General features: G+C 35.4%; 1 protein-coding gene across 1 annotated transcript; it reads left to right on the top strand.

Moving 5' to 3' along the window:
* Nucleotides 1–40,073: 40,073 nt before the first annotated feature.
* Nucleotides 40,074–43,668, top strand: LOC110658273 (probable lysophospholipase BODYGUARD 3). The gene is made up of 4 exons (XM_021815817.2): nucleotides 40,074–40,922; nucleotides 41,008–41,336; nucleotides 41,456–41,655; nucleotides 43,017–43,668. The coding sequence occupies exons 1-4, from the start codon at nucleotides 40,352–40,354 to the stop codon at nucleotides 43,339–43,341; spliced, it is 1,425 nt and encodes a 474-aa protein (XP_021671509.2). The 5' UTR covers nucleotides 40,074–40,351; the 3' UTR covers nucleotides 43,342–43,668.
* The last annotated feature ends 28,421 nt before the right edge of the window (nucleotides 43,669–72,089 follow it).

Below are 72,089 nucleotides of genomic sequence, written 5' to 3'. Positions count from 1 at the left end.
TGAAGTGCAGCCGTAAGTCAGAGCTTGGGACTTCTTTCTCTCCGAGTTCAAGAAGAAATATGTGGGTACTGTATACCTGGAAGAGAGAAGAAGAGAGTTCATTAACCTGAGGCAGAGACAGCTATCAGTGGCCGAGTATGAGAAGGAATTTGTCCGATTAAGCCGCTACGGAAGGGAGATAGTCCCTAATGAAGCTGAAAGGTGTAAGAGATTTGAAGAGGGACTAAATGATAACATCAAGATCCAGCTCACTGCCTTGGGAATCACAGAATTTAGCAAGTTAGTGAAAGCTGCAATAAGGGTTGAAAAAGTGAGAATCAGTGAGCAGACCAGAAGGGATAGACAGCAGAAGAGGGGCCCGGGTCAGTCTAGCTCATCTCCTGCACCTGGGAAGAAGTTCAGAGGTCCATCTGCACAGAGTTCGGGTCAGCCACAAGGTCAGGGTCAGTCTCAGGGGCCCAGGCCACAGTTCACCCCTAGGAGAGGTCAGTCCACACCATCAGTGGGCAGCTCTCCAGGGATGGGGTTCAGGGGACCAGCCCCAGCATCTTCTGCATGTCCACACTGTCAGAAATGGCATAAGGGGGAGTGTTGGAGAGTAGCGGTGCACCTTAAGATGTGGGTCGATAGAGCATCGGTGAGAACCGCCACGCAGAACTACTATAGTTGCTCCAACACAAGCGCATGCACCTGCTCCTGCACCACAAAGGGGTAGGAAATCGCAAACTGACGCGATGGGACCATCACGAGGCACATCGAGCTAGCAGAGAGGCCAGATAACAGACCACCTGCCAGAAATTATGCCCTGAGAGCTCAGGAGGAACAAGATTCCCCGGACGTCATCAGGGGTACGTTCTCCCTCTACAATACTCCTGTGCATGCATTGGTGGATCCAGGATCCACTCACTCATACATCTGCATCAACTTACCCATAGAAAGGGGGATACTAGTAGGGGAGAGTGACGAATACATTCTGGTCACTAATCCATTGGGCCACAGTGTAGTGGTGAACAAAGTATATAAGGGTTGCCCGTTAAGGATTCAGGGGTATGAATTCTTGGCAGACCTGATTGAGTTGCCCTTCCATGAGTTTGACGTGATTTTGGGAATGGACTGGTTGTCACGTCATCAGGCAATAGTTGATTGCAAATTAAAGAGAATTTCTCTAAAAACTCCTGAGGGTAATGAGATTACAGTTGTGGGGGAAAGGACAGATTTCTTGTCCAATGTTATCTCAGCCACAGTTGCAAGAAGAATGATGAGAAAAGGCTGTGAAGCCTACCTAGCACATGTGGTGGATACTAGGCAGGCTAAGCCAAAGCTGAGTGGTATACCCACAGTAAGAGACTTCCCAGAAGTATTTCCTGAAGAGTTACCTGGTTTGCCACTAGAAAGGGAAGTTGAATTTTCTATTGAGACACTGCCGGGTACAGCACCTATTTCCATTGCTCCTTATAGGATGGCACCCACAGAATTGAGGGAGTTGAAAACTCAGTTGCAAGAGTTGCTGGATAAGGGGTTTATACGCCCCAGTGTGTCACCATGGGGAGCTCCAGTGCTGTTTGTGAAAAAGAAGGATGGGACTTTGAGACTATGCATCGATTACCGGCAGTTGAATAAAGTGACTGTGAAGAACAAATATCCGTTGCCTAGAATTGATGATCTGTTTGATCAGTTGAAGGGAGTAAGAGTATTTTCTAAGATTGATCTCATATCAGGGTATCATCAGCTGAGGGTGAAGGATGTAGATGTGCCCAAGACTGCATTCAGGACCCGGTATGGGCATTATGAGTTTCTGGTGATGCCCTTTGGCTTAACAAATGCACCAGCGGCATTCATGGATCTTATGAACCGTATCTTCCATCCATACCTAGATCGGTTCGTAGTGGTCTTTATTGATGATATTCTGGTGTATTCCAAGACCAGTGAAGAACATGATGAGCATTTGAGGATTGTTCTGCAAACCCTGAAGGAAAAGAAGCTGTATGCTAAGTTGTCCAAGTGTGACTTTTGGCTGAATGAGATTGCATTCCTTGGACACATAGTGTCAGCTGATGGGATCAGGGTGGATCCCAAGAAAATAGAAGCAGTGATGGAATGGAAGCCTCCTAGGAATACAACTGAGGTCAGAAGCTTCTTGGGGCTAGCTGGGTATTACAGAAGATTTGTGAAGGGATTTTCCCTAATAGCTGCTCTAATGACCAAGTTGTTATACAAGAATGTCAGATTTGACTGGAATGAGAAGTGTCAGACCAGTTTTGAGAAATTGAAGGCTATGTTGACAGAGGCACCAGTGTTAACACAGCCAGTGTCAGGAAAGGACTTTGTGGTCTATAGTGATGCCTCACATAATGGGTTAGGGTGTGTATTGATGCAAGAGGGGAAGGTGATCGCTTATGCTTCCAGACAGCTAAGGCCACATGAACAGAACTACCCTACCCATGATCTAGAGCTTGCAGCAATTATCTTCGCACTGAAGATATGGAGGCACTACTTGTATGGTGAAAAGTGCTACATTTACACAGACCACAAAAGCCTGAAATATTTGCCAACCCAGAAGGAGCTTAACCTTAGACAGAGGCGATGGATTGAATTCTTGAAGGACTATGATTGTGTAATTGACTACCATCCTTGGAAGGCAAATGTAGTTGCTGATGCTTTGAGCAGGAAGTCCATCACAGCTTTGAGATCATTGAATGCCCGTCTCACTTTGATTCGAGATGGAGCTATTTTAGCTGAGTTGCAAGTGAGGCCAAACCTGCTACAGCAGATTTTAGATGGGTAGAAGGTGGATGAGAAGCTAATGGCTATTATGAGCAAAATCCCAGAGGGAAAAGCAGCTGACTATGAGGTGAAAGCAGATGGGTGTCTGCACTACAAAGGAAGACTGTGTGTACCAGATAATGGGGAATTGAAAGCCAGTATACTAAAAGAGGCACACACCAGTGTATATGCTATGCACCCAGGAAGTACAAAGATGTACCATGATCTGAAGCTCCAATATTGGTGGCCTAGTATGAAGAAGGACATAGCTGACTATGTGACTACATGCTTGACCTGTCAGCAAGTCAAGGCAGAACATCAACTTCCATCAGGTTTGCTACAGCCTATACGCATACCTGAATGGAAATGGGATCGGGTCACCATGGATTTTGTAAGTAGTCTACCTCTCACCCAGAAGAAACATGATGCAGCATGGGTGATAGTTGATAGATTGACGAAGTCAGCACACTTTCTGCCAGTTAGGACTGACTACTCACTAGAGAGGTTAGCAGAATTATATATCAGTGAGATAGTTAGACTGCATGGAATTCCACTTTCCATCATATCTGATCGAGACCCAAGGTTTACATCGAGATTCTAGAAGAAGTTGCATGAGTCCTTGGGTACACAACTCCACTTCAGCACAGCTTTCCATCCTCAGACGGATGGGCAATCAGAAAGAGTAATCCAGGTAAACAATTGAACCAATAAAATTGACACAAATATTGAATTAAAATGATAACAATAACGTGAAATATATGTCAGGTCCTTGAGGATATGCTGAGGAGTTGTGTCATTGAGTTTGAGGGAAGTTGGGATAGATACCTCCCACTAGCAGAATTTGTATACAAAAATAGCTACCAAGCTAGCATCCAAATGGCCCCATATGAAGCACTGTATGGGAGAAAATGTAGAACTCCAGTGTGCTGGACTAAATTGGGCGAAGACAAACTGGTAGGGCCAGACCTGGTGAAACAGGCTGAGGAGAAGGTAAAATCAATCAAAGCCAACTTAAAGGTTGCCTCAGACAGACAGAAATCTTATGCCGACCTGAAGAGGAAAGAAATAGAATATGTGGTTGGCGACAAAGTGTTCCTCAAGGTGTCACCGTGGAAGAAGGTATTGAGGTTTGGAAGGAAATGTAAGTTAAGCCCTAGGTTCATTAGCCCATATGAAGTCATTGAACGTGTGGGACCAGTGGCCTATAGGCTAGCTTTACCACCAGAGCTGGACAAGATCCACAATGTGTTCCACGTGTCTATGCTAAGAAGATACCGCTCAGATCCTTCATATGTCATCTCTAAGGAAGAAATTGAAATACAACCGGATTTGACATATGAAGAAGAACCCCTACGGATCCTGGCTCGGGAAGTAAAAGAATTGAGGAACAAGCAGATTCCATTGGTAAAAGTGCTTTGGAGGCACCACAACACCGAGGAGGCAACTTGGGAAAGTGAAGAGATGATGAGGCAACAGTTCCCTCAACTGTTTGCATCAGGTAAATTTCGAGGATGAAATTTAAATTAGAGGGGAAGAGTTGTAACACCCTCCCGGTAACAACTCCGTACATTCTCATCGTTTGGTGACCGGTGTCGATGCCGACCTAGAATGTCCTAAAAATATTTAAACTAAAGTCAGAAACCATAATTAACTCAAATATTAATAAGAAAAATTTAGTAAAAATTTTAGAAATAAAATACAACCAAGTTAAACGAGCCGGTGCCCTAGCGAGGGGTAAACCAGAGGGAAGTTGCGGTTCTCGCAACGAGGAGCCCTAGACCCGGGGGAAAAATTATAAAATAATTATTGGGACTCCAGAGAAGGGTCATTGAGGTTCCTATGGCATTAGAATGCCAAGAAAATATTTAGAAAAAATTTTCAATCGGTACAGACAATTTTGACCCGTTCAGCCAAACGGAGGGCATTTTGGTCATTTCGCCTTCAGAGGTGATTTTTGGCCGACTTGTCCAGTTGAGTAAATAATTAATATGACATAAAATATGGATAAACATTACTAGAAATTAAACTGAAGATGAGTAGTGGAGGAAAGAAAAGAAAGTGAGGAAAAAGCTTATTTATGACATCATGGTGATGTCATTTAAAATTACCAACCAATCACAATTAAGCCATCATTTGACTAACTAATAAAGAGACTAAATGAAGACCAAATAACCAAAAATTTCAGCAGCCATCACCCTCTTCCTCATGCAGCCGAAACCTCCTCCTTTCCTCCCTCCATTGATGTGCAATTAAAAGCTTCATTTCTCCTTTGTTTCCACCACTAAACCCTAACCTCAATTCATTAAAATTTTACCCCACATCTTAAATAAGCTTTTGGCAGCCTAGAAAGTGAAGGAAAGTGAAGTTTAGAGTTGGGAAAAATCTTCCCTATTCAAGGTTAGTGCATTAGATACTTAAAACTCTTTATTTTTGTGATTTGTAACTTGAATTGAGTAAGATTTGTAACTAAAATGAACAAGAATTTTGTGTATACATACTATTAATTTTCGGCAGCCCTTGTGAAGGAATTATTTTGATTGGTTTGATGGACTTAGAGTGAACTAGAGCTTATGTTTAAAGAGCATACTTATACATATACAAAGAAAGAAAGAGTTAAGTAAGGAATTGGTGAAAACTCATATGGGAATTAGGGTTTTGAGTAGTGAAAAATTGATTTGGCTTAGGAAATTGTTAGAGAACATTTTAATGGTCAATTAGTGACTATTTTAGGTAAGTTGAGCACAATTTGGACTGAAAAATAGGATTGCAAAGTGAAGATGTAGGCTACCCTAGGACAGCAGAGGGACTGAAAATTCAGTCCACTTGGACTGCCATAACTTGGGCTGTGTTGGTCCAATTGGTGTTTGGCCAATTGGACATGAAACTAGGCTTATAATGGCACATTTTTGCTGAAGAAACCATTCCCAAAAGACCAAAGCAAGAGGACCAAAACTTGGCCCCAATCCGGACACCCTGCAACTGATTCTGCAAAATGACCAAATGAATAGTAATTGTTCATTTGGCCATAACTTACTGTAGATTTGGTTAATTGACCTGAAATTTTTACAACAACAAGTTAAGACATAGAAAAACAACTTTCATGAAGAAACCTACCCCAAATTATGGCCAGAACCAATTCAAAAATGCAATCACAGTCACTATTCATGTTACTGTAGATATGGTCAATTCTGAAGATTGGCAATCCGGCCAGCTGTGGTTTTTAAGCCATATATGGAGCTACAAAACTCCAAATGGAGTGATTCAAAAAAGGAAATTCAAATAGACAAAATAAGGAACAACTTTCATGTTTGTCATTTCCTCAAATTCCCACTGCAACAGGGCCCAATGGAACAGTAAAATTAGGTCTCAAAAACTGAAATTTCTGCCCTCTTAGAATTAAGTTGAGAAATGGAAATGGCAATCATTTCCAACAAGTTTTAAAGACAAAATGTGGTATGTTTGGGGTGTTAAAACCAATACACCTATTTTCTATCCAAAAGTCAACATTTTTGTTGACCAATGAGGTGAATAGTGACATCAAAACTTGAAATGCACAAATTGAAGAATTTAAAAGTTTCAAATGCCCTAGTATACCTAACATGATTGGTTTGGATAGTTTGGCATGCCAATAGGGTTCATTAGCGATCGCACATGGCAATATGCCATTCGTGATTTTATGGCTCTTAGCCATTCGACCTTGTATTGAGATTTGGCCTTGTGCTCGATGTATTTACATTTGTTAGCTCGCTGCACACCGGAGATGCATATGTGACCGATGGTGTGACGGCCCGAGGTACTAGATACCCAAAGGCGGTTACCCGTTATCCATCCGATGCCTAGTGTAGGTTACTTGGGGCAACCAAATGAATAAAAGTGGACAAAGTAAATGATATACCAATACCAAACAAATAAAACATATACATTCACTACACATTTAATTTCTTGCTATTTTCTTTTATTATATTATTGCACCACTAAGCATTATTACTTAGCGCGTTGCTTTTACCACACGTAGGTACTGGAGATACAGATCATGAGCCCAGTAGACCACAGACTGGGTGAGTCCATCCTGCAGCTCTGCACAGTGTCCGTGTCACCTCAACTTCTGCAGTGCATTGGTAGGACACTACGTGTCATTTTGACATTTTGTAACTAAATTTTGATTTTCTCATATGTAATTAAACTTGTGTAATGTATATTGAGGTTTATGTAAATTATGAAAATTGTATTTGTGAATGGAAAAGTAAATGGTTATTTATCATTTATATGTGAGCATCACATGTGATGGATGATTGAGAATTGGAATTGAAATGTTGAGATATTGATATTGAGTTTTGTAATAATATTGGAGTTGAGAATGAATGAATTTGTTTATTGGAAGTGTTTTTCACAGGTTCCGAAGAACTGTTTTCTCCATTTTTAGCCGGTACTCTGCCGGATTTTCTTTAAAATTTTCGGAACCTCAAATAAATTATGATTTCAATAAATGACTTAAATGAGTTATATTTTACAAGTTATATTCAAAGTTATGATGAAAATTAATTAAGGTATATTAGAGTGTGCTTGACACCGTGTGGCATTACTTACTCGGGTATACTGTACACGGGTACGGGGTGTCACAAAGACTATGGCAAGTCTTAGAGTTTCTCCTTTGTCCATGGTACATGAGTTGAAAGTACAACATGCTAGTTTGGAGATTGATGATGAGGGACAGATAGTAGTTGCATGGCATGTACTGGGATTTTAATTGATCAAATCGAATGATTGCTCGAGTGATGAAAAATATCGAAGCTACCGAAAAAGTCACAGGCAAGAAACCTGAATTTTCTATGCGAAATGATGGTTTATTGCTACATCAAGGCAAAATGTGCATTCCTAATGATGTGGAATTGAGATGATCATTATGAAGGAAACACATGAGTCTCCTTTTGCTATACATCCTGGTGGAACTAAAATGTATAGAGGGCTAAAAGAGCATTACTGGTGGATGGGTATGAAAAAGGATGTAGCTGATTTTGTTTCCAAATGCCTAACTTATCAGCAAGTGAAGGCAGAACATCAAGTTCCAGCTTGTTTGTTACATCCATTGCTAGTACCATAGTGGAAATGGGAATGGATAACTATGGATTTTGTGATGGGACTTCCGAGGACACAGAATAGTCATGATGGGGTATGGGTTATAGTTGATAGACTAACCAAGTCTGCTCACTTTTTGCCAGTCTGGATGGACTATAGCCTGGAAAGATTGGCCAGATTGTACATAAATGAGATTGTATGACTACATGGAGTGCCAGTATCGATTGTATCTGACAGAGATCCTAGGTTCACTTCTAGATTCTGGAGTAGTCTTCAGAGAGCCCTAGGAACTAGATTGAACTTTAGCACAGCATTCCACCCACATACAGATGACCAGTCTGAGAGGGTAATTCAGATATTGGAGGCTATGCTACGAGCCTGTGTGATTGAGTTTGAAGGTAATTGGGATATACACCTGCCTTTGATTGAGTTTGCTTATAACAATAGCTACCAATCAAGCATTGCGATGCCTCCATATGAAGCATTGTATGGCATAAAGTGCAGAACTCTCCTATGTTGGGATGATGTAGGTGAAAGAAAGATGATTGGGCCAGAAATTGTTCAGCAGACAGAGGAAAAGATCAGATTGATCAGAGATCGACTCAAGGCTGCATTAGACCGTCAGAAGTCCTATGTTGATCTAAAGAGAAGAGATATTGAATATGCAGTGGGTGATAAGATATTTCTCAAAGTTTCTCCTGGGAAGAGGATTATGAGATTTGGCAGAAAGGGGAAACTGAGTCCTCGTTTCATCAGACCATATGAGGTTCTGGAAATAGTGGGTCCTTTGGCATATCGGTTAGCATTACCTCCAGAGCTAGAAGGATACATAGTGTCTTCCATGTGTCCATGTTAAGGAGGTACAGATCTAACCCATCTCATGTTCTATCAGTTGAAGAGATTGAAGTAAATCCAGACCTCTCATATGAGGAATAACCCATAGAAATTCTGGCATATGAGGTGAAGCAACTGAGGAATAAACAGATACACCTGGCTAAAGTGCTGTGGAACCATCATTCAGGTCAAGAAGCTACTTGGGAACGTGAAAAGGACATGAAGACACAGCACCCACAGCTGTTCAGAAACTGATGCCAGGTAAAATTTCGAGACAAAATTTATTTTAAGTGGGGGAGAATTGTAACACCCCTATGTTCGGTAGTGCGTTCTACTGTTCCGGTGACTAGTGTTGTCCAGACTGTTAGGATGCCTAAAACTACATTTAAAAGTAGTGAGGAGACATAAAATAATGAAATACAAGAAAGGAAAATACAAGAAAAACAAAGGAAAAATAATAGCAATGAAATGTAACCAAGTTAAACGAGCCAGCACCACAACGATGGGTGACCGCATGGGGAAGTTACGGTGCAGGCAATAGCCGACCCCAAAACTGCAGGGAACCCTCGGAATTTAGTTTGGAGACATAATTAAAGACTTATTAAAGTATAAATGTCATTAGAAATATCACAGAAAAATTAATTAATTAGTATAAAGAAAAAATGAGAAATCGAGAAACCGATAAAAATCGGTGTTATCGAAAAATTAGGAATACAACCCGAATAGGGGCATTTTGGTAAATTGACACCTCGAGTCGTCTTTTGACCTAAATGTCCATTAAAAATAAATGATATTAAACTTTGAAAATGTCATAAAAAAATTAAATTATTGTACACAATGTAAATAGTGGAAGAATTCGTGACAAAATTACAAAATTAGAAACTTTGGATTATTAAATCATTAACCAAAGTTTAGTGCTCCACTAACTACATTATGAGAGACATAAAATAAGTCTTAGTGGGTAAAAATTGATCATCTTCAACCTTTACAAAAAAACCAGCCGAAACACTCACCATTGAAAGAACTCCATAGCCATCCATGCTGAGCTCCATGCAACCTTGATCAAGTCACCTTTTCCACTAGGTTCCTTCACTAAACCTTGTCTACACACCTTGGGTAGTTATAAGGGAGTAAGAAAGATAAGTTTTGGTGGAGTTTTGAAGAAGTACAAAAGAGGTAAGCGGTTATTTTCAATTCTTGTTTCATTAAAAGTGTAACTAAGGTTGTGGGTAGTTGAATTATGGAAGAAATTTGAGGTTTGATGAATTATTGGTGATGGAGCATTTCGGCAACCATGGAACTTCATCATGTACATCTTGTATTTGCATGTAAATGGTTGTTTGAGATGTTAAATTAAGTGTTTAAATGTATTGGAGTTGGTTTTCATGTATAAAGTTTGATTTGTAAGCTTGAAAAGTGAAAATAAAAGTTGATGTGTATGTGTAATTTTTGGGTAGCTTCAAAATGGGATTTGGTAATGTTCAAATTCATGAAATGTTGTTGAAATATTGTACAAAAAATGGCAGCCTATGTATGTGGAATAGTAGTGATAGGTATGTAATTTGATGATGGAAGTATGTGTGATAATTAGAATGTATTTATGTGTATATATTGTTGGGATTGAACTTTGTGAATTATGACTGCATTTGGCGTATTTTGAAGTGGTTATATTTTGTCCAAGTTGACCTATAATGTAGAGAATTGAATGGTTTTGGTCAGTGACAAATGCAGAATGGTATGGAGAAGTGAGGAGGTAGTTGGTGAATGTGTGTTGGTTTGGTGCTTCAAAGGCATATAGAGGGCAGTGTGCAAATGGGCCTATAACCCTAAGTGTGTAGCTCCAATTGGTATGAGACCAATTGGAGGTGAAACTAGGTACAAAATGTGCCAACTTTCATGAAGAAAGTCTACCGAAATTCTGTCTAAAAAGTGACTTGAAAAATGACAAAATCCAAATTAGTGCCTTGAAAGCCTGAAAATTGACCATTTAGGCAGCAGTTAGTGTTTTGGCCATAACTCACTCAAAACATGCTCAAATGACCTAAAATTTTTACCATGAATAAACTAGACATAAAGCTAAAATTCTTATGAATACATCAAAACCCCTAAATGACCATAATCAAGTCAAATAGCTTGCACAATTTCGGGTATAAAACTGCCAAAACCAGAAATGACCTAAAAATGACCTAAAGTTTCCATTTTAGTGCAATCTGTCCAGCTTTAGTAAATTGACCATATCTTGGTCTATACAACTCAAAATGACCTGAAATTTTTCCCCGTGTGCAATAAGACATAGAGCTACAATTTTGCTTCTTTGACCAGAAGCTAAAAACCAAGAGAAATAGGACTTTAAGCTAGACCAATCTAGCACACAAAATTTGAGAACTTGACATTTACATACAATGATGCTTGAAATAATCTGGCAATGAATGCCAACTTGTAAAAATGGTAAGTTGCACTATATTGGTAGCATATTGAAATGCAAAATGTCGCATATTGAAATGCAAAATGTCACATATTGGTAACATTAAACCTAATTCACTTAGAGTGCATCGAGGGTCAATATTTTAGGTTGAATAGGAAAATAATAGAATTAAATAAATTAACTATTAAACCTTATTATTAGAGACAGTTTAAATGAGTACTAAAACACTTTAAATTGTATGTTTCAGTTAGGAAAGACTCAGGGAAGGGGAAGGAGACACTGGGTCAGGGCCAAGAGATTACTCTTCAGAGGTTTGTGCACAATAGTTATTTCTTTTGAATTCTCAATTGAAATAAATTATGACAAATTGTTTTTTATTGTTTAAATTGTGAAAATTTGTCTTAATAATATTTGATAGATACTTATTGCTTGAAAAACATTGTAAATGGTTTGAAACCACAAGTATCATGTATATTGATTGAATTCCTCGCTAGCTTGTCTAGTGGGATGAATTGACTTTGAATTCCCTCTCTGGCTGAAGTGTTGAGGTGTGTGCCTGTTGAAGACGAATAGGATGAGTACTCATATTATTGCTAGCTAGCTATGTTATTCCTCACTAGCCATCGGCTTTTGGGACGAATTGAATTATGGAATCATGATTAAGCTGTGTGTGTGTGATTTATTAATATTTATTGTGATATTATGAAATGGAGTTTAAATTCTTTATGAAAATCTCTGTCTTTTGAATTTAATTATGATTTTAAGTATCCACAGTTCATATGATTTATGGTTTATGGTTTTAAATTGTATTTTCTTAATGTTGTGCACCATTAAGACATTGGCTCAACAATATTTTTTTCATCGCTGTCACAGGTAGACAAACGGACAGAGCAGCAGAGCAGGCTGCTTGTGCTACATTTTGAGAATTTGCCGGGTATATCGAGCATACCATATTGTGTAGTTTTCGTTGTAATGTATATGCACTGTATGTATATATTGTACTTGGTCTTGAGCAGTTGTAAACTAAAATTGTAAATTATTTTGGCTTGTAAAAATATTGTGATATATTTATCTTATCTCAGCTTTTGGAAACACTAGAAAATTGATTGTTGAACTGAGTTGATAATGTTGAGAAATTTATTGTGTTGAACAAATTTATTGGAGTTTGGGATTGTAGAAATATATTGGAAGTGCTTTTTACAGGTTTTTGAAGAACTGTTTTATTCAAAATACAGATGGCACTCTGCCAAAATTTTTACAAAAATTATTAATACTTTAGATTTATTATTTGGTTTCACTTTAGTTAAAAATTTTTAACACCTGTCAATAGTGCTCACCAATGTAAAAAGAAATAAGAAAAGGTTTTAAAATCCCTTGTAGTGTATTTAATGAGCTATCAGTAGGCGAAGTTTGGTAATTCATTAGATATACTACGGGATCATGTTATGCCTTATAGAGGGGTAGGGTGTGACATTCTGGCATAGTGACCTAGCCTTGAAAAGTCCCGATCATACTATGCTATTGTTCTGTCCCCTTGCTTCAAGCTTAAGAATTCTTGCAATTTCATATCTACATAAGCATCAGGAACCCATTTCTGCCTGAATTCCCTCAGGAAGTCTGTCCATGTCAGCACAGGTGGCTCAACCAGGCTATGGGGGATGGTCTTCCACCATTCATATGCATCCCCTTGCAATAGAGAAACAGAGTACTCAAACTTCAGCTCTTCTACACACTGCAACTTTCTAAAAACCCGTTCTATTCTCTCTAACCACTGTTCTGCCTCCAGTGGATCCACAGTGCCCTTAAACTTGGTGGCCCCAAATTTCATTAATTTTTCATATTGCCGAGCCGAGGGCTGTGGTTGTGCTGCAGGTGCTTGCATCTAAGTTTGAGGTGGCACATTTCCCACTATTTATTGGAAAAACGCAGCCATCTACTGTGCAAACTGATCAAAAAACTGCGGTGCTGGAGTAGGAGCTGGAGTGGTTGACCCACTCACGTTCTAGAGTACTGGGGCTTCCCCTTGGACCTCAGCCTCGACAGATTGCTCCGCGGAACGATCTGCCTCTTCCATTCCATTTCCCAGAAATTTCTACTTCCTGAGATCAAACACAAGGAGGTTGACCTCCGTTAGTGCATATTCATGATGCAAATATGTCATATGTATCAATTAAAGACACTTGAGCAGTTGTACTTATCAAAGAAATATTCCCATACATAGTCAAAATTCATTACAAAACCATGCTTTGATACCACTAAAACATGTCACACCTTATCCCTCTGTAAGGCATAACATGATCTCGTAGAATACCTAATGAACTACCGAACTTCACCTACCGATAACTCATTAAGCACACTGCAAGGGATTTTAAAACCATTTTCTTACATTTTGGAAGTGGTGAGCGTTTTGGTAGGAATTAAAATCATTTAATTGAAGTTTCAAAACTAGTTAAAATTTTTGTCCATTTTTATTTTTTCCCAAATTTTATAAAAATTTCGGCAGAGTGCCGTCTGTATTTTGAGAAAACAGTTCTTCAAAAACTTGTAAAACACTTTCAATAATTGTTTCCATAACTCCCAACCCAAATCAAGTCAAGTCAACACAATTCAATTTAATTCCACAACTTAACTAAAAATTGGTCATCTCGAAATATTTCACAAATTCATTCAGATTGCAAATAGTATCTAATTTTCAAATACAAATCTTAATTTACAAAAAGAAAATTTAAATTATCATTATTACAATTTATTATACCACTGCTCAACTTTACATTGGTACATAAAATATTACAATATTTACATTAAATAAATACAAGGTATAATTAAATACTCGTACAAAAAGATTGGCGAAAGCCTTGCCAATTCAGCAGCTCATTTTGCTACTTTGTCCTTGCCCTTATCTGTGATAACAAAATAAGCTATCGCTGAGTATAAAAATACTCAGTAGTGCACAATAAAAATTTGAAATCAATACATAAAACATTCATTGACAAATCACAATTTAAATATTTCACAATTATCAAAACTTATTATAGCACAATTTTGGTCAAATAATTTAATAAACATAGTGTTGCTAATTCATACACAATTTAAGCAATGAAACAAAATTTTCGATCAATGCCACGTTGTACACCATGACAAAGCGATCTACAACTCCACTAATCAAAATCAATGAGGGAGGTGGCTAGCTAGCTAATGAGTACTCATCCGATCTACAACCTCAACTGGTAAACCAGAGAGGGGGGAAAAAATCGATCTGAACCCCATAAATGGAGGAATAATAAGGCATTGTCATGCTAAGTGTGAATAAGAAATCAATTTAAAACAATTTATTCAAATATTGTATGCAAAATCAAATCAATTTCCAAAGTCACATTTTCATTCACAAGTGGCAACACAAAAGTTCTTAAACTCATAATTAACACAGAAATTTCATAATGCGTACTAAATCAATTTTTCAATGATAAAATGCTCAAATAAGGTTTATTGTGCACAAACCTGACGTGAGTCGCCTCTAAGCCTTGACTCAGTCCCTTAAACCTTCCAGGTCTTTTTTAGCTGAAACACGAAATTTATAGTGTCTCAGTATCTTTGTCTCACAATAATTCCATTAATTAATCCCAATATGCTTAAACTTACATTCTTGAAAATTTTTATGTTGGGGTTACTATTCATGGTACTATTCAAGTCAAAATATAGACTTTCTTATGCTTAATAGGTATGGGAAATCCAATTATACCCACATACCACATTTTAGTTGCCAATTTTGTTGGTTTTGGTTGTTTTCTCAAAACTTAATTCTTTTAGGCCAAAATTGTAAATTTTCAGTTTTGGTGACTCATTTTGCACTATTCCATTAGTCATGTTACTGTTAGAATTTTGTAACATTTCCACTGTACGTGTTCTGTACGTTTTGTTGCTCTAGTAGCCAAATAACAGTCCAGGCAAGTCAGAATGTCTGGAACTACACTTCGGTGATAGTGAACAGACATATGATAATGAAATAAATAAAAAGAAAATACAAGAAAAATCAAACAAAAATGAAAGAGAGAAAATGAAGCTAAGTTAAACGAGCAAGACTACAATGATGGGTGACCTTGCCGAAGGCCGTTGTTGAGCCCGAGCAGTGAGGAACCCTCGAAATTTAATTTTGAGACATAAATAAAGATTTATTGAAATGTAATTGACACTAGAATTATTAAAGAAAAATTAATAAATTAGTACAAAGAAAAACGAAAAATCGAGAAACAGACAAAAATCAATGTTACCGAAAAATCAGGAATATAACCCGAAGTGGGGTATTTTGGTCATTTGACATCTAGAGGTGCCTTTTGACCTAAATGTCCATTAAAAATAAGTAGTATTAAATTTTGGGAACCCCATGAAAAAGTAAATTAAATGCGTAATGAAAATTAGAGAAAATATGGGGGATTAAATTGAATTATGAAACTTTGGATTATTAAAATGTTAATCTAAGTTAGTGGGGTTAGGTGGCACTATTTGAGGCACATAAGGACACTAATCAGCCCATTTTTCATCATCTTCTCTACTCACCCTTCTCATGGACGAATTGGAGCTTTAAGCTTCATCCAAGGCCGCCCAAAACACAAGCTTTCATCCACCTATGATCAAGCCAACATTTCTTCAAGAGTCCTTCATTAAATTTGTTCTACACATCATGGGCAGCATGTAGGAAGCAAGAAAGAGGAGTTTTGGTGAAGTTTAATCAAGCCCAAGTTGAGGTTAGTGCTTAATCTCCCCATTTTCTTTCATTAGATCTTGTTTTGAGCTTTGGGTGAGTTGATTTGTGAAGAAATTGAGTAAATTAATGTATATTTGGTGAGCCCTTCATTTCGGCAGTGAAGACATTCATGGGATTTTGATGTGTTTAAATGATGTAGATGAGTTTAAAGATGATGTTTGATATGGGTATATATATGGGAAGTGATAGGACTTGAATTGATTGAAATTGAGAAATTTAAATTATGGTTTAAAACAATTATTGGAGATTTGTGATGTAGCTTCATTTTGGGCAGCCATGAACCCTTGTTGAGCTTGAGTTATTTTTACTTCTAATGAATGAAAATGAAGGTTGAATTGTCCAAATGAAAGTTGTAGTAAGTTTGTGCATAAGTGTGTGCATGTAGTATTTAGATTAAAGGTGTGAAATGGAACCTTGAAGCCTTGAGCAAACTGCCATGTTTGGCAGCCCCTAATAGCATGAAATTGTGTGTAAATATATGGTTATTAATGATATATGTGAATGTCAATTTGTGGGCAGCAAGTGTAAGTGATGTTGAAGTATGAATATGTTGAAGTATATGTGTAATATTAACATTGAAGTATGTTGAATTTGGGTGGATGTAAATATTGAAGTTTAATGGTGTATTGTGTGCCTTGTGCACTTGAGTATTCTGCCCAGAATTTTTGCTGAAATTGTGTACAATATATGTATAGAAGTGTTGTTGATTGAATATTGTAGTAATGAGGAGGAGAAGGAACATTAAATTGGGAGTGTATGAACTTTGTGCAGGTTGTGTATTGAAGGCAGCACCTAAATGAGGCCATAAGTGCCAAACTATGAACCCAATTGGTATGAGGCCAATATGGGTGAAACTAGACACCAAATAGGCCAACTTTCATGTAGAAAGGTTGCCAAAATTCTGCCTAGAAACTGACCTTAAAAAGTGACCAAATCCGGATTAGTGCATTTAAGGCCTGAAAACTAACCATTTGGGCAGCAGTTAGTGTTTAGGCCATAACTCACTCAAAATAGGTCCAATTGACCTGAAATTTTGACCATGAATAGTTAAGACCTATATCTACAAGTCTTATGAAGCCACCCAAGCCCAAAAATGACCATAAGCAAGTCAAAAAGCTTGCACAAGTTCGGGTCCAAAAATTGGCTGAACCTAAAATGACCTAAAGTGACCAATTTTGATACATTTTGACCAGCAATAGTAAAATGACCATAACTTGGTCTACATAACTCAGAATGACTTGAAATTTTGCCCCGCGTTCCATAAGACATAGACCTACAAGTTTGTAGTTTGGACTGAAACTCGAAAACTGAGGAAACTAGGTCGTCCGGCTAGGTCAAAATAGTACACCGAAATCCGGTAAATTGCAATAAAATGCAATACACTTGGAAATGAAATTGGTAGCATATACCAACACTAAAGGGCTATAAAATGTGACATATTGGTAATAATAGAATTGACTCACATAGAGTGCATCAAGGGTCAACATTATAGGTTGACTAATGAAATGAACTGAAGGGAATAGTACCAAGAGAAATAGGACTTTAAGCTAGACAAATCTAGCACACAAAAATTGAGAAATTAACCCAATTTTGCACCAAAGGTGCAATCTGTCCAGCTTTAGTAAATTAACCATATCTTGGTCTATACAACTCAGAATGACCTGAAATTTTGCCCCGCGTGCAATAAGACATAGAGCTACAATTTTGCTTCTTTGACCAGAAGCTAAAAACCAAGGCAAATAGGACTTTAAGCTAGATCAATCTAGCTCACTAAAATTAAAAATTGGTAATTACATAAAATAATGCTTAAAGTGATTTGGCAATGAATGCCAACTTGTGAAAAGGGTAAATTGCATTATATTGACAACATATTGAATTGTAAATTGTGACATGTGATGCTAGAATCAACCTATCCATGATGCATAAAAAGGTCAATAATTTTATTGACTAGTGAAAAGCATAAAGATGTATAAACCCTATGAATAAAGAATTAAATATGTAATATTGTAATATGCCCTAATTTGCCTAGTTGACTAGTTTTGATAGGTTCGCATGCCAATAGGATTCTGACAGCTATTCTGTAAATGACTTTACGTCATACTGTGTTTTATGGCTTATTATGCCATACTATGATCTTAATAGCCTATGGCTATATAGATTGTGTTATTATACTCGGCTTAATGCCTGATTGATTATATGGCTTTTTAGCCACACTATTTGCACACCAGGAGACACTTTGTGATCAATGGTGTGACGGCCCGAGGTACTAGATACCCAGTGCTAGTATATCCGTTTATCCAGTCTGGTTAATGTATAGGCTACACGGGCAGTTAATTAAAATATTATTCAATTCAAGCAATTAAGTTAAGTTAAGTATAATGAAATTTCAGTATAATTAAGTTAAGTATTGAATGAATGAGTAAAAGAGATTAGCAAAAGAAACATAACAAAAATATAAATTGCAGAACCGTAGAGACTTGAAATACAATACAGTTATAATAATTTGTATACTGGGTAGTATTACTGAAAAGTTATAAACTAAGCACTTCCAAAGAGGAACAAACTAGTATATGGGATCACTGATGCTAGAAATACCATGCCAAATTAAATTGATTCCTAAGTATCTGAATTATGATTTATTTCTTTTTTTACTTGTATATATTATTTCTTATTATATTATTGCACCACTAAGCAGAAATGCTTAGCGCGATGGAATTGCTTCCTCGCGTAGGTACCGAAGGTAAAACTAGTAGACTGTCAACTGAGATTTTTGGAGTTCAGATCTGCAGAAGTGTCAGAAGAATTGAAGGTTGTCACCTCCTCAGCAATGCATGTAGATAGGGCTCATTTTACACATGTTATGTATATTGTTCATTCCTAGCACATTGTAAATTATTTGTATATCTTGTACAAAATAAACTCATGTAATTAACCTATGAATTATGGAAGCTACTCAAAGTAAGTATTTTAATATGTGAATTGAATTTGAGTTATAATGAGATGTTGAAAATCTGATGAGATATTTGAGAAATTTTTTAGACTATTAAGTTTGAGAAATTGAGTATATATTGAAATTGTTTTTGGCAGGTTCAGAAGAACTGTTAGTCCAAATTACAGTCGGCACGTTGCCGGATTATCGTTAAAATTTTTGAAATTTCCAAATTAGTTAGATTTTGATAAAAGTAAAAATAGCCTAAACCTCAGATAAAGTTTTTGAATAAGTAAATCTAGAACTATAATGAAATAAGATAAGATCAGGTGCTCCGGCACACCGTGTAGCACGCTTTGCTCGGCTACACTGTAGATGGGTGAGGGGTGTTACAAATTTGATCAAGTTTTCTTCATAGAAATTGTTCCTTATTGTCTTAAATTTATTTTTCTTTTTGAATCACACCATTTTGGAATTTTGTAGCTCAAGTTATAGCCATTTGGGCATGGCTGGCCGGATTAGACTAACCCAGATTTTCTGGGCACCAACACTGATTCTGGCAGTTTTAAGTCACTAATTTTGGGTGGCTAAATGACTTAGCTAAAGGGAATAATTTGGGTTTGTGTTCTTCATGAAAGTTGTAGATCTATATCTCATCTTTTTATTGGTAAAATTTCAGGTCATTTGGACCTGCGTAGGCCAAGATATGGCCAAATATTGTTCATTTGGTCTTTTTTGTATAGGGCAGAACACCCATTTCCAGATTTGGTCAATTTGTTCACTATCCTATAGTCACTTTCTGGGCATGATTCCTGAATGAAAAATGTGTCATTTTGTGTCTAGTTTTATCCCCAATTGGCCTCACACCAATTGGATTGGTAAATGTTTAGTTTTGGTCCCTGAAAGGGACCTTGGTCATGCTGCCTGCAGAATGACCATATCCAATCCGAATTTCCATTTGATTCCAACACTTCCAACATACCACAATTGGTCACATATGACCATTTTTCTGCTCAAACAAGGTCCAACACACCATTTGACCAATTCTCCAAATTTTTTCTCCCAAACCCTAGGTCTAAAACCCTAACTTCCTTAATTTGTTACATTTTATTAATTCCACGCATACAAACATACTTCCTCAACTCATTCAAGCTTCCTAACATGTTTAATTCAATCAAACTCACGCATTCTCAACTTAATCCCTAGCTGACCGAATTCACACATAGTCCTCCAAAGATGTTTTCTTTTCATTTTAATTATATTTCTAGGTTTATTTAACTATAAACACAATAATTCAACTAGAAATTCAAAGTTTGGATTACTAACCTTACATTGAATTTCAAATCTTCAATTCTTTCACTCTTCTTCCAAACTTTCTTGATCAATCTTCTTTTCTAGTTGCCCAAACAAGATTTAATCTAAGGAGTTTGCAATTTCTATGGCTAACTTGTGGTTTCTTCAAGCTCAAAAATGAGCTTTCATGGAGGATTTAAGAGGGAGAGGGTGAGAGAGAGTGAGACGGCAAGAAGATGAAGAAGAAGACTTTTGCTTTTTTTTTTTTTTTACATTTCTTTTTTGTGTTTTTAATCCACAATTATCCAATGAGATTTTAAATTTTTTTATTATTAAGTTTATTGCATCATGCATGATGTAATAACTTTTTCACTTTTTTTTGTTTCCATTTATTTTTTTTTTAAGTTCTTTAATTTAATTCCTGATTCCAAAATTTTTTTTTCTCTGATTTTATTTGACAGTCAGGTCAGGAGTCAGCACTAGGGGTCAATTGACCAAATTGCCCCTTGTCGGTTCGACCCGGTTTTTAAATAATTTAATATTTCTTCCGTATCCTTGACCTAATTATTTGACCGGCTTAACAATTCTTTTTCATGATTTTCTCTTTTCCACTATGTTCGCAATAGTCCTAAGGACCGCGGCGTCACATTTTATGGTTCGAAATTTGAGTTTAAATCGACCTCGCAATCCTTCCCGAGAATGTCACCCATCGCTGTGACTCTCAGCTCATTTAACCTCTTATGTTCTATTTTTCTTATTTATACTTAACTAATTGACAATTACTAATTATTTGTGTTCATGGCTTATCTAGTTCTCTCAGACGTGGTTCTAATCCCCTTAATTATCCGGACTGACGCCGGTCACCAAAATAGTGAAATATACCAGGCTGTGCAAATAGGGATGTTACATTGATGGTAGTTAATGGAATTAAATATGTAATTCAAGCTTGATTTAGTATGTAAATGTGTCTTATACTGTAACAACCTCTCTGTAGCAACTCCGTACATTCTACTGTTCCGGTGACCAGTGTCGGACCGGACAGCTAGAACGTTCGGAAAAATATTTAAACTAAAGTGAGGAACCATAATTAACTCAAATATTAATAAGGAAAATTTAGGAAAAATTTTAGAAATAAAATACAACTAAGTTAAATGAGCCGGTGCCCTAGCGATGGATAACCTAGTGGGAAGTTGCAGTTCTCGCAACTAGGAGCCCTAGACCCGGGGAACAATTTATAAAATAATTTTTGGGACTCCAGAGAAGGGTCATTGAGGTTCCTATGGCATTAGAATGTCAAGAAAATATTAAGAAAAATTTTTCAATCGGTACAGACAATTTTGACCCGTTAAGCCAAACGGAGAGCATTTTGGTTATTTCACCTTCAGATGCGATTTTTGGCCAACTTGTCCAGTTAAGTAAATAATTATTATGATCTAAAATATGAATAAATATTGCTAAAACTTGAATTGAAAATGAGTAGAAAAGAAAAGAAAAGAAAAATGAAAGAAAAGTGGAATTATGACATCACATTATGTCATTAGTTAGGTCTCCACCAATCACAACTCACCAAGCCAATTAAAAAGAGTTAAATGAGGCAAAATTGGAAAGAAAAATTTGTCTTCTTCTTCTTCCCAAAAACCAGCCGGAACTCCTCTCATCCATTTAAAAAATTTCTTTCATTTTTCTCTCCCAAAACCTTGATTTCTCTCTACCAAACCCTAAGATACCTTTATTAAAATTTATCTACACCACTTGGGAAGGTGTTTGGCAGCCAATAAAACAAAAGAAAGTGAAGAATTAACAAGAGAAAATTCTGCCCTACTAAGGTTAGTACCATATTCTTTGCTTTCACATCTTTCTAATCATGAATTTGAGCTAAGTTAAGTTGAAAATTTGATAAAAATTGAATTAATGAAGTATGGTTATATTCCATGAAATTTTTGCAGCCTTGACATGAGTTAGAGTTAGGAGAATTCTTTGGTTTAAAGACATATTAGCTGCCCCTCTTATAAATTATATGATTAGTGTAGCAAATTAGGAGTAAGATGCATGAATTGGAGGCTTGGTCAATTAGGGTTAGGGTTTTGAAATTTAATTTTGGTGGTGGATGAAAATGGACATAAACTAAAGTTTTAATGGTCAATTTCTGACCATTTGGCTATTGGTAAACAAGAAATGAAGTGTGTTTAGTGATAGGATTTAGGTTTAGTGTGGCTGCCCTAGGTGACTGCGAGGTGGACATGAGTCCAGCAGGTTTGGGCAGCCATAAATTGAATTGTAGAGGTTCAATTGGTGTTTGGCCAATTGGACATGAAACTAGACACATAATGACACAACTTTGGTGAAGAAACCATGCCCATAAGACCAAACCAAGTGGACCAAAAGCTTACCCCAATCTGGGTGTCCTGCAACCTATTTATGTAGAATGACCAAATGAACAGTGATTGTTCATTTCACCATAACTCAGTGTAGAATGGCCCAATTGACCTGAAATTTTACCAGCAATAAGTTCAGATATAGACCAATAACTTTCATGAAGAAACAAACCCCAAATTATGACCAGAACCTATCCAACAAGGGAGTTGCAATCACTATTCACTGTACTATAGATATGGTCAGTCTAGGAAAATTCCAATCCTGCCAGTTGTGGTTTTTGGACCATAACTTGAGCTACCAAACTCCAAATGGAGTGATTCCAAAAAATAAATTCAACTAGACAAAATAAGGAATAACTTTCATGTTTATCATTTTCCCAAATTCCCACTGCAACAATAACTAATGGAACAGTAAATATAGGGTATGAAAACTGAAAATTCTGCTCCATTAATTTTAAGCTTAGAAATGGTATTGGTAACCAATACCAACAAATTTCGAATGCAAAATGTGGTATGTTGGGAGTGTTAAAACCAATGTACCTATTTTCTATGCAAAAGTCAACATTTTTGTTGACTAATGAAGGGAATAGTAACACCAAAACTTGAAATTCAAAAATTGAAAAATTCAAAAGTGTCAAATGCCCTAGTATACCTAACAAGATTGGTTTGGATTGTTTGGCATGCCAATAGGGTTCAGTTAGCAGTACTGCACATGGCATTATGCCATTCTGTGATTTCATGGCTTTTAGTCATTCTAACATTATATTGATACTTGGCCTTGTGCCTAATGTTATTATAGCTTATTAGTTGTTCTGTTGCACACCGGGAGACACATATGTGACCGATGGTGTGACGGCCCAAGGTACTTGATACCCAGTGCCAACTTACCCATTTATCCAGTCCAGTTGTCCAGTATAGGTTACTTAGGCAACCAAAAATGAAAGTGGATAAATTTAATAAAATAATGAATTTAACAAGTACAAAATAAGTAAGACTACAAATACTCATCGAAAATTTATTTGCAATAAGACATCGATACATTCACTGCATATTTATTTTCTGTTATTTCTTTTTATTTCATTATTGGCACCACTAAGAACTATTGCTTACCGCGTTGCTTTTGCCACGCGTAGGTTCTGGAGATACTGACCGAGAGCCCAGTAGACCACAGACTAGGTGAGACCTCCTGCAACTCTGCGTAGTGTCCGTGTCACCTCATCGTCATCAGTGCATTGGTAGGACACTAGGTTTATTTTTATATTTTGTAATTAACTTTTATTTTCTCATATGTAATTGAAACTTATGTAATTTGGTATTAATGTAAATAGTAGAAATTGTGTTTATGAATGAAAAAGTGAACATTTATTTATGACTTTTACATGATTATCATATGAGATGAATGATTGAGAAATGGAAATGTTGTTGAAAAACATATTGAGATTTTGTTGATGAAATGGAGTTTGGAATTGATTGAAAATATTGGAAGTGTTTTTCATAGGTTTCGAAGAACTGTTTTCTCCATTTTTTGCCGGTACTCTGCTGGATTTTCTAGAAAATTTTCGGAACCTCAAATAAATTATAATTTCAATAAATGACTTAAATGAATTATATTTCACAAGTTATATTCAAAACTATGATAAAAATTAATTAAGGAAGAATAAAAATGATTAAGATAAAATAGAGTATTCTGGTACACTGTGTGACATATCTTACTCGGATATACTGTAGACGGCCAAGAAGTGTCACATTTAGTGGTATCAGAGCCTGGTTTAGGCATTTCTGGGCCTAGATTGAGTCCATACCATGCATTGCATTTGTAAGAGTTGAGGTGACACTAATTCAGATCTGTTTGTCTTTGTTATTTTGAATAGGATATGGACCCTACATCTCAGGGGGCAGTTGAGGAGGAAGTGGAGAGTCATGCTCCACCTATAGCAGCTGAGACTGGAGGTAGGGGAGAACCTGCTCGCCCGACTCAAGCGAGCACCTTTCGGCCTCCACAGGCCATGTTCCAGCAAATGGCCGAATTCTTCAGACAAATGCTGGGGTAATGCCAGCACTACTACCACCACCACCTCCACAACAGAAATCACACTTGGAAAGACTAAGAAAATTTGGAGCAGTGGACTTCTTTGGAAAGAGAGAAGATGATTCTGTTGCAGCCGAAAATTGGTTGAACAGAACAGGCAGGGTTTTAAACAACTCCACTGCACTCCAGAGCAAAATCTAGAAGCTGCTGTATCTTTGTTGCAAGATGATGCATATGAATGGTGGGATACGGTGTCCAGTGAAGTACAACCAGAAGTAATAACTTGGGACTTCTTCCTCTCCGAATTCAAGAAGAAATATGTGGGTAGTGTATATCTGGAAGAGAGAAGAAGAGAGTTCATTAACCTGAGACAGAGACAGCTAACGGTAGCCGAGTATGAAAAGGAATTCGTCAGATTGAGCCGCTACGGAAGGGAGATGGTCCCTAATGAGGCCGAAAGGTGTAAGAGATTTGAAGAGGGATTAAATGACAACATAAAGATTATGATCACTGCTTTGGGAATCACCGACTTCACCAAGTTAGTGGAAGCTGCAATAAAATTTGAAAAGGTTAGAATAAGTGAGCAGACCAGAAGAGAGAGACAGCAGAAGAGGGGCCTAGATCAGTCTAGTTCATCTCCTGCATCTAGGAAGAAGTTCAAAGGTCCACCTACACAGAGTTTAGGTCAACCACAAGGTCAGGGTCAGTCCCAGGGGCCCAGGCCACAGTTTACCCCTAGGAGAGGTCAGTCCACACCATCAGTGGGTAGCTCTCCAGGGATGGGGTTCAGGGGACTAGCCCCAACAACTTCTGCATGTCCACATTGCCTGAAGTGGCATAAGGGGGAGTGTTGGAGAGTGACTGGTGCCTGCTTAAGGTGTGGGTCAACAGAGCATCAGTTGAGGAACTGTCCATGCAGAACTACTACAGCTGCTCCAACACAAGCAGACAAACCTGCTCCTGCACCACAAAGGGGTAGGAAATCTGGCAAATCTGAGGCAGTGGGACCATCACAGAGGCTTGCATCTGAGCCAGCAGAGAGGCCTGAGGGCAAACAACCTGCCAGAGCATATGCTATGAGAGCTCAGGAGGAGCAAGATGCCTCGGACGTCATCAGAGGTACGTTCTCCCTCTACAATACATCTGTGCATGCATTGGTGGATCCAGGATCCACTCATTCATACATCTGCATCAACTTACCTATAGAAAGGGGGATATTAGTAGGGGAGAGTGACCAAGACATTCTGGTTACTAATCCATTGGGCCACAGTGTAGTGGTGAACAAAGTATGCAAGGGTTGCCCGTTAAGGATTCAGGGGTATGAATTCTTGGCAAACCTGATTGAGTTGCCTTTCCATGAGTTTGACGTGATTTTGGGAATGGACTGGTTGTCATGTCATCAGGCAATGGTTGATTGTAAATTGAAGAGAATTTCTTTGAAAACACCTGAGGGTAATGAGATTACAGTTGTGGGGGAGAGAACATATTTCTTGTCCAATGTTATCTCAGCCGCAGTTGCAAGAAAACTGATGAGAAAAAGCTGTGAAGCCTACCTAGCACATGTGGTGGATACTAGGCAGGCTAAGCCAGATCTATATGACATATCCACAGTAAAAGACTTCCCAGATGTGTTCCCTGAAGAATTGCCTGGTTTGCCACCAGAAAGGGAAGTTGAATTTGCTATTGAGACACTGTCGGGTACAGCACCAATATCTATTGCTCCTTATAGGATGGCACCCACAGAATTGAAGGAACTGAAAATCCAGTTACAGGAGTTACTGGATAAGGGGTTCATACGCCCTAGTGTGTCACCATGGGGAGCTCCAGTGCTGTTTGTAAAGATGAAAGATGGGACTTGGAGGTTATGCATCGATTGCTGGTAGTTGAATAAAATGACTGTGAAGAACAAATATCCGTTGCCTAGAATTGATGATCTGTTTAATTAGTTGAAGGGAGCAGGAGTATTTTCTAAAATTGATCTCAGATCAAGGTATCATCAGTTGAGGGTGAAGGATGCAGATATGCCAAAGACTGCATGGGCATTATGAGTTCCTAGTGATGCCCTTTGGTCTAACAAATGCACCTGCGGCATTTATGGACCTTATGAACCATATCTTCCATCCATAACTAGATCGGTTCGTAGTGGTCTTTATTGATGATATTTTGGTATATTCCAAGAACAGGGAAGAGCAAGATGAACATTTGAGGATTGTTCTACAAACCCTGAGAGAAAAGAAGCTGTATGCTAAGTTGTCAAAGTGTGACTTCTGGTTAAATGAAATTGCATTCTTTGGACACATAGTGTCAGCTGATGGGATTAGAGTGGATCCCAAGAAAATATAAGCAATGATGGAATGGAAGCCTCCCAGGAATACAACTGAGGTCAGAAGTTTCTTGGGGCTAGCTGGGTATTACAGAAGATTTGTGAAGGGATTTTCCTTAATAGCTGCTCCAATGACCAAGTTATTACACGAGAATGTTAGATTTGACTGGAATGACAAGTGTCAGACCAGTTTTGAGAAGTTGAAGGCTATGTTAATAGAGGCACCAGTGTTAACACAGCCAGTTTCAAGAAAGAACTTTGTGGTCTACAGTGATGCCTCTCATAATGTGTTAGGGTGTGTATTGATGCAAGAGGGGAAGGTGGTCGCTTATGCTTCCAGACAGTTAAGGCCACATGAACAGAATTACCCTACCCATGATCCAGAGCTTGCAGCAATTATCTTCGCACTGAAGATATGGAGGCATTACTTGTATGGTGAAAAGTGCTACATTTACAAAGACCACAAAAGCCTGAAATACTTGCCAACCCAGAAGGAGCTCAACCTTAGACAGAGACGATGGATTGAGTTCCTGAAGGACTATGATTGTGTAATTGACTACCATCCTGGGAAAGCAAATGTAGTTATAGATGCTTTGAGCAGAAAATCCATCACAGCTTTGAGATCATTGAATGCCCGTCTAACTTTGGTTCGAGATGGAGCTATTTTGGCTGAGTTGCAAGTGACGCCAAACCTGTTACAGCAGATTTTAAATGGGCAGAAGGTAGATGAGAAGCTAAAGGCTATTGTGAGAAAAATCCTAGAAGGGAAGGCAACTGACTATGAAGTGAAAGCAGATGGGTGTCTATACTACAAAGGAAGAGTATGTGTACCAGATAATGGGGAATTAAAAGCCAATATTCTGAAAGAGGCACATGCCAGTGTTTATGCTATGCACCCAGGAAGTACAAAAATGTATCATGATCTAAAACTTCAGTATTGGTGGCCTGGTATGAAGAAGGACATAGCTGACTATGTGACTAAATGCTTGACATGTCAGCAAGTCAAGGCAGAACATCAAGTTCCATCAGGTTTGCTACAGCCTATACGCATACTTGAATGGAAATGGGATCGGGTCACCATGGATTTTGTAAGTGGTCTACCTCTCACCCAGAAGAAACATGATGCATTATGGGTGATAGTGGATAGATTGATGAAGTCAGCACACTTTCTGCCAGTTAGGACTGACTACTCACTGGAGAAGTTAGCAGAATTGTATATCAGTGAGATAGTTAGACTGCATGGAATTTCACTTTCCATCATATTTGATCGAGACCCAAGGTTTACATCGAGATTTTGGAAGAAGTTGCATGAGTCCTTGGGTACACAACTCCATCAAGAAGATGCCTTTCCATCCTCAGACGGATGGGCAATCAGAAAGAGTAATCCAGGTAAACAATTGAACCAATTGAATTAATACAAATATTGAACTAAAATGATAATAATAACATGAAATATATGTCAGGTCCTTGAGCATATGCTGAGGAGTTGTGTCATTGAGTTTGAGGGAAGTTGGGATAGATACCTCCCACTGGCAGAATTTGCATACAACAATAGCTACCAAGCTAGCATCCAAATGGCCCCGTATGAAGCACTGTATGGGAGAAAATGTAGAACTCCAGTGTGCTGGACTGAATTGGGCGAAGACAAACTGTTAGGGCCAAACCTGGTGAAACAGACTGAGGAGAAAGTAAAACTAATCAAAGCCAATCTGAAGGTTGCCTCGCATGCATGTAAATCCTATGCCGACTTGAAGAGAAAAGAAATAGAATATGCGGTTGGCGATAAAGTGTTCCTCAAGGTGTCACCATGGAAGAAGGTACTGAGGTTTGGAAGAAAAGGTAAGTTAAGCCCTAGGTTCATTGGCCCATATGAAATCATTGAACGTGTGGGTCCAGTGGTGTCACACCCTACCCCTCTGTAAGGCATAACATGATCCCGTAGTATACCTAGTGAATTACCAACTCCGTCTACTGATAACCCATTAAATACACTACAAGGGATTTTCAAAACTTTTCTTACTTCTTTTACAGTGGTGAGCACTATTTACAGGTGTTAAAACCTTTTTGAACTGAAGTGATAGAATTGACACATTTGAATTATTTGGAATTTCTGTAAAAATTTTGGCAGACTGCCCTCTGTATTTTGGATAAAACAGTTCTTCAGAAAACCTATAAAAAGCACTTCAATATGTATTTGCAAATCTCAACTCCAACATATTTCTTAACACAACATTTTTCTCAACTCAAATCCGCAGTGATTTTTCAAAGACTGAGATACAAGAAATATAATACAAAACTATTCAAGTAAATGAAATCTCAAATTTACATTTACAATAATTTACATTTAATTACATACCAAAATATTTTACAAGAGTTTCTATACAACTGCTCAAATAATTTACATACATATTATTACATGCATACATCAAAACCTATGTACATGGGTATACCTATGATATACCTGGAGCTGATCTGAATATATCTTCAAGGAAATTTACTTACTGCTCTATGCTCTTCTTACCTGCGACAGCATACAAAGCTATCGCTGAGTGGTGAACTCAGTGGTGCACAACTATAATTTAAAACATAGTACAATATACATTGACAAAATTTACAGTAAATAAATTGGGAATCTGAATACTCATCAAATTTCAAAACTCAAAATATTCGTTGCCAATAATGTAAATCATTTGTATAAATGACTTTGATCACAAAATTCAATTTATCAAATCATGACTAACCATTTAAGTAATTCCAACAAAATCAATTATACATAAACCATAATTGAAATCACAATTTCTTACCATTCAAAAGCCATTCTGTATCTCAAAAATCAATCTTTATCTCACTAATATGCAAGACTAATTCGAAAGGGCCATATTCGATGTGATTCTAACTCCCTATGGTCGGGGAGGTCGAATCAGATTCTAACTCCCTATGGTCGGGGAGGTCGAATCATCGTGCACAGTACCATTACAATAATGAATCTTCCGCAAGGGCCATAACGATAAAAAACTTAGATCTAACCTCAAATCAGAGGAAAATCTAAGCCTGTGCACGTACCATGGTAATCAAAACACAACTAACTCCATTGTCTTCTCAACAAATGAGAGAGATGGGTAATAACCTAGTCAAGCATCTATAGTGAGATATAAAACAATATCACAATCCTTTTAGTGAGCATAAATCACAATATGATTCGATTCAAATTCAATTCCAATATCCAATAATTTTTATGCTCATCACAATTCAAATCATAAATTTGCATTTTCCCTGAAAATTATCATCACAATTCAAAACATGTTCTATCACAATTTTCCAAAACATAATTTATTCAATCCATAACAATGCTTAATACTTGTGAAAATACCATTTCACAAAGCTAAATTCATACATACTATAACAATTTCAATAATCATTGAATTAAATCCAATGCTTGTTAAACACAATACATAAGAAAAATATGTCATTTAATCATATGAAATATTCAAAACAAAATCAGTTAAAAACTAGTTGTGCACAAACCTCTGATAACTGTCTCTTGATCTGGACTCAGTGTTTCCTTTCCTTTTCCTGAGTCTTTGGTAATTGAGAAACACAATTTGAAGTGTTTCAGTACTAAATTAAATTGTCTCTAACGATAATGTTCGATAAACAATTCACTGAATACCTTTATTTGCTTAATCACCTAATATACCAACCCTCGATGCGTTCTAGGTAAATTAGGTTTTGGTGTCATTAATAAGTCACATTCGATAGGGTTTTAGGGTTGGTACGTTTTACCAAAGTCATTTCCTTGTTCAGTGCATTTTAATGCAACTTGCTGGATTCCGGGATACTAGTTTGACCTAACCGGACGACCTAGTTCCCTCGGTTTTCGGGTTTTGGTCAAAACTAAAAACTTATAGATCTATGTCTTATTGCACGCGGGGCAAAATTTCAGGTCAATCCGAGTTAAGTAGACCAAGTTATGGTCATTATACTATTGCTGGTCAAATGGCATCAAATTAGGTCAATTTTAGGTCAATTTGGTCAACTTTGGTTCGGCCAGTTTTTGGATCCGAACTTGTGCAAGCTTTTTGACTTTCTTCTGGTCATTTCTGGGTTTTGGTGTCTTCACAAGACTTGTAGGTATGGGTCTTATCTATTCATGGTTAAAATTTCAGGTCAATTGGACCTGTTTTGAGTGAGTTATGGGCTAAACACTCACTGCTGCCCAATTGGTCATTTTTCAGGTCCTAATTGTACCTAATCCGAATTGGTCATTTTCTTAGGTCACCTTGCAAGCAGAATTTTGGTATGCTTTCTCAATGAAAGTTGGCACATTTTGTGCCTAGTTCCACCTCCAATTGGTCTCATACCAATTGAGGTTACACATTTAAACTTATTGGCTAAAATATACACTGCCCTTAGTTACTTTGCTTAACACACATCAATTACACACATTTACCTTGCAATATGTTTACTTCCCTACCAAATCTGTTTTGGTACATTACCAAAACTATATATTACTTTACATTAACATCACTTTGGGCAGATTACAATTATCCTCAACATACCAAATATAACTCTAATTCCCAAAGTTCAAATATCATTACACATACACATAAACATCACTAGTTTTTACATACACTTTACACAGCAATTTCATACACATATCCTTCAATCCTTAATGCCACAATTCTGCCCATATCTTCAGGAACACATACACTCATCCAAGAGTTTCAAGGCTGCCGAAATTGTCCTTCAACACCAAAGTGTCCTACAATTCATTAAATCCCATTCCAAGTGCAAAATTCACCATATACATATGAAGTAATTCACTAGGTTATTAAATCATCATGATCAACATCCTTTCTCATTAAATATATGCACAATTATTTCATCAAATACATGAATCCATGGCTGTCCAAAATGAACACAACAATAACTCTTCAAACTCAAAAAGTTTCTTCACAAATCCAACACCCATAACATGCACACAAAACTTAACAAAGCTATCTTCAAAAATATGAACTTACCTTATGGTTGGGATTTGTTAAACCTTCACCAAACTTCTTAAATTTGGTATCAAACTCTTTCTTGTGATGTGTAGATAATTTTTCATGAAGGAACCTAAGAGATTGGAGTTGAAATGGAGGGAGTTAAGAGAGCTTGAGTGAAACGGCCATGGTTGTTTTCTCTCACCTTCAATTCGTCATGTTTAATGGAAATGGAGAAGATGAACTATCTGATGGGTATAGTGGACTTACACCTGCCCCACTTAGTATATATTAATCCCATAGTGCCCCACTCACACCATTTAAATCATATTATATGTTAATTGTTCATTTATCCCACATTAACCCATGATTTTAGCTATTTACTTTAGGTACCACTAAACCAATTTTTCATTTTATTTTCCAAGTGTAATATTATTTATTTTTAGTGGACATTTAGGTCAAAAGACACTTCGGGATGTCAATTAACCATAATGCCCCTGTTCGGGTTGCATTCCCGATTTTTCGGTAACACCGGGTTTTGTCTGTTTTTTGATTTCTCACTTTTCTTTGTACTAATTATTTAATTTTTCTTTGATCTTTCTAATGATATTTATTCTTCAATAAGGGTCTATTTAAGTCCCAAAAATGTTTTCCAGGGTTCCCCGCAGTCCAGGGCTAGTCAACGGTCCACGTCGTGGCTTCCCGGTGCGGTCACCCATCGCTAGGGTTTCCGGCTCGCTTAACTTTGTTACATTTCTTTGCTATTATTTTTCCTTTGTTTTTCTTGTATTTTCTTTTCTTGTATTTCATTATTTTATGTCTCCTCACTCATACTGAAGTGTAGTTTTAGGCATCCTAGCTGTCCGGACAGCACTGGTCACCGGAACAGCAGAACGCACTACCGAACTTAGGAGTGTTACAAGTGGCCTATAGGCTAGCTTTACCACCAGAGCTGGACAAGATCCACAATGTGTTCCACGTATCTATGCTAAGAAGATATCGCTCAGATCCTTCACATGTCATCTCCATGGAAGAAATTGAAGTACAACTGGATTTGACATATGAAGAAGAACCCATACTAATCCTGGCTCGGGAAGTGAAAGAGTTAAGGAATAAGCAGATTCCACTGGTGAAAGTGCTTTGGAGGCACCACAACACCAAAGAGGCAACTTGGGAAAGTGAAGAGACAATGAGGCAACAATTTCCTCAACTGTTTGCATCAGGTAAATTTCGAGGACGAAATTTAAATTAGAGGGGAAGAGTTGTAACACCCTCTCTGTAGCAACTCCGTACATTCTAATGTTCCGGTGACCAGTGTCGGACTGGACAGCTAGAACGTTCGAAAAAATATTTAAACTAACGTGAGGAACCATAATTAACTCAAATATTAATAAGAAAAATTTAGTAAAAATTTTAGAAATAAAATACAACCAAGTTAAATGAGCCGGTGCCCTAGCGATGGGTAACCTAGTGGGAAGCTGCGGTTCTCGCAACTAGGAGCCCTAGACCCGAGGAAAAATTCATAAAATAATTTTTGGGACTCCAGAGAAAGGTCATTGAGGTTCCTATGGCATTAGAATGCCAAGAAAATATTTAGAAAAAATTTTCAATCGGTACAGACAATTTTGACCCGTTAAGCCAAACGGAGGGCATTTTGGTCATTTCGCCTTCAGAGGCGATTTTTGGCCAACTTGTCCAGTTAAGTAAATAATTATTATGATCTAAAATATGAATAAACATTGCTAAAAATTGAATTGAAAATGAGTAGAAAAGAAAAGAAAAGAAAAATGAAAGAAAAGTGGAATTATGACATCACATGATGTCATTAGTTAGGTCTCCACCAATCACAACTCACCAAGCCAATTAAAAAGAGTTAAATGAGGCAAAATTGGAAAGAAAAAATCTGTCTTCTTCTTCTTCCCAAAAACCAGCCGGAACTCCTCTCATCCATTTAAAAAATTTCTTTCATTTTTCTCTCCCAAAACCTTGATTTCTCTCCACCAAACCCTAAGATACCTTCATTAAAATTTATCTACACCACTTGGAAAGGTGTTTGGCAGTCAAGGAAACAAGAGAAAGAGAAGAATTAACAAGAGAAAATTCTGCCCTACTAAGGTTAGTGCCATATTCTTTGATTTTACATCTTTCTAATCATGAATTTGAGCTAAGTTAAGTTGAAAATTTGATAAAAATTGAATTAATGAAGCATGGTTATATTCCATGAAATTTTGGCAGCCTTGACATGAGTTAGAGTTAGGAGAATTCTTTAGTTTAAAGTGAAATATTAGCTGCCCCTCTTATAAATTATATGATTAGTATAGAAAATTAGGAGTAAGATGCATGAATTGGAGGCTTGGTCAATTAGGGTTAGGGTTTTGAAATTTAATTTTGGTGGTGGATGAAAATGGACATAAACTAAAGTTTTAATGGTCAATTTCTGACCATTTGGCTATTGGTAAACAAGAAATGAAGTGTGTTTAGTGATAGGATTTAGGTTTAGTGTGGCTACCCTAGGTGACCTGCAGAATTGGACATGAGTCCAGCAGGTTTGGGCAGCCATAACTTGAATTGTAGAGGTTCAATTAGTCTTTGGCCAATTGGACATGATACTAGACACATAATGGCACAACTTTGGTGAAGAAACCATGCCCATAAGACCAAACCAAGTGGACCAAAAACTTGCCCCAATCTGGGTGTCCTGCAACCTGTTTCTGCAGAATGACCAAATGAACAGTGATTGTTCATTTCGCCATAACTCAGTGTAGAATGGCCCAATTGACCTGAAATTTTACCAACAACAAGCTAAGATATAGACCAACAACTTTCATGAAGAAACCTACCCCAAATTATGACCAGAACCTATCCAACAAGGAAGTTGAATTTACTGTTCACTGCACTGTAGATATGGTCAGTCCAGGAAAATTACAATCCGACCAGTTGTGGTTTTTGGACCATAACTTGAGCTACAAAACTCCAAATGGAGTGAATCAAAAAAATAAATTCAATTAGACAAAATAAGGAACAACTTTCATGTTTATTATTTTCCCAAATTCCCACTGCAACAATAACTAGTGGAACAGTAAAGATAGGGTATGAAAAATGAAAATTTTGCTCCATTAATTTTAAGCTTCGAAATGGTATTAGTAACCAATACAAACAAATTTTGAATGCAAAATGTGGTGTGTTGAGAATGTTAAAACCAATGTACCTATTTTCTATGCAAAAGTCAACATTTTTGTTGACTAATGAAGGGAATAGTAACACCAAAACTTGAAATTCAAAAATTGAAAAATTCAATAGTGTCAAATGCCCTAGTATACCTAAAAAGATTGGTTTGGATTGTTTGGCATGCCAATAGGGTTCAGTTAGCAGTACTGCACATGGCATTATGCCATTCTATGATTTCATGGCTTTTAGTCATTCTGACATTATGTTGACACTTGGCCTTGTGCCTAATGTTATTACAGCTTATTAGTCGTTACATTGCTGCCGGAGACACATATGTGACCGATGGTGTGACGGCTGAGGTACTTGATACCCAAAGTGCGGTTTACTGCTTATCCATCCGATCGTCGGATAGGTTACTTGGGCAACCAAAAATGAAAGTGGATAAATTTAATGAAATAATGAATATAACAAGTACAAAATAAGTAAGACTACAAATACTCATCGAAAATTTATTTGCAATAAGACATCGATACATTCACTGCATATTTATTTTCTGTTATTTCTTTTTATTTTATTATTAGCACCACTAAGCATTATTGCTTAGCGCGTTGCTTTTGCCATGCGTAGGCTCTGGAGATACTGACCGAGAGCCCAGTAGACCACAGACTGGGTGAGACCTCCTGCAGCTCTGCATAGTGTCCGTGTCACCTCACCGTCATCAGTGCATTGGTAGGACACTAGGTTTTATTTTGATATTTTGTAATTAACTTTTATTTTCTCATATGTAATTGAAACTTATGTAATGTATTTTGGTATTAATGTAAATAGTAGAAATTGTGTTTATGAATGAAAAAGTGAACATTTATTTATGACTTTTACATGATTATCATATGAGATGAATGATTGAGAAATGAAAATGTTGTTGAAAAACATATTGAGATTTTGTTGATGAAATGGAGTTTGGGATTGATTGAAAATATTGGAAGTGTTTTTCATAGGTTTCGAAGAACTGTTTTCTCCATTTTTAGCTGGTACTCTGCCGGATTTTCTATAAAATTTTCGGAACCTCAAATAAATTATAATTTCAATAAATGACTTAAATGAATTATATTTCACAAGTTATATTCAAAACTATGATAAAAATTAATTAAGGAAGAATAAAAATGATTAAGATAAAATAGAGTGTTCCGGTACACCGTGTGACATATCTTACTCGGATATACTGTAGACGGATAAGGGTTGTCACATATACACTTTGATTTCATGAATTGAAGCAAATGGAAATTAGGGCTCTTTGCAATTGGAAAATTGGGAAAAATTTAGGGATTTTGGTGAATTGATACCCAATTGACATAATTGATGCTTGAATTGGTCAATTGATGTGTTTATGAGTGTGGTTGAATGCATGGAATGAATTGAAGTGTGAATGTGGTAATGTCCAATTCTGGACAGATTGACCTTGGTCCACTCAAATGGATATAATTGAAATTCTGTTATTCCAATTGGTGTAATGCCCATTGAAGATGAAAATTAAGACCCAAAACAACCATCTTCATGTAGAAATCTTGCCCTAAAACTGACCACAAGTTGGTGTAAAAATTTGGTTAAATCCGGATTAGGTACCCTCCCACTGGACAAAACTGACTATATGAACAGTACATGTTCAAATGGTCATAACTTGGTGTAAAAAAGTCTAAATGACTTGATTTTTATACCATTGGAAAGCTTAGACATAGTAGAAGAACTTTTATGCAGAATACAAACCCAAATTCTGATCATAACATCGTCAAATTGCCAACCAAACTTAGGTCACCAAATCTGCTAGAACCCTAATGTGCCCAGAATTTCTGGGTTTTGACCAATTCAGACAGCCTTAGTAAAAATGACATAACTTGAGCTAGAAAACTTCAAATAGAATAATTCATAAAGAAAATTAAAGCTAAGACATTAAGGAACAACTTTGATGAAAAAAATTTGGCCAAAGTTCTATTGCAGATAGGTCCAATGGAATAGTAAACCTAAGTGACCAAAACTAAAATTTTAGAATTTCTCTTAGGGAGTTTTGAATTTCAATTAGCAATCAATGCCAATACAATTGTAACCCAAAATGTGGTATATGGGTGCAATTAGAACTAGTATATCCCTTAAGTATGAAAAAGTCAAAATTTCAAATGAATAGTGAGGCGAATAGTAACCACAAATGCACGAAATACAAAGGACTCAAATTTTTGAGTATTCAAATACTTTAAATTGTGTGCTTAAGTAGAAAAGAAGACCAAGAAAGATAAAGAAAAAGTGAGTCAAAGCAAAGAGGCTACTCATTAGAGGTTTGTGCACAATAACTAATCCTTTTTTATTTTCAATTTTAATTTTGATTTGAATAAGTTGTGAAATTAATTTATGGCCTCATTTGTGTTGAATATGTTGCTTGACAAAATTATGTGTTGCTAGCCCAAATTTTTGGAAAATTATTTTGAATAAAATACGAAAGAGAATTGAATGGTATTTTGATGCTTGGAAAAATTGTTGAAATGGTTTGAAACTACAGTATCATTACTATATGTTGAATTCCTCACTATCTTACCTAGTGAGATGAATTGGATTTGTTTTCCCCTCTGGTTGAAGTGTTGAGGTGTGTGCCAGTTGAGGACGAATTGAATGAGTACTCATATATTTATGCTACCTAGCCTTGGTATTTCCCATTAGCCTTTGGTTATTGGGACGAATTGGAAATCATGTCATGATCAAAACTGTGTGTCTTTTTAGAATTTTATTTTATAATTGATGGAATGAAATATGTTTTTATTAAGAAATTTTTTGGCTTTAGAAATAAAGCATGATTTTATATATATATATATATTTGAATTGATTTATTTGGGGAAATTGTAATTTATTTGCTGTGTAAATTGTTATTTTCTTTAAATTGTGCACCATTGAGTCTTTGGCTTAGCGATAACGTTTTATTGCTATCTCAAGTAAAGAGGTAGATAAAGCAGCAGAGTTGGCTGCTTGGGACTCGAAGTGACTAGAATTTTTGAGATCATTACCGGGTATATCAATTGTACCCTTGTAAATTTTTATCTTAATGTATATGTAACTGTGTGTATGTATATTAGACTTGAGTAGTTGTATATTAAATTTTGGAAATTTATTTTGACCATTGTAAATATTTTTACTGCAAACTTATTATTTCTTATTAATGAAAAATTTAAGTTCTTTTTTTTGTTTACATTTTTTGTTAAAATAACGAATTGCTCGAAATTGTGGTTGTTGAGATGAAATTGTGATGAGGATATTGGAGTTGTGGATATTAAATGTATTGGGAGTATTTTTAACAAGTATTTGAAGAATTAATTTTCCAAAAATAGAGAAGGCACTCTGTCGAATTTTCTGTAAAATTTTCGGAGATTTCAAATTAATTTAGAAATTTGATTTAAAACCTAAACTTTGATTAATGATTTTATATAATTAATCGGCATTACCCACCACTTTAAAATGATTAGAAATTGGTTTAAAATCCCTAGTAGTATATTTAATGGATTATCAGTAGGTGAAGTTTGGTAATTCATTAGGTATACTACGATATCATATTATGTCTTACAGAGGAGTAAGGTGTGTCATATATTTTTATAATAATTATAAATATTAGAAGCTAAGTGTTGATAAACTCAACATTTCATTATTGAAGAAATTTAACATGAAAATATATCAACCAACAAAATAACAAAGAGTTAAATTTATATATTTATAAAACAATTACAATAACAAAATTATATTATAATTATAATTTTTTTCATAATAAATTTCACCTCTTATATTATTCATTCACAAATTTATAATTTTTTATTTCTACCGATATATTTTCACTTTCATTAACTTAAATCTAAAAGTGATACAAAAAACATATAATACACATGTCATTAAAAAATAAAAATTATTGTTATTATTATTATTATTATTATTATTGCAATAATAATTAATCTATTATAATAATGTTATATCATATATAAAAAATTTATAAAAATTAAACATAACAATATTAAAGCATGAGTACTTACAACGAGTACAGAAAATTTACAACGTATATTTAGGGAAAAAAAAAAAAACTAGTATTACTAAGGGATTACTAAAATAACTGTCCTTAATGATTCAAAATAAATTTTTTTTGAGACCTTCAATTTTAACCTATCCTCTAATATAGTACCTCATTTTCACAAATTTTGCACTGAATTTTAACTTAAAGCTGAACGAGTTATGGTCGTTGTAGTAAGTAGGTTTGGGTCTGCCGCTATGTCGATGTCTTGATATAGCCCTGGCCTAAAAAAGAAAAAAATGAAAGAAACGAAATTCATGGAAAGTGCAAAATTAAAAAAACGAAATTCATGGAAAGAAATTAGGCAAATAGAGCATACTTGGCATATACGAAGGCTTGAGGACGGTCACTTCCGAAAGGGAGAGGATAGAAATCACATGCGACGACGACAGTATGCAATAAATACAGAAGGTTTGAAAATATAATCCTTACATTAATGAATCAGGCCCTACTGCGAGTTGAGTTTATATTGAATTTATATCTACATAAAGTATAAATATATATAATATTATTCAAGATATATTTATATATTTTATAGTATATTTTATATTTTAAATATATAATAAACAAAGTTTAAATAAAAAAAAGTATCAGAAAAAATTCTTAATGATGAATCTAATAAAATAATTAATCAATAACTTTTTTATAAATAATTTTAATAACTGTAATTAAAAAGGTAATTATATATTTATCCATTTTCAATTGGCTTTCTCTTTGTTAGTGAAAAATAATGGATGACTTGCAATATGGTGGATGAGAAAAATTGTGACTGCTTATTTCTCAAGTGCACAAAAAAAAAAAAAAAAAAAAAAAAAAAAAAAAACTTGTGTGTGTTACAATGCAAAACATTTTATTAGAAATCTAAAGAGAATAGGTTCTTCGCCTGGAGGTTCAACCGCTACCTACCTTTTTTTCCTTGGCCAACAAACGATGTTAAATGAAAAATTGATTTCATTCTTCTATCTGTTATAAACTATGCCACTCTTTCTCTCTCTCTAATAAATTTTCAAGATGAGCAATACCACACGCTTTCGTCAATTCGTGATTCACATTTGGTAGGGGTCAAGAATTAAGTACTGTAATATTTCCACGACCATTTTCAGCAGGTGTAAATCAAGAATCATGCCCAAACCTTTTAGTTTGGCTTTTCCTCTATTGTTTACATATTTTCAGTGCCTTGTTCCGAACCCGTTTAAGTAATGAGGCCTAGTTAACATTGCCTTTATAGCTTTCTTCGTCTCGCTCTCATTCTTCTTATTTCTATCCTTTCTTCGTCACTTTAGCTGGGAACTAGTGAGAATGGGTGTAATTGGCAAAACCAGAATGGTTTTGCCATTAACATGTAGAGCCATACATGAGGCTTTGAGCTTCATTGTCTTCTCTTTTCTTGATCTTCTTGATTTCGTTCTGTGTTTTGCATACAAAATAGCAGATTTCCTCATTGAAGCAGAATGGAAGCCCTGTTATTGCACCTCAGCTAAAGAAGCCATCACTAGCTGTGGCAAAATCTTGGTCTCTGAGCAAGGTGAGTCCAAGGTTGTATGCCTCAGTTCTAGCAAGTTAGAGCTAGAGGAAATCTCAGACACTCTTTATGCCCGCCCTTCTCTACTTTCTGAAGTTTCGAAATTAACTGTTAATGAGCTAGAACGAATCAAAAAGAACCTTTTACGAACTTGCGAGAAGACGAAGAAAGGAACGGTGAGATCCACATTCACTATTAACTCCACCATTGTTGAAATGCTTCAAGGAAAGATTGAAGGGCAGCAAACACATCCCATCCCAAGATGGTCTGATTGTGATTGCAAACATTGCACTAGTTGGACCACCTCTAGCCAAGAAACTCTATTTGTTAAAGCTGAAGGCGCAAAAGGTAATAATAATAATAATTAATCATTAATTATCCATAGTTAATTAAGCTATTAGTAAACTTTTTATTGGAGTTTTTATTGTACCAGATAAGGCAAAAGAAGACGTCCTCTTCATCCATGGATTTATTTCATCATCAGCATTTTGGACAGAAACCGCATTTCCCAACTTCTCGGATGCTGCTAAAGCAAGCTACCGATTCTTTGCTGTGGATTTGCTAGGGTTCGGGAGGAGTCCAAAGCCAACTGACTCGCTTTACACACTTAGAGAGCATTTGGAGATGATTGAAAGATCTGTGATCGAACCTTACAATGTTAAATCCTTCCACATAGTGGCTCATTCTTTAGGCTGCATTTTGGCCCTAGCACTTGCAGTAAAACACCCTGGATCTGTCAACTCCCTTACTCTCCTTGCACCAGTAAGTTCAATTAATTGTTCTTGAAAAATTATAATAATTTGTTTAACTATTTAATCACCATTTTTTTTTTGAAAGCCTTAATTACCCAATATGGGCATGTTATTTAATGTCTATGGCAGCCATATTATCCCGTTCCAAGAGGGTTACAAGCAACACAATACGTCATGAGAATGGTAGCTCCAAGGCGCATGTGGCCACCGATTGCATTTGGTGCGTCGATTGCTTGCTGGTATGAGCACATAAGCCGGACAATTTGTCTACTTATATGCAAGAACCATAGGCTGTGGGAATTTCTTGCCAAACTTGTCACAAGAAACAGGTAAACTATTCAAACCTTAAAATGTTTCTTTTCATTCAAAACCGTAATCTCTATCTGCCTGTATGTATGCTTCATGCGTAATCAATGTCTTTACATGCTAATGTGCCCAATTTCTCAACTACCCACCAACCATATTATAATTTTATTTTATTTTTTTATTGAAAACTGACAACCGTAGTCTAGTTATTTAGATTTTGCTTTTGCAAAATTTTTAATTTTTAATTTTGTTTGTTTTTGGAAAGAAAGGATTTGTCGACCTACTTAATGCTTCCTTGTTTCTCTAGATAAGCGCAAAGTTTCGAGGATTTCTAGTCATTGATGGGCAACCTATAAATAAAAGGGTAGATTTTTTTATTAGATTTAAAAAATAAACGTAATATAATGTTTGAAAATTAATATGTAATATCAGATTATTGCAATAGAATACAACTCAGTATACATATTTCAATCCTTTCCTTCCGAAAGATTTTAATCACAGTGAAAGAATTATACAAGTGTCACTTGGGAAAAAAAAAGGTGATAAAACCCAATACCAATAATATATATTTTCAGATGAGTAGTGTAATAAGATGTTTTTTTATGGTTACCAAATCATTTTTATAAGAATTCAAATGAAGAACACCTTAACCCAAAAATAATTTTTTGTTTAATCCATTTTGGAGATCCCTTTAGATTTCATACTACTGATCCAAGTGGTGGACCCATTAATAAGTGTGAGGCTAGAACTTTATGGTTCACCAAATCACAATTGTGATAGTTATGATGTATTGTACAGAATTGTAGTGATCTACGCAGTGGACCCTATCCAATAAATAATGACTGGGTTCTTGTTGATGGTTTTGACCTATTCAAATGGCTATAATCTATAGTTCGATCGATGTACTTAGATGATTGGTAGGCCACCCATACCGTTTCAGACAGTGAAAATTGAATGTTCTGGTTTGAAAATGTTTCGCACCATTATCTGAAGATAATATATATATATATATATATATATATATATATATATATATATATAGCCAAATACTTTTTTCATTTAAGTATTAGCACTTGTTTTCTAACATTAAAAGAAAGACATACGCAAGTTTTTTCATAAATTTGGCGTATCTTCACTTAGAAATATAGATTCAATTTTTTTCTTTTTAAATAAAATCTATTTCTTGTATAAGGGGAAAATAAACACGTCGGAGACCGAAACAGATGTTTAATACTGAAATTAAGTCGGTGTTTCATTTAATATCAATCCTGCTGTAGTGCTTCCGCTTGGGCTGTGGGTTGGTCTGAATTTTTAACGACAAAGACATTTATCTACCCTCCCTCCCTTGAAATTAATGCAAAATTTTCGAAAAACATGTTCACAGGATTAGGACATTCTTGCTTGAAGGATTCTTTAGTCATACCCACAACGCAGCATGGCATACCCTACACAATATTATCTGTGGAACCGCCAGCAAGCTCGACGGCTACCTGGACGCCGTCCGTGACCACCTTAAATGTGATGTCAATATCTTCCATGGGAGAAATGATGAGCTTATTCCTGTTGAATGTAGTTACAATGTACAAAAAAGAGTTCCTCGTGCTCATGTTAAGGTGATGGAGAATAAAGATCACATTACTATTATTGTTGGTAGGCAAAAGGCCTTCGCTAGGGAACTAGAAGAAATTTGGAGTAGATCGAGTGGTTAGGACTCTACTATTTTGTGCATGCCCTAGATACAAGTCACCATATACATATATATCTTGCTGAACTGAATACTGGCAGGTTTTCTTCTGCTTGTCCAAGTGTGAAATCTCAACTAGGCAATTACCCACCATTATTAGTGGGGTAAGAAATGCTTGATTATTTATAAACCCATGTGATTTCATAAGAAAATGAAATGGAAATCCTAGATGTTGAATGTGTGGTACATGCACATCTGCATGTGCTATTATATTTCTTTCTTCTTAGTTTTCCTAATACCTTCTATTTGTTTGGAAAATTGTAATAAATTCCTGCCCCTTAATTAGATGAAGTTGTTTGCTGTTAATTGAATTTTAGTTCATTAAACGTGTTAAAATGAATTGCAAGTATACCAAAGACGTTAAGATCTGGATGTAAAATGAGTAGTGTGCCTTTTTTACTTCTGTTCAGAATGACTATGAAATAAGAAATAAAGGACTCAACTTCCGTAAGGTTACTTGACATCATTAGGATGTGTTTTATCAAGACTATGCGCAGTCTCACTGCTTCAAAAAGTGTAAATTAATAGCTTACGAGAAAGAATGTAATTTGAGTGAGCTTCAAAAATAAATTGCTCTCTTGATTACATGAAAAGTAAACACGTGTATGTAAAAAGTAAATATTTGCGTGAAAATCTGAAGACAATATTTTGAAAAAGTAAATGATCTCTTATTTGTAGAAAGTTAATTAGCGCTTTGAAATTGTAAATGCAATGCTATTGAAAAATAAGTTTATACAGAAAAAGTAAATGAAACTTTGATTGAATTGGAATTGAAATATATTCTACTTCAAAAAGTGAATTGCAATTGAAATGCACATTAAAACTTGATCTAAATTTACTGAGACCTTGTTACTTAAACTAAGGATTAAATAGGAAAATTTATTTATTATTTAGTTGGTTGGATTGGATAAGGGATATATATATATATATAATGCACATTAAAACTTGATCTAAATTTACTGAGAGCTTGTTACTTAAACTAAGGAATTAAATAGGCAAATTTATTTATTATGTAGTTGGTTGGATTGGATAAGGGATATATATATATAGCAAAAACTTATTATGGAAACATCATACTAACTCAAGCCAACAGACCTTCTTAGTTATACTTAACTTAGGAAGCATCATGCTAGGTAAAAGAAACCTAGAGAGTACAAATGAACTCCAAAAACAAAAAATAAAAAACGAAAATAAAACAACCAGGAAAGAGCAACCAACGACCAAAAGCACCAAGCATCAAACACAAAAAAAAATAGCCAAAGCTAAAGACTGGCGGCACATAAATGACGCACAGATCATGTAAGGCACACGAGTTAAAATGTTGAACAAACTAACCCATCAGATTTAATTGTCATCCTTTGAAAGCACAAAAAAAGCATGCCAATTTAAACCATGCCACAAATCATCAATTCTGAATGGCCATTGTTTTGCTAATAAATCATCAACACTATTAGCGTCACGCAAAACATGATTGAAAATTGTATGTATCGTTCTTTGTTTAGCTACACCTTGCTTAGTAGTAAGCACGCTCACAATACCCGTGTATTTCACTTACTTTAGTTGCTCATAAAACCAGCCATCTCCATTAATTACTTTTACTTCCAAGCCACTCACTGTTTTTTCCTTATCGAAAGCTCAGCCTTGTTGATTAATTGCTTGTAACGTATTCAAAGCAAATACATTCAGCCGAACGTGTTTGCATCTTTACTTGATTGCCACTCATACATTAGGTCATGAATCTTAGACTTTAGGCAAATGAAACATGGATTTGGGTTACATGTAGGTTGCACATGAGCTTTTATTGGACTTTAATTAATTTTAGGTTCAAGCCCAAAAATAAATGTGTGTAAACAATTGCCCTCAATGCGTATAATTTAAGTATTTAAGCTAATGCAAATGTTGAAACAACTATTTTTCCAACAAATTACCATGCCTCCTAAATACCTATGGGCCGTGATCTGTTTTTTTTTCCTTGAATGGTTTAGCTCCATCTTCCCAATAACACTAGCATAGAGCTTGGACATTAATGCCTAAAAGGTACAGGATTGACTAGAGTCACCAATAGGATGATAACCTGAACAAAATCAACATGAGGAATGTGGGCAATGACTCTATGATACACTTGTATCATATAGGCATTTTAAGGCACCTTTGCATTGCATTTCATAGCATTTAGGTAGTTTAATTCATGAATTTTAATTAGTTTCATTAATTTTTGTTTTTTTCAATAGTCTCTACTTACTTTTGTGTTTTCTGTATCTTTTTCAGGTGATTTAATGAAGATCCAAGGCATAAAAATTGATTGAACAGGTTGAGAAGTTAGAAAAGTCAGAAAAGAATGCTACACAAAGTTACACAAGTCGTGCAAAGTAGAAGCATAGGCCGTGTAACCTTCTGGCCAAGAGAACCTGAAAAAGCTTGGAAGGACTCAAGTACATAAGCCATATAGTTGACTGTCACACCTTACCCCTCTGTAAGGTATAACATGATCCCGTAGTATACCTAATGAATTATCGAATTTCGTCTACCGATAACCCATTAAATATACTACAAGAGATTTTAAAATAATTCTATTTCATTTTTAGGCGTAAAATGATGATAAAAGAATTATTAAAGTGTCTTTGGATTGGATATATGCCATATAATTGATTTATAAATAAATTAGCATCTTTAAAATTTTATAGAAATTTTGCATGGTGATGGCTAAAACTATGTAAAAACCTGTTGAAAATCACCTATAGCAGTTTATATAATTCATTCTCAACAAATTCCATCATAAAGAAAATAATTCATCAATTACATAGTTCAGAAAGAAATTTAAATATTTACACTCATTGAAGTAACAGAATTAATATTACAAAAATTCACATTAAGCTGAAATGACCAAAATAACATTACAATGCTTTTTATACAACTGCTCAATGTCTATACATACATACATATAGCTACATATACATCAAAATGTAATTACGAGGGTATACCTAACATATACCCATGGCCAAACCAAAAGCTGCGCCAAGGTCTTTCACTCAGTAGCCTTCTCATTTTCTTTACCTGAGACAACATAAAATAGCTATCGCCGAGTATTTTACTCAGTGGTGCACAACTAATAATTTAAAACTCAATAAAAACATGTTCGTGTAAGGCATAGCTAAGAATTTGAAATACTCAAATCTCCATAATTCATAGAATCAATATCAACATTTTCAATTGTATAAATTAATTGTTTCAATAACATTTTATCAAAGCAATTGGAAACAATAGTGCTGCCAACAATTCACACTGTTAAGGCTATGACATAAAATTTCACGATCAATGCCGTGTTGTATGTAACACCCTCACTTTAGCTAGTTCGTGCATTCGACTGTTTCGGTAATTAATGTCGGTTCAGACAGTCAGAATGTCTGGAACTATATGTAAACTAGAGTGATGAGTCATAAATAACCCAAATAATGGTAAGGAAAAATTTAGAAAAATTTAAGCAATGAAATACAATAAAGTTAAATGAGCTGGTCCCCCGGCGATAGAACTCAACAAGCACACATTAAAACATTTAAAAGAGGATAAAATTGAATAAAAATCTGTTGTCTTCCTCCCTCATTTTCAGCCAGCCGAGACCTTCTCTTCAAATCCTCCATTGAAATACTTCTTCCAAGCTTGATTTCCACCCAAAACCACCATTTCTCCCCTTCTTATCTTCACTAAAATTAATCCTTACCACTAGAGCAAGCTTGAGGCAGCAATTTGAAGAAGAAATTGAGAAGAATTACAAGCTCAAGTTAGCTCATCAAAAGGTTAGTGCTATATCTCTCCATTTTTCTCTTTAAATTTGAAGTTAGGTGTATGGATTTAGTTAGAAATTCATGAAATTAAAAGAACATATCCATGTATGGACCAACTAAAATTTTTGGCAGCGTTAGTGATGGAAGTGTTGATGAGTTTTGAATGAATTTAAGTTGTATATGGGTGGTCTTGAACATGAGTATGAGACTCAGACATCATTAAGTATGTTGAATTGATGTATGTGCATGAATGGATATTTGAGAATTAGGGTTTGAGGCATGAAGTTAGGGTTTTGTTCATGTGTTGTGGAATTGGAGTCCTAATGGTCAATTAGTAACCATTTGGCTATATTTTATGAGGAATTGAAGTGATTTATGCCAATGGAATTGAGGTTAGATATGCTGCTTTAGGTGACCTTCAGGGTTGGATGTGAGTCCAGCAAGTTTGGGCAGCTGTAACTTGAGTGGTGGATGTTCAATTGGTGTAAGGACAATTGGACATGAAACTAGACACATAATAGTACAACTTTGATGAAGAAACCTGATCCATAAAACAAACCTAAGTTGCCCTAAAAATTGACCTAATTAGGGTGACCAATATGCTGTCCCTAGAAATTGACCAAATGAACAGTGTTTGTTCATTTAGTCATAACTCTCTGTAGAAATGTCCAATTGATCTGAAATTTGTATCAATGGAAAGCTTAGACAATTTAGAATAACTTTCATGGAGAATACAAACTCAAATTTAGACCTTAACTAATTGAAATTTCTAGCCAAAATTAGGCCACAAAAACTGCCAGAATCAAATTATACCCAGAAATTCTGGGTACTGTCTAATCTGGCCAATTATGGTATTTAGGCCATAGCTTGAGCTACAAAACTCCAAATAGAGTGATTCAAAAAGGGAATTAAAGAAAACACATAAAGGAACTGTTAGTAGTATGCCCTAGAGCATATCATTTAGTATGTATCTTGTATATATTTTATTAATAAAAGGCATTTCCACTTTTCCGTTTACATAATATATTTATGTGTAATAGAAAAGGTCCATTGATATTTTGTTAGAAATATTATTCTTAAGTTGTTAAGAATATGAGTGACAATATTTCTAGCACAAAGTATCATAAATAGGTTCACAATCAAGGATACTTCATAATAAGGACATGACTTATCCAGAAAGATTGTATTCATGTTTGTTCCCAAGTTATTTATATGAGATATAAATAAGATGGAATGGTGAGTCTCATGGCATATAACAAACATGATAGGCACTTATACATGATAAGTAGGCCGAACCAGTGACACTTATGACAAGCACATGGAGTTTACTCTTGTCAATGTTTTGTCATAAATCATATCAGTGAATATAATATTTAGACAGGATATAGCACAGTTATCTTGTATATAGGTAGTTTGAGTTTGATACTGCTTTCATACTTGTACTGTGTATGGGTATATGGGCATCTGTTGGCTCCTACTAGTTATATATGGAGGTAGGTGTTGATCAAGATGGAATCTGTTTCTCTAAGTAAATAGAGATAAAATCCTATGTTCATTTAATTGTTCTTGATGTTTCAAGTTCCTGGCCAGGACAGATAGATTTATTCAGAAAAGAGTTTCTGATGAGAAAATCTTTTAATCAAGAACTGGAATTAAAAGAGAACATAATATTCATAGCAAATGGAGTTTGATATAAACCATGACTCCAGGGTGAGTTGGGATTTTATAACAGAGAGATTCTAGTGCATGGTAACATATGATTATAGGTTCATTTAAGGTAAACCTTATTACTAATTGGGTGGCCATGGCATGCTATGCTAGGTGTTAACCATGGTCTATGAGGTTCATAAAATGATTTAGAGAAATCATTTATGGTAAGAAAGAGTTCTGATGATATTAAGAGTTGATATCATGTCTCATTGCCAATTAGTGATGAGCCTAGTAAGTCACACACATACACAAGTTATCACCTATTTAAATATAATTTAATTAATTAATTAAAGAGTTTAATTGATTAATTAAATAGGTTTGGTTTGCAATTAGATTGCAAAATCTCTAGCATGACTTGAAACCAAATCTAGATTATTGGATGTATAATATAAGTTAAATTTATATTTAAAGTGTTTAAATATGAATTTAATTAATGAGAAATTAATTAATAGAGATTAATTAATTAATTTATATTTGATATAAATTAATTAGAAGAAGAAAAATAATTATTTTGGGTTGAGAACTCAAAATTAAGACACAGGGGCATTTTGGTCATTTTGCAGTATGACACGTGGCACCATGAGATGGTGACACATGGGATTACACATAAGCTTGCCAAATGTTTTTAATCATGTAAGATGATTAAAATCAAGATTAAATATAGGTTTGACACTTGGCACAATGTGATTGGGTCACTTAAACCTAGAGCTAATCAAAGGGTGACATGTGGCAAGGGTTTAATGTGTTAACCTAGCTATTTAAGTGTTGTTATGAGAAAATAAAACACAACCAGCAGCCACACTCCTTTGTCACGCCACTTTGAGCCTCTCCAGCTATTTCTCTTCATCTCTCATCAATTCAAAGAGATTAGCCATCAATCTCTTGAATTAAGAACACTAGGAATTGTTTCTAGTGTCCATTTTATCTCTAATCTCTTAAAAGGCAGAACTTGAATTTCTAATTAATAGAAAAGGCTTTAGAAGCTGTTCAAGGGGCTGCCATAGGTGTTCTTGGTGTGGACAAGCTAGAGGGACAACATTTGGTGTCTCAAGACGAATCTCAAAGCGCGAACATTGCAGCACATCAAGAGGTTAGTGTAATCATTCTTGATTTAATCTAGGGTTCTAAAATTAATCTGATTAATTTTAAAATCTTAAATGGCAAATACAGATCCAAAAACATATTAAAAGAGTTTTAATATGTTGTTTATCATTGAAATCAAATAGATAAAAATAAATCTTGCATGGTGCATGTGACCCTAGGTGAAAATTTTTGAATTCAATGGTATAATCTTGTGTTTTGCACGCTTCCGTTCCTTCAATTGGTATCAGAGCCACTATATTTGCCATTTAGATTGTTGATTATATGATTTAATTGTGTGATTTGATCATGAGATGATTGATTCATTGCTGGTTGGATTAAGAGGTGTGGCGGCACACATGGTGAAGCCACCATTGGTGGCGGCAACAATGGTTCCTTGGGTGGTTCAAGGTTTGGCTTTTAATTCTGTAATTGTTGTATGATCTAAGGCCTATTCTTTGACTAATTAAAGTGTTTAATTAGTTGTTTTAATCACACAATTAAATTATGATTCAAATCAGAATTTTAAAAATTGTTTGAATGTGATTCAAATCTGAATTTTAAAAGTTGTTTGAATGTGATTCAAATCTGAATTTTTAAAGTTGTTTGAATCATATTTAAATCTGATTTTTTAAAATTGAATCAATAAAATTCAGATCTGATTTTTTAAAAAATATTTGAATGTGATTCAAATCTGATTTTTTAAAAAATGTTTGAATGTGATTCAAATCTGAATTTTTGAAGTTGTTTGAATGTGATTCAAATCTGAATTTTTAAATTTGTTTGAATGAGATTCAAATCTGAATTTTTAAATTTATTTGAATCATATTCAAATCTGGATTTTTAAGTTGAATATGAGATATTCAATTTAATTTAAGTATGTATGTTTTATTTAATTGTTAAATAGTGATATGCATGATGGATGATCATGGACTATAAAAGACCAATGTGATTGGATTTATTTCTTTTATGTTTCTTTGGGATTGTAAATTAATTAATTTATTTTAATTTATTTTGGGCATGTATTATTAAGTTTGTAATAATATTTTGGGTTGTAATTTCATTTATTTAAGTTCTTGTAAATTCGCCTTGGTATGCCAAGGATTACTATGTAATATTGGATTGCAAGAAGTTCAAGGAGGTCAAGAGCATTGGTGGGACGGTGGGAGAATTCAATATCAAGTGTTGATTATGTACTCCTTCAGCAACTCTTGTAAAATGAATGAATGAAATGCACCTAGGAATGCCCTGATTCAATTCTTGGTGGCTCAATTGAATCCCTTAGAGAGTCCATGATCATACCATATTCTCTTATTAATGAATGCATGAGATGTATGGGAATGTATGAAATTATATGATATATGCATGCTAAATGGATAATGTGCAAAGTGAGACCTTAATAGTAATTAGGATGACCATAAAATCTTCCAAACAAATGATTAAGTTGGAAATGCTATAATTAAAGTAATTATAACATAGGCCCTCCATTGGGGCAATTATTTTAAGAAATTTTAAATAGTTGCATAAGATGCAATTAATTTAAGAGATTTTCTTAAGAATAATTGTTAAGCATGAGATGTTGTAAATATGTAAATGGTTTAGTGGCCAATATTGGATGTACCTGAGGACATTAAAATTATTTGCATAATTCTTGGCTCAATGGGATCAACTTAACTAATGCAAGATAAGTCAATAATGGATATACACGAGATTTTGAGCATTAGGGGACAGGTAAAGGATTAAACCTCACATGAGATGTGATGGGCAAGGAGTTACTCACTTATAGTTTATTGTAATTCCAATAATGGATGTACCTGAGGATGATCAATAGAATTATAAGAATTCAATCACCCACTAGAAATCCATCCAACTAGGATTTCCGTTTTCTACTTTGGAAGTGTAGGATTCGCTAAGTTAGTGGGAGGACCAATTTGATTAAAAGACCATAATCATATTTGGTTAATTACATGATACATTTCCTAATTAATCTGGTTATTTCGCAATTAATTTTACGATAATAATGAGCACAGAACAACCACCACCATCCAATATCCTTGCAAGCATACTTGATCACAATAGGTTGACAGGACCTAATCTCTCTGATTGGCTAAGAAATTTGAAACTTGTTTTGAACCTTGAACATATAGGATATGTTCTAGACTCAAATGTCCCTGGTCCCTTACCTCCAGAGGAAAATGAAACTAATGAAACTTTGGACAAGTGGAAGGAGCATGACATGAGAGCTAAGTGTTACATGCTTGCTTCTATGAGTAATGAGTTACAGAAGCAGCGTGAGAACATGCAGAGTGCGAGTGAGATCCTCCTTCACCTACAAGAGTTGTATGGTGAGCATAGCAGGAATGTTAGGTATGAGATATCTAGACAGCTATTCCGCATGAGGATGTCTGAGGGACAAATGTTGGGGATCATGTCCACAAGATGATTCAGCTGATTGAGCAGGTTGAACATCTTGACTTTAACATGGATTTCCAACTACAGACGGATTTGATCCTTCAGTCCCTTCCTGAGTCTTTTGGGAATTTTGTGACAAATTTCGATATAACTAAACAGGAATGCACACAGTGAATTACTCAACATCTTGGTTATTGCCCAAAAGAATATGCCGTGCAATAAAGGAAAAGAGGTAGCTTTGGTTGCATCTTCTTACTGGAAAGTCCAACAAGAAGAAGGGCAATAAGAAAAAGAAACCTCGATTCCTTGTCCTTCAAGAAAATAGCTAAATAGAAAAGGAAGACCAAAGTCGACAAAGGCAAAGGAAAGTGTTTCCACTGCAAAGCAGAAAGTGTTTCCATTGCCGGTAAGAAAGTGTTTCCAACGGCGGTATAGCAATCTAAATGAATGCAATGCCGTGGTGAAAACCAACTCAAGTTCAAAATATATTTGGCACTTAAGGTTATGTCATGTTGCGTAAGATAGGATTACAAAATTGGAGAAAATAGGATTCTATCCTCATTGGGCTCTGAGCCTACTCCAACTTGTGAATCTTACCTTCGTGGCAAAATGACTAGATCACCCTTTGTTGGACGGGGCTAAGAGTGAAAATATTTTGGAGCTAATACATAGTGATGTATGTGGTCCATTTAAAGAAATGGCTAGAGGGGTTTTCATTATTTTATTACCTTTCTTGATGATAAATCAAGGTTTGGGTATTTGTATTTGATGAAATACAAACATGAATCTTTTGAAAAGTTCAAAGAATTTAAATCTGAAGTAGAAAATCAAACAGGAAAGAGTATTAAAGCTCTTCGATCAGATCGTGGAGGTGAATATTTGAGTACTAAATTTGATGAATACTTGAGAGAGCATGGCATTGTTTCTCAGTTGACTCCTCCAGGAACGCCACAGCTGAATGGTGTATCTGAAAGGAGAAATCGTACCCTATTGGATATGGTACGTAGTATGATGAGCTATACTGATATGCCAATCTCCTTTTGGGGATTTGCATTAGAATCAGCTTTGTATATTCTGAATAGGATTCCATCAAAATCAGTTTCTTCCACACCTTATGAGATATGGCATGGAAGAAAACCAAGTCTTAAGCATGTTAAGATTTGGGGTTGTCCAGCTTATATCAAAAAGTTGAAAACTGCTAACTTCGATACCGGATCAGAAAAAGGTCGATTTGTTGGATATCCAAAAGATAGTTTTGGATATTATTTTTATTTGCCTACTTCACAAAAGGTTGTGATAAGTAGAGATGCCACATTTCTTGAACAACAATTTGTCCAAGAAGGAGGCAAAGGAAGGTAAATAGAGTTAGAATTGGAGAATTCTGACCAACCAACAGATCAGATGGATATAGATCCATCTAGTCAACCAATAGCCGTTGATGAAACATCTACAGCTGTACCTCGTAGAACAACCAGGGTATCTCACCCACCAGTGAGATATGGTTTTCTTCATGAAGAAGAACAAGAGTTGTCTACTCATGAAGAAGTAGATCATGGAGATGATCCACTTACCTATGAAGAAGCTATATCAGATATAGACTCTTCAAAATGGATTGATGCTATGAAATCCGAGATTGATTCCATGTATAAGAATCAAGTTTGGGATCTTGTTAACCCACCTGAAGGTATTGTACCTATAGGGAACAAATGGGTTTTCAAGAAGAAAATTGGTTCTGATGGAAAGGTAAAGACCTATAAAGCAAGGCTAGTAGCGAAAGGGTTTCGCCAAAGGCAAGGAATCGACTATGAGGAGACTTTCTCGCCTGTTGCCATGCTTAAATCAATTAGGATTTTACTAGCAATAGCTACGTACTATGATTATGAGATTTGGCAGATGGATGTCAAAACAGCTTTTCTCAATGGATACATTGAAGAAAACATTTTCATGGAACAACCTAAGGGATTTGAATCCCAAGATGGTTCCAAGGTATGCAAGCTAAAGCGATCCATTTATGGGTTGAAACAAGCTTCGAGGAGTTGGAACATCCGTTTTGATGAAGCTATTAAATCCTTTGGTTTTATCAAAAATGAGGATGAGCCATGTGTATATAAGAAGGTTAGTGACAATGCTATCATTTTCCTTGTCTTATATGTGGATGACATACTGTTGATGGGTAATGACACAGGTATGTTGACAACTATAAAGGTATGGTTGTCAAATACATTCTCTATGAAAGACTTAGGGGAGGCAACCTATATTCTTGGGATTCGCATCTATAGAGATAGAGCGAAAAGAATAATTGGTTTATCCCAAAGTCTTTACTTGGGAAAGGTGTTAAAGAGGTTTAACATGCTTGATTCCAAGAGAGGATTGTTACCAGTGAGACATGGTATCCATCTTTCTAAAGAGATGTCTCCAAAGACACCTGAAGAAAGAGATAAGATGGCCAGGATTCCATATGCTTCGGCTATTGGAAGTTTAATGTATGCAATGTTGTGTACTAGGCCGGATATCGCATATGCTGTTAGTTTGACTAGCAAGTATCAATCCAATCCAAGTTTGGAACATCGATAGTCACAAGAATATCCTTAAGTATTTGAGAAGAACTAAGAATTTATTCTTGATCTATAGAGATGGAGACTTGCAATTGGATGGTGATACTGATTCTGATTTCCAATCAGATATCGATGATAGAAAGTCTACCTCAAGATATGTGTTCATTTGTAATGGAGGCGCAATTAGTTGGAAGAGTTCCAAACAGAGCACGACTGCAGATTCCACTCGAGGTCGAGTATATTCTGCATCGAATCTTGCAAAAGAAGTCGCTTTTGGATAAAGAAGTTCGTGACAGAACTTACAGTAGTTCCTTCCATTGAGTCAGTAGTTCCACTACACTGTGACAATAATGGAGCAGTCATACAGGCTAAGGAACTAAAGTCTCACCAAAATCCAAACACATAGAAAGGCACTACCACATTATCAGACATATAGTTGGGCAAAGGCGATATAGCCATGCAGAAAAATAACATCACCAAAAATTTAGCTGATCCATTCACTAAGCCTTTGTCACAAGCTCAGTTAGACTGACATCTTGAGAAGATGGGTCTAAGGTATTGTAATGAATGGCTCTAGTGCTAGTGGGAGATTGTTAGTAGTATGCCCTAGAGCATATCATTTAGTATGTATCTTGTATATATTTTATTAATAAAAGGCATTTCCACTTTTCCGTTTACATAATATATTTATGTGTAATAGAAAAGGTCCATTGATATTTTGTTAGAAATATTATTCTTAAGTTGTTAAGAATATGAGTGACAATATTTCTAGCACAAAGTATCATAAATAGGTTCACAATCAAGGATACTTCATAATAAGGACATGACTTATCCAGAAAGATTGTATTCATGTTTGTTCCCAAGTTATTTATATGAGATATAAATAAGATGGAATGGTGAGTCTCATGGCATATAACAAACATGATAGGCACTTATACATGATAAGTAGGCCGAACCAGTGACACTTATGACAAGCACATGGAGTTTACTCTTGTCAATGTTTTGTCATAAATCATATCAGTGCATATAATCTTTAGACCTGAGATAGCACAGTTATCTTGTATATAGGTAGTTTGAGTTTGATACTGCTTTCATACTTGTACTGTGTATGGGTATATGGGCATCTGTTGGCTCCTACTAGTTATATATGGAGGTAGGTGTTGATCAAGATGGAATCTGTTTCTCTAAGTAAATAGAGATAAAATCCTATGTTCATTTAATTGTTCTTGATGTTTCAAGTTCCTGGCCAGGACAGATAGATTTATTCAAAAAAGAGTTTCTGATGAGAAAATCTTTTTAATCAAGAACTGGAATTAAAAGAGAACATAATATTCATAGCAAATGGAGTTTGATATAAACCATGACTCCAGCTTGAGTTGGGATTTTATAACAGAGAGATTCTAGTGCATGGTAACATATGATTATAGGTTCATTTAAGGTAAACCTTATTACTAATTGGGTGGCCATGGCATGCTATGCTAGGTGTTAACCATGGTCTATGAGGTTCATAAAATGATTTAGAGAAATCATTTATGGTAAGAAAGAGTTCTGATGATATTAAGAGTTGATATCATGTCTCATTGCCAATTAGTGATGAGCCTAGTAAGTCACACACATACACAAGTTATCACCTATTTAAATATGATTTAATTAATTAATTAAAGAGTTTAATTGATTAATTAAATAGGTTTGGTTTGCAATTAGATTGCAAAATCTCTAGCATGACTTGAAACCAAATCTAGATTATTGGATGTATAATATAAGTTAAATTTATATTTAAAGTGTTTAAATATGAATTTAATTAATGAGAAATTAATTAATAGAGATTAATTAATTAATTTATATTTGATATAAATTAATTAGAAGAAGAAAAATAATTATTTTGGGTTGAGAACTCAAAATTAAGACACAGGGGCATTTTGGTCATTTTGCAGTATGACACGTGGCACCATGAGATGGTGACACATGGGATTACACATAAGCTTGCCAAATGTTTTTTTAATCATGTAAGATGATTAAAATCAAGATTAAATATAGGTTTGACACTTGGCACAATGTGATTGGGTCACTTAAACCTAGAGCTAATCAAAGGGTGACATGTGGCAAGGGTTTAATGTGTTAACCTAGCTATTTAAGTGTTGTTATGAGAAAATAAAACACAACCAGCAGCCACACTCCTTTGTCACGCCACTTTGAGCCTCTCCAGCTATTTCTCTTCATCTCTCATCAATTCAAAGAGATTAGCCATCAATCTCTTGAATTAAGAACACTAGAAATTGTTTCTAGTGTCCTGTTTACATCTCTAATCTCTTAAAAGGCAGAACTTGAATTTCTAATTAATAGAAAAGGCTTTAGAAGCTGTTCAAGGGGCTGCCATAGGTGTTCTTGGTGTGGACAAGCTAGAGGGACAACATTTGGTGTCCTGAAGACGAATCTCAAAGGCGCAGACACGCTGCAGCACATCAAGAGGTTAGTGTAATCATTCTTGATTTAATCTAGGGTTCTAAAATTAATCTGATTAATTTTAAAATCTTAAATGGCAAATACAGATCCAAAAACATATTAAAAGAGTTTTAATATGTTGTTTATCATTGAAATCAAATAGATAAAAATAAATCTTGCATGGTGCATGTGACCCTAGGTGAAAATTTTTGAATTCAATGGTATAATCTTGTGTTTTGCACGCTTCCGTTCCTTCAGGAACAACTTTCATGAAGAAAGTTTTGTCAAATGTTTGTTGTAGCAAGGTCCAATGGAATAGTGAATTTGGACATCAAATTATGAAAGTTTGAAATAAAACCTAGGTGACTAGGAATTAAGTTTGGCAACCAATGCCAACAAAATAAAATGTAAAATGTGGTATATTGGTGAACTTATGTAACACCCTCCCTGTAGCAACTTCGTACATTCTACTATTCCGGTGACCAGTGTCGGACCGGACAGCTAGAATTTTCGGAAAAATATTTAAACTAAAGTGAGGAACTATAATTAACTCAAATATTAATAAGAAAAATTTAGAAAAAATTTTAGAAATAAAATACAATCAAGTTAAATGAGCCGGTGCCCTAGCGATGGGTAACCTAGTGGGAAGTTGCGGTTCTCGCAACTAGGAGCCCTAGACCTAGGGGAAAATTCATAAAATAAGTTTGGGGACTCCAGAGAAGGGTCATTGAGGTTCCTATAGCATTATAATGCGAAGAAAATATTTAGAAAAATTTTTCAATTGGTACAGACAATTTTGGTCTGTTAAGCCAAACGGAGGGCATTTTGGTCATTTCGCCTTCAGAGGTAATTTTTGGCCGACTTGTCCAGTTAAGTAAATAATTATTATGACATAAAATGTGAATAAATATTACTAAAAATTGAATTGAAAATGAGTAGAAAAGAAAAGAAAAAAAATGAATTAAATGGGAATTTATGACATCACATGATGTCATTAGTGTGCCTTCACCCAACCCAATGTTGACACATGGCATAACTATATTTAAAAGAGACAAATGGGCTGAAAAATGAAAGAAAAAACAGATTTCTCATTTATTCTTTCTTCCTTGCCGTAAACCATTCCTTCCCTAACCTCCATGGACAAGCTTTTTCAAGCTTGATTTTCCCTAGCTTCCACACCATAAAAGCCTTAGTTGTTGTCACACCCTACCCCTCTGTAAGGCATAACATGATCCCGTAGTATACCTAATGAATTACCAACTCCGTCTACTGATAACCCATTAAATATACTACAACGGATTTTAAAAAAAAATTTCTTACTTCTTTTACAGTGGTGAGCACTATTTACAGGTGTTAAAAAACTTTTTGATCTGAAGTGATAGAACTAACACATTTGAATTATTTGGAATTTCTGTAAAAATTTTGGCAGAATGCCATCTGTATTTTGGATAAAACAGTTCTTCAGAAAACCTGTAAAAAGCACTTATTATTTTCCAAATCTCAACTCCAACATTTTTCTCAATACAACATATTTCTCAACTCAAATCCACAGTAATTTTTCAAAAGCTGAGATATAGGAAATATAATATAATTTTTACAAGTCAAAATAACTCATAATTATTTTCCAACCTCAAGTTACAATTTAAATTTACAACTGCTCAAACCAAACAATATGTACATACAGTGGTCATACATTACAGTACAAAATGCAAAAAGCGGTATACTCGTTATACCTGAAAAATCTCTCGCTGGAGGTACTAGCAGCCTAGTCTGCTGCCCTGTCTGTCTGTCTACCTGTGACAGCAATAAAAAGCTATCGCTGAGACAATGCCTCAGTGGTGCACAACATTAACCAAATACAACTTTAAATCACAATTCATAAACCATATAAATAGTGGATACGTAAAACCATAGTTAAATTCAAGACAATGAATGTCATAAGGAATTTAAACTGCAATTCACAAATCATCAAAATTCATAATAACACAATTTAGTCAAATAGTTTAAGAATACCGTATTGCCAATCAATAATATCATTTGATCAAATAACTGAAGAATACAGTGTTGCCAATCGATAATACAATTTAGGCCATGACACAATTTTTCCACACATACCGTGTTGTACACCACGACAAGACATACTCACCCCAATAATCGAAATCAATGAGGGAGGAAGCTAGCTATATAATGAGTACTCATCCACACTCACCTCTGACTGACAAGTCAAAGAGGGAGGAACATAATCATACTCACCCCAGACTGATAAGTCAAAGAGGGAGGAATATATCACACTCACCCCATTAATGGAGGAGGAACATAGTAACAGTGTCATGCCAATTGTGAATCAAAACAATTCCAAACATTTTATTCAAATGATCCGTAAGAATCCAATAAATTTCCAAAGTTATAATTTCATTCACAAAATGGCAACACAATTCGTAATTCACTTCAATTTCCACAAAAACCATTTACAGTGCTTTTCAATTAATAAGTATCCATCAAATACCATTCAAACAGTTTCTCACAGTTTCAAATCATTTACAATGTTTTTCAAGCAATAAATATCCATTCAAGTACATTTCCATAATTTTAAACAATAATATACAGGTGTAGACCCTTATTTTGTGATGAGTATGTGCATTGAGGCCGTGGGAAACCCGATGATGAAAAATTATATATGACTGTAAGATGTAATTGGAGGTATGGAGCTGAATTATTAATTCCGTGGCATGATCTTGAAAAAAATAAAAATAATAATAAAATTTTGGGGAAATTAATTTAATTAAATTTAAATAAAATTTTATTTTGTTTAAATTTAATATGGGTAGTTCTTAAATGGATCTAATTAAGTTTAATTGGGCTCTATGGGCCTAAGAAAGCCTAGTTAGGAATTTTAAATGGGACCCATTTAATTATTTTCTAAAAATTAAAATAACAAAATATCTCTCTCCTCCTTGACCCCACTCTCTTCCTCACTCCCTATTGGTGCCTTCCATTTTTTCCTGTCTTCCTATTGGTTGAAACACCTCATCCATATCCCAGTCTTATTCGAACTCTGCAATTGTAGTTGTTTAAATCATCTAAACTTTATCATCCTAAGACTCCAAACCCTATCACACCTCTCTCCCAAAACCCTATAAATACCCTACTAGAGAAGAGAAGAGGGGAGGAAAAAGAGGAAGAGAAAATTCAGAGCTACAGGAAATTTGGAGATATTCAAGACTCTTTGAGTTTTTCCTTATTTTTTCTTTTCTTCAAGAAGATTTTCATACAAGATTTCTGGAAGGTCAGTTTTTGTTGTTTTCTTTTCAAGATTCAAGATCTATGCCATACAATATTTTAATTCTATGCTCTTTGTCTTCAATTTATTTTATATGTTCATATAGATCATGTAATCATGTTTAATTTGAGGGGATACACAACTCTGCACATGTTTAATTTCTGTCTCTCGTATTTTTATTATTTTTCTTTATTTTATAAATCTGTAAAAATTTTGTAAAAATTATATTCATATTCTACACGAAATTCCATTAATTTTAGGCTCAAGAATCACTAAAAAAGCTTTAATATTTTGTAAGTTATGGCTGTTTGAAGTTAGGGTTCCTGTAAAATCTGATTTGCAGGATATCCGACTTGTGGAGCCCATATCTCCCTTGTTCCTTAATATTTTTGTGCAAATCTAGTGTCTAAAATTAACTTCAGAATCTTATGAATCTTTTCCAATTGGTTTTGCATTCATATCTTTTGTGGTTAATGAGTTATGAATTTTACAAAAAAGTAGTACGATTCTGTCACTTAGAAGAGTTACGATTTATGTAGATCATTCGGCTAGGGTTTTGTTTGATTTATAAATTTTATGTTATTGTATGATATGTAAGCTGTCTTCTGTAATTTTTTTATGATTTTTAGGCATGTTTAACTATTTTTAAAAAATCGAATTTCTTGCTACTGTTAATCTGCCAGAATTTGAAAATTGTATATTTGTGCATGTTCTTGTATTTTCTTAGGTTTTAATTGATATTTGATCTATTTTCTGTGTTCTTTTAATTCAAGAAGTGTTATGAAGTATTTGGATCATGTTAGAAGACTTAGACCATTAGGTAATTGTAACTAATTAGGAATCTTAACCCTTTAGGAGACTAGAGTTAGAATCCAATGTAAATTGTTATTAATATTTTCTTTATTTCTTTTATTTTCTTTAGTTTCTTTATTTTTTATTACAAACAAAATTGGTAAGTAGCCCTAAGGTAAGTACCAAAGAGGGCATTTGCGTGGAGCTTATATGGAGCTAAACGGGAGTAAGCCAGGGATATCATTGCCATACTAGAAGAGAAGACCATTTTTTAAGGGTAGCTTGCCCCAATGGCAAATCGCATTTAACAACAGGTAAGTAGCTCTAAACTTCTCGAATAACCATTGGCATGAAATTGTAGTAATAATAGAACTTTTATTTGGTAAATTAAAATTAACTTTGTTTTTAATTTAACTGACTTTTGCATGTAATTAATTTAAATAAATACTTTGTAAATTAAAATTAATCTTGTTTGTAAATTAAACTAATATTGGCATGTAAAATAAATTTAATTTAATACTTGGTAATTGTAAAATAAATTTGCATGTTAGAAATCTTTATTAGGTTGTGATTGTTTGGGACTTATGTGATATTAGAGTAAATTACACATGTACATAATTAACTTAGTTCAATTATCCTTAAGGTAACTTGGTGAAAATTAATTAATTAGGTTAAATAGAAACATAGGGTTATTTGAAATTGAATTTGTTTGTAAATTAAATTCCCAATAATAAATTAATTTTAGTCATCTGGTAAATATCATTTAAATAATTAGCAACCCCATAGATAGGAATTACTTGTGCATGAAAATTGTGTGTAAACAACAACCCTTTTTGTGAATTACTTGCGTGTATAGGATTAGAATTGCATTTTTTAGGATAGAGTTTAATAAAGGAATAATAAACAAGACTTCTAGAAACATTAGTAGAGGACTGCACTCAATTAACGAGGTTAGACCAGGCGTAAGGGGTGCCTAACACCTTCCCCTTACGTACCCACTATCCCGAACCTAGACATTGGGCTATGGTAATGACGGTTGTGGAAACTCTGCAAGGAGTAAGTTGCCATCCATGACCCTCGGAAGAAACACTGAATATGTCCCGGTTATTACCCGGGTGGCGACTCCTGTCTATCTATGCCTTTGTGGCATAAATCCTTAGTACCGTGGTAGTGTTATGGGAAGACGGTACTTACCAGTGGTTTGATTCTATTAGGATTGTATGAAGTGCATGTCTAGGAAATGCTGTCTAAGGAGGTGGTACTTAAGTGAGACCATTGTGACTCCACCATCTTTCCTGGGCATTACCTGGTGCATTTTATATAATTCTAATGGATGATATTTCGCCTCACGCCCTACCCCCTACAGTTTGGCGACTCCACTGGGGACTAAATGGATAGTTACTCCAACATGTTTCTATTAGTCTAATATTATTCCTCTGTTAAACTTTTTGCATTGCACTACACTATCACACGGATCACCCTTACCCTTTTAGCCCCGTTAGTACTAGCCAAGGAGACCATGGTTCTACTCGAGCTATGACGAATTGGTGAATGCTAGCACCCCATGCCTGTACCTTTGAGTATATAAAAGAGCCACAGCTCCGGCCGTTGTGCTTAATGGACAAGCTCTCGCATGGGTGACCCTTTTCCTACCCGATGAAGCCCATGAGCCATAGATTTTAACCCTAGGTACCCCGTAGATTTTTGTTGTGCTAGATTTATAACCTTACTGTTCAAACCATAAGTTCTAGTGGTAGTTGAGATGAACCTAGGCCTATGCATAGGCCCAATGTTTGTATAGGCCCAAGTCCATTTCAAAACCCATGTTAAGCAAGAGGATGCTTACTTATGGTTAAATTTTAAGGATATAAATCCTTTGTTTGTGAGGGTTTGTTTGTGAGGGAAGGATCGTCCTGGACCACCCCCTGTTGGTGTGTCCAAAGTGTACTGCAGCCTAGGATAGAATTTTTTGTTACCCTACACGTGAGAGTTGAAGGTATAAGGGGGCGAAGATTTAGTTCTGGAGATTTTTTTTTTTCGGTTTTGATTCAGTCTTTGGTCCGATTTTAGTTCAGTTTATATGGTCTGGTTTTGATTCAGTTTTGGTTCTAGTGGTATGGTTCGATTTTGGTTTTGTAAAAGTAAAGGCAAAAAAAAAAAAAAAAAAGAAAAAATGGTCCATTCATGCATTGCATTCATGTACATAGCATGCTTAGGTTAACCCTTAAATCCTATTTTTTTGAGCAAACATAGCCTCAAAACACACCAAAGAGACTTCCAATCAAGTCACTTGGGTTAGGAAAGGGAAGAGACTAGTGCGGATTTCACCTGCACTACTTAGGATGGAAGAAATTATGGCCGTGCTTGATGAAATATTGAATGCCAAGATGTTTGAGCTAGAAGAGAAAATTGTGGTCAACTTTAGAAAGAGGCCCCAAAGTAGGCCAATTAAGTGGCATTAAAGTTATTGAGGTTCAAATTGTGTCTCAAACCCCAAGAAGATTTTTTCAATTTAGCCAACCCTTATCCGAAGTTTTGGAGCGTCTCAAAGCTCAAGACCTCCTATAGCTCTTAGCACCCGGACCACTACCAAATCCACTCCCACCTAGCTATGATATCAACCAATGTTATCGGTCCTACCAAGCCCACAGTCATGACACCGATTGATGCTTTTAACTTAAGCATGATATCTAAGACCTAATTGATGCCAAAAGGATGATTGACCCAGAAAATCAACCCAAAAGCCCCATGCCTAGCCAAAATTTCTACCTACGCCAAGTCTCTACTTGATCTCCATCACCCCAAATAACCCTAACAGAATTATTGACTTTATCCAACCCATCCAAAAGCCCAGTGAACCTATCCAACCCATTCAAAAGCCCAATGGACCTCAGTCTATAATGGTTATTGAGATTTGTGATAATTCTAGCTATGATGAGGGTTTTTTGGATGTCTGGACTAATTCTGATGAGGAGATAGTTGCATTATAACTAGATGGTTCAGTTCCACTAGTGTCTGATTTTCAAGTTGTTGGGATCTATGAAAACTAGATGGATTTGAAAGTGGCTATTGTGAAGAAAGGGATGAAGTTTTTTTCCTGCATGGGCCTAGGAGAAAGTATAGATGGTCTGGTGACTTTTCTTGAGATGAAGGGGCAGATCACGAGTCATGGTTTAGGCTATGAGCTAACAGAAGAGGAAGAAGAGCCAAAGCCTTCTAAGTTCTTGAAAGCGAGGGCAATTACCTTGACATATGATTAGGGATTACAACACGTGAAAGAGCTAAAGCAAAAAATCAGCACCATTGATCAAAGGACTGTATGAAAAACCAAACACCTAAAGCTACACCCCTATGTTTGAGTCTATCTTTTGTAATGCTCACGGTAGTGATATTGATGTTTCCAATTCTGATGTACTTGATAAAGATTTCGAGGCAAAGATCAATAACATTCCAGTCCTTCCGCTAGTTGTTTGATGTTTATTCTAATGGGCATATGCATGGCATTCATAATCATTTAGAGTCTATTTTTGTTAATGCACCAAAATCGATCTCTATTAATTTGGGTACACCAAATAATCCTAAAGACATTAAGTTAGCTAAAGATTTAACCCAAGAAGAAAGAGATAAATTTATAGCCTTGTTAACAAAGTACCAAGAAGCACATGCCTCGAGCTTAAAATCAGATGGCCAATTCCTAAGCCACGCTGGTGTCCCTATAGGAAAAGAGTGATCAAAAGTTGACTTAGTTATCCTAATGAGGAGTAAAATTTTATCTTTGTGAAGGATTAGTAGTAGCACATGTGGACCTAGAGGAGAAGGAAAATGATATGAAGACATAAGGAGGTCTCTGAAGTGAGAGAATACTGCAATAAGCCTACAAAGAGATAGAGCAACAATTCATAAATTAGCCACTCAACTTACTTTAGCTGGGGGGCAATTCTACAAACTCTTATGTGTGATAGAAAAATAGGCTGAGCAAATAATGAAAGAAATACATGCAGGAAATGTGTAGTTCCCATATGAATGGAAATGTTCTAGTTGGAAAAAAAAATGTTCGAAACATATAAGGATTAGCCTGAAAAACTCCCTTATATTCTTTAAGGTTATTGTAGTACTGCAAGGACATCCACGGGGGCAACCCATTCTCTTTAGTAGATGGGACTAAAGTAGTGTTATCCATTAAGCAAGAGGTCAAATCCTTAAGAGTGATACTAGAAGCTAAGATCCTAGAAAATGAGTGGGCCTAGAAGAGATATGATGAACTAGCTTTGATTGATGAAAGGAGAATGTGAGCCTTGTATCATATGCATGCTTATTAGAGGAAGATAGCTAAGACCTTTAATAAGAAGGTGAAGCCAAGAAAGATCAAAGAGGGAGACATGGTTGTGAAACAAACTCGGCCCATCCCTTTTGATCCAAAAGGAAAGTTTAAGCCAAACTGGAATGGTCCATACATAGTCAAAAAGATCTTGCCAGAAGGTGCTGTAAGAATATTAGACCTGGATGAAAATGAATTTCAAGAACCAGTCAACTTAGACAAGCTCAAATGGTACTTTGTGTGAGACAGTCCGCTAGTGAAAAACTGCAAAAGGCGGTCTAGTAAAAAGTAAGGGTCAAAGAAAAAAGAACGAAAGAAAAAAAAAGAGAAAAAGAAAAAAGAAAAGAAAAGAAAAGAAAAGAAAAAAAATGCTAGATTGAAAACCTACAAAAGGCAGTCTAGGCAAAAGGAGAGATGAGAGAAGATCTGGATGGAAAACCTGAAAAGGCCATTCGGCAGATTATAAAGCTTATTTCTAACTTTGGAAGGTTAGAAATTTAGCAAAACAAAATGTAAGAGGGAGTAATGGTGTACCTGAATAAATAAAGAAGTTTTTATTGCATTAACCAGGAATAGGTTTTATTGAATTATGATTGTGAATGTTTTGTGTCTTGAGGGATATATCAAAAGATTAAGTAATTGAACTGCATTGTTTTGATTTAACCTATTGTCTTGTGAGCATGATAGAATAGGTGCTTGATATGAATATTCTGGTGATTGTCTAATTTCAAAAAAAGAGAAAAAGAATAAGAAAAAGAAAAGAAAAAAAGAGAGCTCGCTAAGTGGAAAACCTGAAAGGGCCGCTTAGGCAAAAGTTAGAGCAAGCCCGCTGAGATGAAAACCCAAAAGGGCATTTCAGGCAAAACTTAGGGCACAGAGAATGAAGTTCATGGAAAAGAAATGAGTCAAGGCAGAAATCATGGGGGGCGAGAAGAAAAAGAAAAATCAGAGAGAAATTATATTGTGACCTTAAGGAAGTCTTTTTTGGTGAATAATTTTTCTCAAAAAAAATTTGAGGTTATAAGAAAGTTTTTGCAAAAAGAGGTCCCCCAGAGGATTAAGTTTTTTTTAGAATCTCTAGCAAAATCAGCATGCCCATGATAGGAAGTAGCATACAGGAAGCATAAAAATCATAGAGAATTTTGAGACCCAGTCATCCTAATTTTTTTTCAAATCATGAATTAGATATTTTTTGGTAAGTCCTTAGACGTTGTTTAGGGCGCATGACATAGTTGTGTAAGGCATAGAAGAACATGCATCAACATGTCACCTGTGGGTGTGTAAGGCGTATAAGAACATGCATCACCACAGTTTCAAGTGTCGAACTACGAGGGGGTCTGATTCTTCCTCAGGATAGCGAGGGGGATACGTAGGTAGTTTAGGATCGTGGTCCTAAATACGAACCCACAACATTTCATGATAGATGTTTTTTGGTAAGTCCTTAAACGTTGTTTAGGGCACATGGCATAGTTGTGTAAGGCGTAGAAGAACACGCATCAACATGTCACCTGTAGGTGTGTAAGGCGTAGAAGAACATGCATCACCACAGTTTCAAGTGTCGAACTACGAGTGGGTCTGATTCTTCCTCAGGATAGCGAGGGAGATACGTAGGTAGTTTAGGACTGCGGTCCTAAATACGAATCCACAACATTTCAAAACACAGAGTTTCCATTATCATGAGACCGTAGCTAGTCTCATGATGCAGAGTGTATCGACAGAATAAGATGCATTCGATTTTCACATTACAAAGTTATCAATTATGAGACCGTAGCTAGTCTCATAACACGTAGTCTATCGGCGAGCAAGATGCACTCAATTTTCACATGACACAGTTATCACTGTTATGAGACCGTAGCTAGTCTCATGACGCAGAGTGTATCGACAGAGCAAGATACACTCATTTTTCACATGACACAATTATTACTATTATGAGACCGTAGCTAGTCTCATAACATAGAGTATGTCGACCGAGCAAGATATACTTGATCCTCATAGCCAATGTTTCATAGTTATTAGAAATTTGAGTTTCACTTTGTGAAACTTGAGCAATGCTTTCGCATTGATTTCAACTTTCGCCAAAGTGGGGGGCAAACTGTAGACCCTTATTTTGTGATGAGTATGTGCATTGAGGCCGTGGGAAACCCGATGATGAAAAATTATATATGACTGTAAGATGTAATTGGAGGTATGGAGCTGAATTATTAATTCCGTGGCATGATCTTGAAAAAAATAAAAATAATAATAAAATTTTGGGGAAATTAATTTAATTAAATTTAAATAAAATTTTATTTTGTTTAAATTTAATATGGGTAGTTCTTAAATGGATCTAATTAAGTTTAATTGGGCTCTATGGGCCTAAGAAAGCCTAGTTAGGAATTTTAAATGGGACCCATTTAATTATTTTCTAAAAATTAAAATAACAAAATATCTCTCTCCTCCTTGACCCCACTCTCTTCCTCACTCCCTATTGGTGCCTTCCATTTTTTCCTGTCTTCCTATTGGTTGAAACACCTCATCCATATCCCAGTCTGATTCGCACTCTGCAAATGTAGTTGTTTAAATCATCTAAACTTTATCATCCTAAGACTCCAAACCCTATCACACCTCTCTCCCAAAACCCTATAAATACCCTACTAGAGAAGAGAAGAGGGGAGGAAAAAGAGGAAGATAAAATTCAGAGCTACAGGAAATTTTGAGATATTCAAGACTCTTTGAGTTTTTCCTTATTTTTTCTTTTCTTCAAGAAGATTTTCATACAAGATTTCTGGAAGGTCAGTTTTTGTTGTTTTCTTTTCAAGATTCAAGATCTATGCCATACAATATTTTAATTCTATGCTCTTTGTCTTCAATTTATTTTATATGTTCATATAGATCATGTAATCATGTTTAATTTGAGGGGATACACAACTCTGCACATGTTTAATTTCTGTCTCTCGTATTTTTATTATTTTTCTTTATTTTATAAATCTGTAAAAATTTTGTAAAAATTATATTCATATTCTACACGAAATTCCATTAATTTTAGGCTCAAGAATCACTAAAAAAGCTTTAATATTTTGTAAGTTATGGCTGTTTGAAGTTAGGGTTCCTGTAAAATCTGATTTGCAGGATATCCGACTTGTGGAGCCCATATCTCCCTTGTTCCTTAATATTTTTGTGCAAATCTAGTGTCTAAAATTAACTTCAGAATCTTATGAATCTTTTCCAATTGGTTTTGCATTCATATCTTTTGTGGTTAATGAGTTATGAATTTTACAAAAAAGTAGTACGATTCTGTCACTTAGAAGAGTTACGATTTATGTAGATCATTCGGCTAGGGTTTTGTTTGATTTATAAATTTTATGTTATTGTATGATATGTAAGCTGTCTTCTGTAATTTTTTTATGATTTTTAGGCATGTTTAACTATTTTTAAAAAATCGAATTTCTTGCTACTGTTAATCTGCCAGAATTTGAAAATTGTATATTTGTGCATGTTCTTGTATTTTCTTAGGTTTTAATTGATATTTGATCTATTTTCTGTGTTCTTTTAATTCAAGAAGTGTTATGAAGTATTTGGATCATGTTAGAAGACTTAGACCATTAGGTAATTGTAACTAATTAGGAATCTTAACCCTTTAGGAGACTAGAGTTAGAATCCAATGTAAATTGTTATTAATATTTTCTTTATTTCTTTTATTTTATTTAGTTTCTTTATTTTTTATTACAAACAAAATTGGTAAGTAGCCCTAAGGTAAGTACCAAAGAGGGCATTTGCGTGGAGCTTATATGGAGCTAAACGGGAGTAAGCCAGGGATATCATTGCCATACTAGAAGAGAAGACCCCTTTTTTAAGGGTAGCTTGCCCCAATGGCAACTGCATTTAACAACAGGTAAGTAGCTCTAAACTTCTCGAATAACCATTGGCATGAAATTGTAGTAATAATAGAACTTTTATTTGGTAAATTAAAATTAACTTTGTTTTTAATTTAACTGACTTTTGCATGTAATTAATTTAAATAAATACTTTGTAAATTAAAATTAATCTTGTTTGTAAATTAAACTAATATTGGCATGTAAAATAAATTTAATTTAATACTTGGTAATTGTAAAATAAATTTGCATGTTAGAAATCTTTATTAGGTTGTGATTGTTTGGGACTTATGTGATATTAGAATAAATTACACATGTACATAATTAACTTAGTTCAATTATCCTTAAGGTAACTTGGTGAAAATTAATTAATTAGGTTAAATAGAAACATAGGGTTATTTGAAATTGAATTTGTTTGTAAATTAAATTCCCAATAATAAATTAATTTTAGTCATCTGGTAAATATCATTTAAATAATTAGCAACCCCATAGATAGGAATTACTTGTGCATGAAAATTGTGTGTAAACAACAACCCTTTTTGTGAATTACTATGTATAGGATTAGAATTGCATTTTTAGGATAGAGTTTAATAAAGGAATAATAAACAAGACTTCTAGAAACATTAGTAGAGGACTGCACTGACTTAACGAGGTTAGACCAGGCGTAAGGGGTGCCTAACACCTTCCCCTTACGTACCCACTATCCCGAACCTAGACATTGGGCTATGGTAATGACGGTTGTGGAAACTCTGCAAGGAGTAAGTTGCCATCCATGACCCTCGGAAGAAACACTGAATATGTCCCGGTTATTACCCGGGTGGCGACTCCTGTCTATCTATGCCTTTGTGGCATAAATCCTTAGTACCGTGGTAGTGTTATGGGAAGACGGTACTTACCAGTGGTTTGATTCTATTAGGATTGTATGAAATGCATGTCTAGGAAATGCTGTCTAAGGAGGTGGTACTTAAGTGAGACCATTGTGACTCCACCATCTTTCCTGGGCATTACCTGGTGCATTTTATATAATTCTAATGGATGATATTTCGCCTCACGCCCTACCCCCTACAACAGGTAGTCATAATTTATTTCAATTGAAAATAATTCAAAAGAAATAAATATTGTGCATAAACACAATTTAAAACAATAACATACAATTAATCATATGAAATATTATTCAGAACAAAATCAGTTGAAAACTAGTTGTGCACAAACACAATTTAAAACAATAATGTACAATAGTCATAATTCATTTCAATTGAAAAATTCAAAAGAAATAGCCTTTGTGCACAAACCTCTAATATTTGTCTTCTGGTCTGGACTCAGTGTTTCCTTCCCTTTTCCTGAGTCTTTCGTAACTGAGAAACACAATTTGAAGTGTTTCAGTGCTAAATTAATTTGTCTCTAACGATAATGTTCGATAAGTAATTCACTGAAAGCTATTATTTGCTTAATCACCTAATATACCGACCCTCGATGCGTTCTAGGTAAATTAGGTTTTAGTGTCATTAATATGTCACATTCGATAGGGTTTAAGGTTGGTACGTTTTACCAAACTCATTTCCTCGTTTAGTGCATTTTAATGCAACTTGCTGGATTACGGGATACTAGTTTGACCTAGCCGGACGACCTAGTTTCCTCGGTTTTCGGGTTTCGGTCAAAACTACAAACTTGTAGATCTATGTCTTATGGACCGCGTTGAAAAATTTCAGGTCATTCCGAGTTATGTAGACCAAGTTATGGTCATTATACTATTGCTGGTCCAATGGTATCAAATTAGGTCAACTTTAGGTCAATTTGGTCAACTCTGGTTCGGCCAGTTTTTGGACCCGAACTTGTACAAGCTTTTTGACTTGCTTATGGTCATTTCTGGGCTTTAGTGTCTTCATAAGACTTGTAGGTATGGGTCTTAACTATTCATGGTTAAAATTTCAGGTCAATTGGACCTGTTTTGAGTGAGTTATGGCCTAAACACTCACTGCTGCCCAATTGGTCAATTTTCAGGTCTCAATTGTACCTAATCCGAATTGGTCATTTTCTTATGTCACCTTGCAAGCAGAATTTTGGTATGCTTTCTCAATGAAAGTTGGCACATTTTGTGCGTAGTTTCACCTCCAATTGGTCTCATACCCATTGAAGTTACACATTTAAAGTTATTGGCTAAAATGCATACTGCCCTTAGTTACCTTGTTTAAAGATACATCAATGACACATTTAGCTTACAATATGTCCACTTCCCTTACCATTTCTGTTTTGGCACATTACCAAAACCATATTCCACTTTACATTAACATCACTTTGGGCAGATTGCAATTATCCTCAATACACCAATTAAAACGCACATTTACAAGTTCTAAGTACAATCACATACACACCTAACCATTACAAATTTTTACATATACTTACACAATCAATCTATACACATATCCATCAACTCTCAAGGTCAATATTCTGCCAATACTTTCATGAACATATACATTTATTCAAGAATCTC

Source organism: Hevea brasiliensis, chromosome 9 (assembly GCF_030052815.1).
Source record: "Hevea brasiliensis isolate MT/VB/25A 57/8 chromosome 9, ASM3005281v1, whole genome shotgun sequence".
Taxonomy (NCBI): domain Eukaryota; kingdom Viridiplantae; phylum Streptophyta; class Magnoliopsida; order Malpighiales; family Euphorbiaceae; genus Hevea; species Hevea brasiliensis.
This window is presented reverse-complemented; position numbering and strand designations above follow the sequence as displayed.

Excerpts from the sequence above, each read along its gene's own strand:
- LOC110658273 (XM_021815817.2), top strand. The coding sequence starts at position 40,352 with ATGGGTGTAATTGGCAAAACCAGAATGGTTTTGCCATTAACATGTAGA. Across the intron at positions 40,923-41,007 it reads TAAAGCTGAAGGCGCAAAAG|ATAAGGCAAAAGAAGACGTC; the intron begins GTAATAATAATA and ends TTATTGTACCAG. Across the intron at positions 41,656-43,016 it reads AAACTTGTCACAAGAAACAG|GATTAGGACATTCTTGCTTG; the intron begins GTAAACTATTCA and ends ACATGTTCACAG.